This window comes from Agelaius phoeniceus, chromosome 10 (genome assembly GCF_051311805.1).
Source record: "Agelaius phoeniceus isolate bAgePho1 chromosome 10, bAgePho1.hap1, whole genome shotgun sequence".
NCBI classification, from domain to species: Eukaryota; Metazoa; Chordata; class Aves; order Passeriformes; family Icteridae; genus Agelaius; species Agelaius phoeniceus.
Genome location: NC_135274.1, coordinates 6,602,299 through 6,670,000, shown reverse-complemented (window position 1 = coordinate 6,670,000; position 67,702 = coordinate 6,602,299). Strand labels below are relative to the sequence as shown.

At 49.0% G+C, this 67,702-nt stretch overlaps 3 protein-coding genes across 3 annotated transcripts; 1 reads left to right on the top strand and 2 right to left on the bottom strand.

The window, feature by feature from the left end:
- Nucleotides 1-36,434: 36,434 nt before the first annotated feature.
- CRYGS (crystallin gamma S) lies at nt 36,435-43,944 on the bottom strand. Its single transcript, XM_077183612.1, has 3 exons — nt 43,758-43,944; nt 38,877-39,119; nt 36,435-36,761 (listed from the first exon to the last, which is right to left on the bottom strand). The coding sequence occupies exons 1-3, from the start codon at nt 43,776-43,778 to the stop codon at nt 36,489-36,491; spliced, it is 537 nt and encodes a 178-aa protein (XP_077039727.1). The 5' UTR covers nt 43,779-43,944; the 3' UTR covers nt 36,435-36,488.
- A 1,593-nt stretch (nt 43,945-45,537) lies between these two features.
- TBCCD1 (TBCC domain containing 1) lies at nt 45,538-55,460 on the bottom strand. The gene is made up of 7 exons (XM_054639452.2): nt 55,098-55,460; nt 54,826-54,975; nt 53,253-53,619; nt 51,791-51,977; nt 49,884-50,381; nt 46,626-46,800; nt 45,538-46,026 (listed from the first exon to the last, which is right to left on the bottom strand). The coding sequence occupies exons 1-6, from the start codon at nt 55,434-55,436 to the stop codon at nt 46,671-46,673; spliced, it is 1,671 nt and encodes a 556-aa protein (XP_054495427.1). The 5' UTR covers nt 55,437-55,460; the 3' UTR covers nt 45,538-46,026; nt 46,626-46,670.
- A 285-nt stretch (nt 55,461-55,745) lies between these two features.
- DNAJB11 (DnaJ heat shock protein family (Hsp40) member B11) lies at nt 55,746-67,350 on the top strand. Its single transcript, XM_054639564.2, has 10 exons — nt 55,746-55,890; nt 56,116-56,272; nt 59,317-59,414; nt 60,311-60,443; nt 61,359-61,501; nt 62,077-62,159; nt 62,632-62,689; nt 63,185-63,296; nt 63,812-63,971; nt 66,972-67,350. The coding sequence occupies exons 1-10, from the start codon at nt 55,823-55,825 to the stop codon at nt 67,034-67,036; spliced, it is 1,077 nt and encodes a 358-aa protein (XP_054495539.1). The 5' UTR covers nt 55,746-55,822; the 3' UTR covers nt 67,037-67,350.
- The last annotated feature ends 352 nt before the right edge of the window (nt 67,351-67,702 follow it).

The window sequence follows — 67,702 nt, the reverse complement described above, 5'->3', positions numbered from 1 at the left end:
CTCCAGACTCGTGCTGTGCTGAGCACAGGTGGGTTCTGGCAGATCTACAACAAGAAATAGGGGGAACATAACTGCAGGGCAAAGCATCCCACATGGGGCATCTCTGCTCTCCAGGAGTTCAAAATCATGAAGGATTCACTGCAGACATCTCTGGGGGTTCCTTGTCTTCTCCACTAGCGTAATCTCCTCCACAGGCTCCCAAACCAAACCAATACATCTCAGCAATAACTAGACAAATATCTGGCGGGCCCTTCTCCAACAAACATCTGGTGAAAGGAGCCATTCCCCAGACACCACTGAATATTTTGGTTCCATCTCCATGAACTATAAAGAGGGGGTCCAGAAGGAGCAGCTGAGATGCAGGCACTGATAGGTTGCTCACTTGGAAGGGTGAAATGATCTACTCTAGATCCCAGGATCTCTATATAAAAAGGTAAATCCAAATCCTCAGGTGATATAAATTATTATCATACCCCTGAATTCAACACAGTTTATGCCAGCTGAGCATCAGGCCCTCATGGAATTTACTGCCACCCTGATATTTTGTTTCTGCTATTTTTACCCAATTTCACTTCTGGCAAATAAGGAATTAATCAGATTTGTGATCCAGAAATTTCTATTGAAATTACCTAAATTTGATATTCATATATCCTTAAATTTGTCCAGTCAAAAATAGGAGCAAAGTAAAAAAAAAATAATTAAAAATTAAAAAACAATGTTTTTAAATAAGTTGGACACTCCCAGGGATGGGTCAGCCACAGCTTCTCTCCATCCTCACAGGTCCTTCCTAACATCTGATGTAAATTTCTTCTCTCTGAGTTTAAAATCATTCCCCATTCTGCTATTGCAATCTACCCATCTAAAATACTTTCTACCTCTTTTTTATAAGCTCCTTTAGGCACTGGAAGGGGTTTAAGGTCTCCCCAGAGCCCCCTCTTTTCTAGGCTGGACACCCCCAGCTCTCCCAGCCTGGCTCCATTTCATGGCCTCCTCTGCACTTGCTCCAACAGCTCCATGTCTTTTCAGTGTCAAGTACTCCAGATCTGGGCACACTGCTCCAGGGGGAGTCTCATGAGGGTGATGCAGAGAAGGAGATCTTAAAATTGATAGAAATCAGAGCTGAAGGAGCTGCAAACCTACACACACCAAAGGTGTTCCCCATATGGAACCATTCCATCAGGGAACTCTCAAGCATCCTGCAATTACCTACCAGCATAAATCTCCATATGGATGCACAGCAGCATAGGCAGGATTACACACATAAACAAGGTGAGGTATAGACAAATGGATGCTCTAAAGAATTAGAGATGTTCATAAAGCTTGGCTTCATTTCCCCTCTTCATGTACCTGATGCTCCTGGCTTAGATTCAAATGGGGTTTTGCAGTTTTTGTGCCTCACCCAGCATACTCAACACTGGTCCTACCATCAGCAGCTCCTGGATATTCTTCTGAGTTTTAGCTGAATCACAGGTGCAATCATCATCCATGTTTGCACCGTGTTCAGATCCTGCACTGCCTAAACCCCAAACATTTCCAGTGAGGTGCTTTTGTTTGCAGAGCTGAACCAAACCAAAATACCTAAACCAGGTGTTCTAGCTGGAACAATTTTTGACAGTACAGCCAAAACAGTTCAGCAAATTTGTCACGACTTGATGGGCTTTGGGACAGAAAAGATTCAGAGGGAAATCTCCCCAGCCTTGGAGACAGGGTAAAAATGATGCTTGTAATGATGGTTCCTGAAATTCCCACTCTCAGGACTCTCAGCTCAACCCACCTCTGATCCCAGGGAAGGAGATGTGGGCACAAAGGGCTTGGACTGCTCCTGCAACCAGTTGGGATGAGCAGACTGGAAGCTGTAAGACCTTCCAAGGCTTTACACACCTCACTGTATGGACAGTCACCCTTTCCCCATTCATCTCCAGGATGACCCATTCTGCATTCCCCTCCTACCTCTGCTCAGAAATCCCTTATCCCACACAATCAGTGTGTTTGCCTCCCTATTCTGTGAGAAATGCTTTGGCTGTAGGAAATCCACTCTGCATTCTCATTATTCCGGGGCCAAACCACATACCAGGATGCCCTGGGACGGAGGAATCCTCCTTCCTTCCTGAAGCCCTGGGCTGGACAAACTTCAGGGCAAACCTTCTCTTTTCAACACATCTGCAGAGGCATCTGACTTGGCCAAAACCAGGGAGTTTGAAGGAATTAAAAGTCCCAGATCAGTCCCAAAGCCAAATTTCAAGCCCCTGTGAAAATAAAAAAGCATGAAAGCAACACAATTTCTCAACAATGTGGGTGATGGATTTTTTCCCTTAAATAACTGTAAAACAATGCCTTTTCCCCATATCACACTCTTGGATCTGGTTAAACTCTATTTCCCTCCTGTTTCCTCACACACACACACATATTGATGTACACAAAGCCCAGCCTGAGCCAACGGCCTGCAACTGAAAATTTCAGCCTGAACTGTTCCATGTTGGCAAGGATTTAGCATTGGAAAAGAGAATCTTTTAATGGGAAATGTTTGGCAACCTGAATTGCAGGCAGCACTGCCAGCTCCACCAATAATTATAGCTTAGTTTAGTGATCATCTGTGTGCTAAAGAATATATTTAATGACAAGAGCATTTGCCAGTGATATTCAACTTCCAACTGACTAGGAGACAGCCATGGGATGCAGGAAGGACCTTGCCTGCCTGTTTGCCTCCAGACCTTCTGCCTGAGCCACAGGGAGCTGCTCCATTGGGTATTTTAGACAAGCCTCAAGGATGCATTGGCTCCCTTTCATCTCTAACCTGCCCCAGGCAGAGGAAAAACATCTTATCCTTATATATAAGGTGATGCCTTATTCCCCATGGACAACCAGCAAGAAAATCTCTTGAATCTTCATGAAGTCTGCAATGGATTCAGAGGAGGTAAACAACGCAGTCTCTCTCTGCTCCACAGCTTTCCAGTGGAGCCAGGCAGCTTCAAAAACTTTTCTGTGCATGCACAAAAATTCCAACAGCTCCATCCAAACTCTGCTGCTTTGTGCACATGACAACCATTCTCACACTGGAAGGCTCTGGCTGGGAGCTGAACCTGTCCCTCTCTGGCTCTTTACCACTTTTCCAGCTGCCAGGTGTCTCTGGATTCATGGAGTACCAGACACTGGAAGCCAACTCTTCTAATTCTGATGGCTCTGGTCTGAGTTGGTCCCCACCAGCCACCTCAGCAACCTCAGCCTGAAAACCACAGTGCACAGAGCCATGGGAGGCACTGAAGGGAGGCTGGAGGTCTCACCATCTGGAGGAACCTGAATGAGGCAGTTGTAGATTAGATACTGGGGAGAAATTCTTCCCTGTGAGAGTGACGAGGCCCTGGCACAGGGTGCCCAGAGCAGCTGTGGCTGCCCCTGGATCCTTGGAAGTGTCCAAGGCCAGGTTGGACAGGGCTTGGAGCCACTTGGGATAGTGGAAAGTGTCCCTGCCCATGGCAGGGCTGGACCTGGATGGGCTTTAAGGTCCTTTCCAACCCTTCCTGGGATTCTATGAACCTCAAAGAAGAAAATGCCAAATGGTAAATATCTGCAAAGAATGGAATTCTCCCAGACCTCTGTCCCTGTCCCAGCAGTTACCATTTGTTCTGGGCTCCAGCCCCACAACCATTTTATTGATCTCCACTGGTCTTGCTCCAGTTTGGCAGCATCTTTTGTACTGGGGTCCCCAAACTGCCCACAGTATTCCAGATGTGTCCTCACACTGTTGAAGAAATATCCCTTCTCTTGACCTGCTGGCAACATCCTGGGACCCACAGCTTTTGTGTCTTAACAATTAAATTATGGCCAAGGGCCAGACCTGTATATGAGGCCATCAGCCTCCGGGCAAGCCTAGGATACAGCTCTATCCTCCTCAAGTTCCTCATTTTACCACAGTACATTAGGCCAATCTAATTAACACAATCAGTGTTAAAAAACAAACAAAAGCAAACAAAGGGAAAGTCTTTGATAACTGTAAAAACATTCACAACTAACTCACATTTAGAACATAGTGAGAAGGGATTGCTGTGCTTTGAAAACCTTTAATTTTGAGATTAAAAAATAGCTCCTCTATGCCTTCCCTGGTTAGAAACCAGCCAGACAAAAAAAAAAGTTTTGCTGTGGTTAAAAATTCCTTATTCAAAATGGAGCTTTTCCTTTCAAAAGTTTCCTATTCTCATTTGAATTTGGCTTTTCTCTTGAGGCACAAGGATTCATGTTCTTTCCAAAGGGTATTTATGCTGGGGTTTAATCCTGTCCCTTGCCATTTGAGTGGCTCTTATAATTTAGACTAACACACAGCACCCTTCCATCCCAGCTCCAGGATGGCCCTGGCACAAGGGAACGTGTTATGAGATGTCTGAAATCAAGTTATTATCTCTTCCATGAATTGAAACCTTCTTAGAAACAATGTTTTACAGATAAACCTTATTTCTAGGTTTCAGCTAATATTCTAATACTATTTTAAACCCCAAAATTCTTAATTCTCCCTTTTCTTGTAGATATTAGCAACTCCTTTGTCCTTAATTCCACTTTAATAACATCCTTGTTTTAGAATTTCCATGGGGTTTAAATATTGTCTTCAGCGTTTTAAGCCAATCTCCAACACTTGCCAAAGTTTTACAGTTCCTGGCAAACCTCCTGGGAATCTTGTAGAGTCAGAAACCAGGGTGTGATTGTGTCTCCCTCACCCTCCCCATCCATCCCAGCTGGATATGGGTGTCCCATTGTTCAGCCCAGGCAAGTTGGTGTCACCAGTTACAGAGATTTTTTTGGCCAATGTAGGAACTGGCACAATTTGGGCACAAATTGGCCAAGCCAAACTGCAACCAGCTGTGCTGGGCATTTGGAGCTGGGTGCCTCTGGAATTGCCCAGCTCAGAAGTTGGCAAAGGCAGCTCAGCAGGGAGGTACAAGCAGAGCCTCTCTGCCCATGTGCAGCTGCAGGGGACTCAGGGGTGGAGTCCTCTTTGAGGAGCACTGGATGTGGGAGGCCAAAGGAGGTGTCCAAACCATAGAATTCTTTGGGTTGGAAAAGACCTCCAGGATCAGAGTCCAACCATTCCCCAGCACAGCCAAGGCCCCACTGGCCCGTGTCCCCAAGTGCCACATCCACAGGGCTTTTCAGTCCCTCCAGGGATGGGCACTCCAGATGGCCCTGGACAGTGTTCCCAGGGAGGTGTCATGGGATGCCCAGGAGAGCTCAGCATATGGACACAGCATTTCTTTTCATTCCTGAGATGGTGGGAACATTTTTCCCTGCCTGTGGAACTGCAGGAGACACCTCTGCAAGGACCCAGAGGTGCCTTTTGATGCTCAGGTGAAGCTGCTGTCACTGCAACTCCATTTCTTTATCTGTAATTCAGAGCCTTAAAAATTTTCCAACCCCTCTCCCACCTTCTTGGTACCTGGTGATGTATGAAAGGTGTCAGAGCAGGACAAGACTCTCTGGAGCCTCCTGAGCCTGTGATGCAGGCTCCTTGTCACCCTGGTCCCATTTTGCATGATGCTGTGATATGTAAATCAAACAAAAGCAGCCCTGGTTTTCAGGAGCACTTTAAATTTAGTATCTCAGGAGCATTGCATTTAGGCTTAATGAAAGTTATGATATGTTGATTAAATACTAGCTGAGGGCTGAAAGAGCACTTCCTGAGCTTTAGAGGGCTGCAGGCAATAAATTGAGTTGCCACCTAATTATTCTGGCTGACTGGGATCTCCACAATGGATCACAAGGCATATTTGTCACAATGCTGGGGAAGGAGGGCACTGGCCCATTTAAACTTTAAATTTTTGGGACCTGGGCTCAATCCTACTTCTGCACAGGCCATAAAGCACAGAGACCTGCCTGCTCTGCCAGGTTCCCAGGATATGCACTGCAGAGCCACCACATCTTGCACAAGCTCCCTGGGAGATTTATTCAGGCCATGAATTTCCCACCCTGAACCAAAAACAGGACAAATTTTGTCTGCAACAGAACAAATTTGAGCCCTGTGTGTGATGGAGACCAGTGAGATGTGTGTATCATCCACCAGCTTCCTGAGAGGAGACAATAAACCTTCTCCAGTGCAGAGAACAGGTGGAGCAAACCTCCCCCAAAGCCCTAGCTCAGGGCTGGGCAAGGAGGAGCATCCCTACACACTGACATTACACCTTAACACAAGCAGGAGATCTCCTGGGAACAGGGAGGTTCTGTAAAAGGAAAAGCCCATAATCAATCTGGATTATCAAAACAGCTTTCTGTGATCACTCACAATCCAAATCCATCTGCCTCAGACCCTGAGGAGGACATTTCTTTGTGGGAAGGACCATGTTCAGCAGGGACAGGAAAACATCTTGGAATAAAACTTTAGGACACTGGAAGCAGGTCCCAGGCACAACTCAGACTCACTCATGCCCTTGGTAAGCCATTTAATCTTCTGAGTCCAAACTTTCACCAACAAACCTGTTTCTATTCCTTAATATATTCACAGGATATCATTTCTTAGCATATTCTGTGTCGGAGTTGGAGCTTTTCTGCATGTGCAGCCCCTGGGACAACACAGACCCAACCTGTTATTCCTGTCATCAGGAAAACAATTTATCCTGGGCATGCAAGATGATAGAAGGAGCTCTTTAAACAGGGATACAAAGAGTTGATTCATCCTGAATGAACCAATCCTTTCTTTATTTGGATACAGCTGTAATCCATTCGTTCCATGTCAGAAATCTGCTGCACACTGGTGAGTGCCAACATCTGCTCTCAAAGTACTCAAAGACAGTTTTTGCCTCTCCATAGGGAATGTGCCTCCAGGTACATGGATCCAGCCTTTTTCCACACAGAGCAACCCATTCATGCCCAGCAAGAGAGGACCCAGCATCCTGCTTGGGAAGCTTTTGGGATCAGCCCATGCCCAATGAACCAACAGGTCTTCTTCCCATCTCACTTATTCAGAGCTGGGAGCAGGGAGAGGGAAGAACAGAACTGGTTTGGGTTTTCAACACCTTGTAATGACTTCCACATTCTATGTGTCATTTCCAGATCAGGTAAGTGGGACCATCTTTATCCATCATCTGCCAAATCATTCAATTTCTAAAATGCTGAATTAAAACAATGCCACAGAATACCATCCTGGAATCACACATAACATTATCCTGGATTTTCAAGTGCACTCTAGCAAGGGTGAAAAGTGTAAGGTGATCCAGAGCTGGGTGTCAAGCTCTGCCACAATAGAATTCAAAATAATTGTGCTGTTGTTTGACAGGCAGTAAAATTCATGGTGGTCTATTAAATCAATGGCAATGTAATGTGGAACACTGCAGATTAAAAAGAAAAAAAAGGCAGAGTTCACAAAGGGAGGCCATTGGAAAGAATCCCTTTGGAGCTTCTAATAGGGTTGATTTGTGGCAGGAAAGGTTGATACATGCAAGACAGAATAGAGGGAAGGGAAAACAAGACTGGGAGAGAGAAGCAGAAAGAGAAAAAGCAAAATTAATGTAAAAGAGGAGATGAGTGAGGGGAAAAGGGGAATGAAATAATTGTAAAGAAAGTACTAACAAGTTGTTATCATACACAGATGCCTCATCCTTGGCTCCTTTCACACCTTGGCTGTTTTGTCACAGCCAAGGGTTCCTTCTGCCAGCTCCTGGGCACAACCTGCTCCAGCTGCCAGGAAGAAACAGAAGGATTAAGGTCAGAAAGTGAAATCTGCTTCTATTATCTTCAGCAGAATTCATCCCAAAGGCAGGAAAACCCCTCCAATTTTAGAAAAGGAACTTAAAACACTTGTCTCAAAGCCAGGCTGAGGCACAGCGAGTGTAAAACTGGTGTTGCAAGAGCATGACATCCCATGGCTGGATGTATCTTCTCCTGGCTGGAGTCAAGTTTCCAATCCCAATAAGCACCCCAGGGTGTTCACACTCTCAGGAACAGTCATGCATCACAGCCCATTGTGTCATTCCTATTTTAAAACGCAGCAGGGACATCTTGTACCCAGGAATTCTGGTGGATCTAGCATCTGGGAAATCCTTTTTCATTAGATCACAGTGGCTTCATGAGATTTTCCTTCCTGGTTCCAGGGAAACAGCTGTGCCAAAGGCATTTGTGAAGAGGAGTGTGGGTTTGTGCCTGAATGCATTACCTGGAGTGAGCCTGGAGAAGGCTGTGCTGGCCATGAGGATCACAGAGTTTCATCTCCCAAGTGTAGCAGTAGAAGGATTTCCACTTCCTCAGAGAGTTGGAGCCAGTTCCATGGCGGTGGCTGAATGGGAGGGAACTTTTCAGAGAGCCCTTTTGTCATGAATAAAGAGGCAAACAGTCCTGAGGGATTCAGGAGAGGCTGTTCCAGCAGTTAATTGCTCTCACTGTCAGCATCTTATTTTCCTTGGGAATTTATCATACTTCAGCCCAACCAAGTGCCCCTGTTAGGAGCTCTCTGTTCTAGGAGTTCAGTAGGAAGTGCTGTGTCTATCAGAGCAAAGGTGCCTCCAGTACCTGGTGCAGGTGTTGACATGGAGATATCACAGTCAAATTACCCACTAGAGCTTCCTTTTGATCTCCTGACTTCATCTCATTTGCAGGTGTTTGCTGAACCCACAGCTTTTGATGCACTTAGGACCCCTCATAGTGTGTGTACAACATGTCTGAGTCCTGCCTCCCAACAAGGATCATCCCAGCTCCATTAGTGGAGATAATGTCCCTTATTTGCTCCAAATCACTCTGTCAGGTGTTACAAAACCTCCATGTCTGGGGACACCAAAAGGAAGGACACAAAAAATCCTTTAAAATTCAAAAATCCCTTCAAATTCACTGCCACCTTTCAGAAATAAATATCTAAATTATAACCTCCTGGAGCCCATCATTGCTTCCTAATCATTCTTGCTATTTGATCTTGCATTTGATGGCATTGAAAAGTACATTGTTTGATTTAGGTCATTTTGGATCAATCAATACATTTTACCAATTCATACTGCCTAGATGAATTCTATAAACCCTTTTTTTTTTCTCCAACCAGAAAGGCCCACAGCAGTAACCCAGGAGGTCCCAGCTTTCCCACTCAAATAGTTTTTTCTTTCTCTAAATTACAGGACAATTTTATTAAACAGTTTTTAGGGGAAATTCCTTCTGATGTGGGGCCCTAACCCAGGACACTGGGACAACCAAGGTTTGTCCCCTTTTCTGGGTCAAACAGTCAAGGCAACAAAGATGAAGGAGATTTCTACAGCCTCTCTCAAAGAGTTAAAACCCTGGGCTGAAAGAGAAAGGCACCAGCTGGAGCTGCACAATGGTGTGAGCAAACCCTTCTTTGAACAGGCCTGAGTGTGCTCTCATCTCCAGACTTGAGCTAAAATCAGGTGAAAGGCTGGGAGAGTTGGGATTGTTCTGCCTGGAGAAGAGAAGCTTCAGGATCACCTAATTGTGGCCTTCCAGTACCTGAGGGAGCCAGAAAGAAACATGGAGAGTGTTTCCAAGGAATGGAGTGTCAGGACAATGAGGAATGGCTTCCCACTGCCAGAGGGCAGGGCTAGATGGGATTTTGGGAAGGAATTCTTCCCTGTGAGGGTGGTGAGGCCCTGGCACAGGGTGCCCAGAGCAGCTGTGACTGCCCCTGGATCCCTGGAAGTGTCCAAGGCTGGGTTGGACAGGGCTTGGAGCAACCTGGGATAGTGGAAGGTGTCCCTGCCCATCCCATGGAATGGGATGGGCTAAAGAGCCCTTCTAACCCAAACCAGTAATTCTATGACTCATCATACTTTAAGCACAGGACTTCCAAAGAAACACAGTTAAATTTAAATTGTTACATCCCATGATTTCAAATATTTGGTTTGCAAGACATTCTTTTAGTCTTCTGCTGAAAGCAACCACCATGCTTCAAATCTGTATGGCCCTTTTACCAAATTCCCTACATATGAACCTTAAATCCTTCCAAAATTATAATTAACTTACCTGTGAGGACACATCCAAAGAGGCCTCAACACAGAAGATGCTTTGTGCTTCCACAAACCTCTCACCCATAGGTTCAAAAAAATCAGGATTTCCATCAAATCCACACTCAGCTTCTGCCAAGGGCTCTCAGGATCTGATGGTTCATTCAACTATGAATTCACTCTTCACCTCTTATTCTTTTCACTCTGAAGGACTAATTTCAAAGTTATTCAGGTGAGTTTCCTTGGGTTTAGAGATGTGCAAGGCTTGTTATATAAAAATTTATGTAAGTCTCAACATTACTCCCAAATAGACATATTTGGAATAAATACACTTGAAATACATTATCTGACTGCTGCTATTTCCTTTGACCACCAATGAAAATGGAAATCTGGAGTTTCCAGCTTGTCAAAATAAAATTTAGAAGCAGTTCAAGGAAGGGTTTCTTTTTCTTCTGCAATTGATCAATCAGGACATCATGGACAAGGAAACACAGCTGGGCTGAAAAAAGATGTCAAATATTTTTAGGATTAATAAATAGATGTAGAATGAGGATTTGCCTATTTTGTAGTCTTGAAAATCAGTGGAATAACCCTCCTGGCAAAGCAGACAGAAGATGTATGGATCAAGGTATTAAAGATAACCAGATAGGAGCCAAACAGCTCTGGTAACTGAGTCACTGTGTGAAGAGTCACTTGGGATTAGGTATTAGGACTGTGCTGTGTCACCCCGACTAAAGCAGCAGTGTAACTATCCAAGGAATTTTGAAGAGACTTAACACTGTGGATTATAAAGTACTTCTACTTTTGTGTCTCTTTTTTTTTGTAACTGCATTTTCAGGCGTGCTTAATTATATCATGTTTAAAAGTCAGCCAAGTCTTGAAGTTACATTCCACAACAAAAAAAAAATTAGGAGTTTAGCAAATGAATGTGCTGTCCTTTGGATCCCACTGCAAAGAATTCCTTTGGTTTGAACAGAGCTGTTGTCAGCTGAGAATCTGTCACTGGCTGGCTGTGTCCTTTCACCACCTATAAAACACAATTCATACAATAAACCCAGGTATTGCAGTGGTAATTAAAATCCAAAAGCAATTAGCCTTTTGTTTATTTCACTTGGGAACCTGACTAAAACCTAAATGAGAAAACCAAAATAAAAAAAATCTCCAGCTTAGGCATAGTCCCAGATGCCTGAGTGATGTCCTAATTAAGCTGTATTACAGCATCACAACATAAGCCTGCCCACGTATGAATGTATAGATGTACGTGTGTGCACTTCATTATGTGCTGCACAGCCCTGACAGCCTCAACAACTCATTCCCACCATCCCAGCAAGTGGCAATTGAGGATTGAAGCACCAGAGGAGGAAAAAAAAAAAAGTAACCTGCCTAAGGCTTTCCTAGAAGGACTTAGGAATGTGCACATCCATCTGTGAGAGTGTGCACATTCCAAAGGCTCTGGAAGCTCCTCTTGAGGGAGATTCCTCTAGGATTGCAGGTGTTGAGGTTAGAGGCAGCCAGGTTGTGCAGAATGAGGGGAGGATGTGTCCAGGCTTGAGCAGGGAATTGCCCACACAACCTTCATCAGTAGATAAGGGTCTCTCCTTGCCTGAGATTTGTCCCTCCTGACCCCCAAAGGAAGGTGGGAAATCCTTTCTTCAGACCCTCAGAGGCAACCCCACCAATGGAATTTTCATCCTAGAATGGCCTGGACTGGAAGGGACCTTACAGCTCATCTCATGCCACCCCCTGTCGTGGGCAGGGACACCTTCCACCATCCCAGGTTGCTCCAAGCCCTGGCCTTGGACACTTCCAGGGATCCAGGAGCAGCCAAAGCTTCTGTGGGCAGCCTGTGCCAGGGCCTCCTCACCCTCACAGGGAAGTGGGTTCAAAAGTCCTTGGACATCATCATATGAATGAACTGCAATATTTTGGAGTCTACTCACAAAGAGTGTTGGTTTCACTCTTCCAGAACCTTTTGAAGCTGGAGCAGACCAGGTTCTTGGCAGGAGCTGGAGACATCCACGATTAGGTTCTGGCCGTGGGTGCAATGTCTAAATGGAAACAAGATAGGACAAGGGCTGTTTTCCAGCTGCAGCTGTGCAGACCTGGAAGCAGCAAAAAGGGAAATTAATTATTTCTGAAGGACACCAGGCCCAAAAACCCCTCTGGAAATGCTGTACCCAGCCTCAGACTAAATAATACATCGATGACATCAACTGCTTGACTGTGGAATTCAAAGTCACACACAGAAATATTCCCATGCATAAAAATAGCACCCAGCCTCTTCCTTGTGCATTATTAATATCAACCCCCTTGATCTGCATAACTGCACAGTCCACATGGGTGTGTCCACAAATTCACCTGCAAATGTCTCCAGGAAAATGGCAGGATCAGTGTTTGCTGTCAGTCTGGACTGAGGAGTAGCACCCAAATCCAGCAGCCAAAAGAAGAATAAAATGGGGATTGTTAACCCTAACAGAAGCATTCAGGGTTTATATTTGTTATTTAAACAGTTCAACTGCAGTTAATAAGTCACAAGTAAAGAGAACACCTTCAGCTTTACATCATTCTTTCAGGACTTTCACAGATGCCAAGCAAGGAAGGCATCAGTGATAAACCAGCTGTCCCATGGGAGAGGTGGGGAGTTCTCAGTCCTTCCTGTTACGGCTGGGAAAGAAAGGGAGAGGGATGAAGAGTTGGACTCACCTGATTAATTCCCCCCAAAATAGCCACTAATGACCCTTTTAAAGGAGCTCCTCCCCACACAGCAGTTTGGTGACAGATTTTTTGTGTACTGGATCTACCCAACCCCAAGGGATGACGCGCCCAGCCCAGTGCCACCTGTGCCACACTGGTGACTCCTCCAACACTCCACTTGGGTGTCACTTTGCAGAGCAGACACTGCTGGTGAAAGCACATTGTGTTATCAGCTCCAAGCCACTCTCAGATCCCCCAGCCAGGAGTTTGGCCCTCGTGCTCCAGCCCTTTCCGTTCCCCAGCACCCTCTGCCTGTGGCAGGCATCCAAAACTGGCAGCAGCATTCCAGAGGGAGAGCGTCCTTCTGGCTTTTCTGAGAGGGCTTTTAACTGCTCAGATGCTTTCCAAAAGTCTTTTGCAGCCCAAACAAGCTTGATTCCCTGATTTTTATAGATGTGCCCCAGCCACAGTTCTCACTTCCAGCCATTTTCCCCTCTCTGGGAGTACTGAAGGAACCTTCTTCATAACTCTATTCTCATACAATTACATTGATGCTCATAATTTCTGTTGAAACCCATCAACTCTTTGTCCTATTTGTTATAATCCCTCCTGACACATCCTTCCAACTCTTTTCCTGTTTTTTTCCTGAGTTGGCCTCAAGCAGAGAGGTTTGGGATGCAGGAGGCAGCCCAGCTCTGAGCAGGACACCCATGTACAGCACCACAGAAGTCCTTTGCACCCTGAATTATTTCATAACTGGCATTAAATAAGTCTCAATCTCCATGTAGCACCATCCAATGAGAAAAAATAAAGGTATTTTCCCTGCAAGGCTGGAGACTCTGTGTTTTCCCTGCCTCTCCTCAGTGATCAATCCCCATTTTCTAATGCCAGGAGTATTTCAAGGCACAGGAGAAGCCACCAGCTATAACAAGAACACGACTGGTGAAGCTTCCCCACCTCCCAGCCAGCTGGGAGCCCATGCAGCAGCTAAGCCCTATCCAGGGGTTTATGTGGAGCCTTTGTGCTCCATTTAGCTCACAGTGAACCTCCCAAAGGACATTTTCAGGGAGTAAATGCACCGAGAGGTTCATGCTTGCAATTCCATGAAGCCCAGTCTCAGGGATCTCACAGCACTATCTGCTACTCCCCATCCAGAGCTTTATTTTCACACTCTCTAAAAAGTCAAAAAATTAGCATGAGCTTCCACCACCCATGAAAGAGTTAATCCAAATCACCTGGATGTGAGCAAAAAAAATCCACCAAACTCCAAAAAGATCCCAGATATTACTGCAGCTTTTCCCTTTTCTGTTTCCTCCATCTTCCTCCACCTCCTAAACATTCATTTTGCTCTTCTCTTTGATGGAAGAATGAGCCCAAGCTGAGAAAGGGATAAAATAAACCCAAATAAAAAAAAATAAAGAAAATAAAAATAAATCCATAACAAACCCTTCTCAAATACTCATCCTTCAAAAGGATAAAATGGTTTCAATTTTGGGCTGTCTCGTTCACTTCCCTCCCCCCTCCCTCCCTAGGTGTATATCCATATCTGTAGATTTAGAGAGGAGGGTTTTTTTAGTATTATTATTTAGTTAATATGAATTACAGGCCTCAAGCTGCCTCCCCTCTAAACCCAAAATGAAGCAGCTCTCTTTTTTCTCCCTTTTTTTTTTTTTTTCCCCTCTTCTTTCCCCCTCACCAACACGATTTACATTCTCAATGTAATGTATTAAAAAGTTGACAGGGCCGAAAGGATTCACATGATGTCGGCTAAGAAACCCAATTTCCATGATGAATTGCCCGGAGCCCCTGAATCACAAACCATTTTTTCCGCTGCTCAGAAGTTGATTTTTTTTTTTTTTAAATCTTCTTAAAGCTTCTCTCCTAATCTTCGGCTAGAAGAGATGGGTGAAAGGATTTTTTTTTCTAAACTAAGGAAAGTATTAGCATCTTGGTTGTTGTGCATCAAATTTGAAAATGCAAGGTTAGTAATATTTCAAATCGGCTACGGTCCAAGCCACTTGATAAGTGTGCTTGCTGTCTCTGCCTGGCTCTCCCCCCTTCCCAAGTTTCTCTTGGCAGGAGCACGGCGCTACGGCAGCGGCCGCGTGCGCAAGTGTGCGTGGGGTGGGGTGCTGGGAAGGGACAGCCACCCCCAACTCCACTTCCTCCTCCTCTTCCTTCCCACTTTTTCCAGCATGGAATACCCATCCCCACAATCTGAGATGTGGCAGATCAAGCAGCACCCAAAAATGCTCCTAAATGGGGTTTTCCTTTTGGGAAGAGCGCTGAGCTCTTCCCTGGGTGCTGGGATTGAACCCCGTGCTAACGGACAGCCACCCCCCCCTCAACTCCACCTCTCCTTCCTCTTGCTTCCCACTTTTTTCCAGCACGTGAGACCCATCTCCACAATCTGAGACATGGCAGATCAAGCAGCCCAAAATTTTGGAAAGGAGCACTGAGCTCTTCCCTGAGTGCTGGGAAAGGACAGCCATCCCCAACTCTACCTCTCCTTCCTCTTGCTTCCCACTTTTTTCCAGCACAGGAGACCCATCCCCACAATCTGAGACGTGGCAGATCAAACAGCACCCAAAAATGCTCCTAAATGAGGTTTTCCTTTTGGGAAGGAGTGCTGAGCTCTTGCCGGGTGCTGGGATTGAATCCTGTGCTGGAGCACTGTGTCCTGCAGGCACACTGCTGTGAATATTTGTTTTTAAATGAACTCCTTCCCTCCACGGATTTCCTGGGAAAAAAAACCTGCAGAGAGGAAACGAGTCATTTTGCCCACTCTAATGAGCTATCCAGCCATTCCCAACAGCAAGGTCTTTAATGAGATTTCCCTCCCTGCTCCCTGCCTTCGCCAGCATATGAAAAACAGGAGGTGATCAAGGATTGACTCTGTGGATGAAGGGAAGGACAGTTTCTTCCCTCAGTGCTGCTGCTTCCAAACTGCAGCGTTCCCATCTCTGTCATTTCTGGAGTGCTTCTGCTGCTTCCCCAGGCAGCAGGAAAACCTTGGCAGCCAGAGGATGGAAATGCTGCCCAAATGCTTGAGGCTCTTGGGAAATGGCTCACGCCCCTTGTGCCAGATCCAAACCCTGGGAAGATGAAGCAGCACAAACATTAAGGGCTCCCAGCAACAAGTTCTGCATACAAGGAGTGGGGTCAGGCACAGGGCTGGCAGAGCAAGGCTTTTCCAAGGAATGCACTGCATTTCCCCCTTTATGGTCCGAAACAAAAGGGACTTGAGGGACACTCAGAATACTGTTGGGATCTCATAGAGGCCATCCCCTCAGGCCTGGCTTAGCAGAACAGTAGCTCACAAAGGTAGCCCAAGAATTTATCCAGAAGACCCAGCACAGACCTGGGATGACCATCCAGGGCCATTAGAGCCAGCAGCTTAAATACACACAAAGGAGCACATCCTGCTCTCCAGCATCAATCTGCTCCCTTTTTAGAGTCTCCTTGCATCAGCAGCGATCCCAAATTCCCCTGCCTTTGGGGTACAAAGCTGTTGTTAACCTGCTCCTGCAGTGCTGTCTCATTTTGGCCACAGCTCTCCACATCTTCCTCCCTCTGCGCTCACAACCTCTTTTAGCTCTTCCCCTACATGCCTAAAGGCAGGGAGTCAATTGTATCCATCATTTTGCATATAAATTTCTCCCCATGTGGAATAAAAAACACCTCTGCTCTGCCAGAAGAGAAGCTGCCTCAAATGCCAGGTTTTTCTTACAGGGAGTGGTTCTGTTATGGTGCTAATGGCAGGGAGGTACTGGAATAGGGTGAGTCTCATGACCTTGATAGACCTGCCACATGAGCCTCCACTACCTCTGGGTCACAATTAGTCTTTCTCAGAACTGATTGCACCAGCCTATTTTATTTTTATTCATAAAATCCCTCCCTGGTCACCTCCAAGTCAGGATCAGCTCTGGGAGCAAAGCCAGAATCTCAGACAGTCACCATCAGTGCACAGAGACTTCAGAGCATCACAGATTTGCTACAGGTATTGGAAACAAGTCTGAAGACATGAGAGAGGCCACAGTGGTCTCTGGGATCCATCTGCAGCTGAGCAGGAGGAACAGGAATCAGTGTCCTTGGAGATCTCTGCTCATCACATGCTGATTTGAGGAGCTGGAGAGGGAATGTGCAGCCACTCCTGTGTGCCAAGAGCATGGCCTCAGACCCTGCACTTCCTCATCAGCTGTTCTCTCTCTTGCTCTGTGGATTTACTTGCCAAGGTGCTCCACTCCCTTCAAATACTTGCCTTCTTTATGAGGAAAACATCTCCTTTTCTCCCAAATCCAGCCTCTGTATTTCAGCACCCATTTCTACCCTTCAGCACCCAAATGCCTGGGTTTTGAAGGTTAATTCCTAGGGTATGTTGACAAGACTCTGGACTGAGGTATCTTGGAACCTCAAGCAAGCCCAGTTTTCTTTCCCAGGGCCATTGGTTGTACTCAATGATCTTGGAGGGGGTTTCCAGTCTCTTTGTCTCTGTTGGTGACGTTCAGAGCTGTAGGATCTCTGCCCAGCAATTGGCTCAACCTCTTTCCCTGGTGCCAATACTACAGGGAGGTGATCCTGAGGATTAAGTCCCAAAGATAACCCTGATATTCCTTTCTTCCAGGGGCAGGAGCTGATTTTAATGCACAGCTGCCCATGTGTTGGACAGGTCTAAAACTCAGGAGCATCATGAGCAATTACAGCCCTTACAGGTTTAGGAAAACACAGGAATTCAGCAGCCAGCCTTGGGAACTGATCAAGCTGAGCTCCACTCCTGCAATCATGACACTTCCCTGGATTTAGCACCAGGAGCATGCTTATGAAGCAGCAGCAGGAGAGCAATGTCCCCCTAGGCATCTCCAGGAGCTAATCCAGTCTCCTCAGGCTGATGAAGGCTCCCTCCTGTGCCCTGAGCTCTCAATCCTGCACAGTTCTGCCTCACAGAGGGCTTGGGGGAGACTCCACATCCCACTGCCCCCCCAATCCCAGCACAGAGCTCACAGCCACTCCCACACCCAGACTAGGACATGAGAGAGCTGATGCACATCACACCAAGATAAGGCAGAGGCTGAGCTTGAGAGGACAGTCAGGACACCTAGAGAAGGTGAGAAACATCACCTGTGATTGCTGGAGCATTGCAGACCCCATACACTGAAAGCATTTCATCATGAGACCCTTGTAACTTAAGGAGTTTTCCTGTGTATTCCAAGGGTTTGAGCAAATTATAACAGGCAAAAACAGCCCAGAGAATTGACTCAAATGAAGCCACCAAAACTCCAGTTAGAGCAGGGAGAAGTATGGAAGAGTTTTTCATAAATGTAGTGTGTGTACTGCCATCTTTCAGGGAACCCAAGAGCCAAGCAGGTAAATGCACATTCCCACCACCCTGACAAGCTACAGAATCTTTTCAGGACCTTTTTACCTCTATGGCTGAAACATATCCTGTGATTTTTATTATTTAGCTGCTCTGCACTCACCAAATCCTTGGAAGCTCTTAAAAAACAGCACAGCAGGAGTCATCCTTCTCCAGACAACATCTTCATCCTTCTCCAGACAACACCACAGAACTCAAATGGCCTCTGTTCCCCATGGGATTCACCAAAAGTATAATATTTTGCATAATGCATTCACAAAAAGCAGCTGGATCATGAAAGCATGAGTGACACCATGTCCATGGGAGAAGTCAGGGCTCTCCATGTTTTAAACTAAGTAAGAGATGTTTGGATTGGATATTAGCAAGAAATTCTTCCCTGTGAGGGAGGTGAAGCCCTGGAAGAGGTTGTCCAGAGAAGCTGCAGCTGCTCCATCCCTGGAAGTGTCCAAGGCCAGGTTGGAGGGGTTTGGAGCAACCTGAGATAGTGGAAAGTGTCCCTGCCCATGGCAGGTGGAGGGACTGGACAGGGTGATTTTTAAGGTTCCTTCAACCCAAACCATTCCATGATTTTATGGTTGGATGTCCAACTCCAAATTTGCTTTAAATTTAGTTGCATTCAGAGCATGTCCCATCTGGATTATGTTTTTCACCCATAAATTTCAAAGTAGTGGGCAGCCCTTAGTTTAACAACCAGCAAGTCACACACAGCAGGGTCATTCCAATGAGGTTGCACCTGTACCACACAGCAGGAAGCTCCACTGCTGTCCAAGGTGGGATGAACTGAGAGCCAAGGGTGATCCCAGAACAAGCAGGGCCCTCACCAAACTTGGCACAACCCCTCAGCACCCACAGAGCCCACCCAATGCTGGCAATGGACTCCTGACACAACAAAGGGCTGGACCAGCCCAAAGCCTATCCCAAGAGACCCCCCAAAAGATGGGACAAAGACAAGCTCAACCCAACACACATTCCAGCCCTACCCAGGAGAAAGGCAAGGCTGCAGGCAAGCACACCTGCAGCAGGGCCTAGACCAGCAGCAAACACCCAGGTCTGAGCTTAAATGGAGTTCCTGAGCCCATGGACAGCTGGGTGTGTGTGGGGCAGGGTCCCAGATGAACCTGCTCAGGGCAGTCAAGAGACATCAGCACACTCAGGGCTCTGGCTTTATGCCAGGGCTGTCCACAATACCAGGGCTGGCTCCCTTTTAAACAGCTTCTAAATCTATGAAAATGCACAGAGAGCACTGAAAAGTCTGTATTTCTTATTAAAAACACACCTGGGCACTGAGAGCTTGGAAGATCATCCTGCTTCAAAGTGTGGCACAGAAATGCCTCTTCCTTCTCAGGAGCCCAGGATCCCTACCCAGCTTCTTGCACTCCTTGCTATGAAGGACAGAAAGACAAGGAAGGAGAATGTTTCCCAGCTCAGCCTCGGGGTGCTGGGGGAGCAGCAGGAGCCTCAGCCTCCTGTCCAGCCGTGCTGGCCGGGCAGAGCTCCGTGGGTGCTCCGGGACCTCAGGCAGCTGCCGGTGACTGCAAAGACAGCAGCAGCCTCCAGTGGCCAGCTGGCAAACAGCACCAGCGTGGCAGCCTGGACAGTGTCCCCCACAAATGCCAGCATGGCCTCGTGGAGTGTGTCCCATGGCCAGCACCAGCGTGGTTTCATCCCCAGTGTCCCATGGCCTACACCACCATGGCCTTGTGTCCAGTGTCTCATGGCCTACAGCACTGTGGCCTTGTGTCCAGTGTCCCACGGCCTACGCCACTGTGGCCTTGTGTCCAGTGTCCCATGGCCTATGCCACTGTGGCCTTGTGTCCAGTGTCCCATGGCCTACACCACTGTGGCCTTGTGTCCAGTGTCCTGCAGCCAGCACCAGCATGGCATTATGGCCAGCGTGGTTTCATCCTCAACACCCCACAGCCAGCACCAGTGTGGTTTTGTGTCCAGCTGTCTTACAGCAAAGACCAGTGTGGCCTCAGACCCAACACTCGCATCCGAGGTCCCACAGCTAAAACCAATGTGGCCTTGTGTCCTATGGCCAACATCAGTGTGGTTTCATCCTCAATGTCCCACTGCCAGCACCACTGTGGCCTCATGTCCAATGTCCCATGGCCAATGACAGTGTGGCCTCACTCCTGATGTCCCACAGACATCCCACAGTCATCCCATAGCCACCAGACATGGTCTCATGTCTGGCATGCCATGAAAATGCCCGTGTGGCCTCGTGTCTGATCAGCCACAGCCAGCATCAGTGTGGCCTCACACAGCAAATACCACAACAGTGTGGTTTCATCCCCAGTGTCCCATGGTGAATTCCAGTTTGGCCTCACACCCAGTGGCCCAAGGCCACCATCAATGTGGGCTTGTGTCCAACATTCCCTGGTGAACACCAGCATGGCCCCATTCCTGACATCCCACAGCAAACACCAACACGGCCTCAACAGCACCCCAAGCCCCACGGCAAATGCAGGTGTGGCTGTGCACCCTGTGTCCTCCATGTAGCATGTCCCCACCATCCCTCCTGTCAGATCCAAGCCCTCAGGGGCTCACAGTTTGCCCAAAGCCAGAAAGGTGTCTATTATTGAATCATGGAATCACTAAGGTTGGAAAAGCTCTCTGAGATCATGGTGTCCAACTTTTCCTTCAGCACTGCCAAAGCCACCACTGACCCATGTCCCCAAGTGCCACATCCACAAAGCTTTTAAACCCCTCCTGGGATGGGAACTCCACCACTGCCCTGTGTTAATGTTCCAAGGCTGGACAACACTTCTGGGGATTAATTTTTCCTAACTAACCAATCCAAACCTCCCCTGGTGCAACCTGAGGCCTTTTCCTCTTGTCCTGTCACTTTTTTTCTGGAAGAAGAGACCAACATCCCAATGAAACCATTTTAACCAAAAAGGCAGCTTTTTATGATGAAAGATGACTCCCAGTCCTCAGTGCCACTGTGTCACCAAGGCCCTCAGTGATCTCATGACATTGCTGTGCCTGCTCCAGGTCCCAGGTCTTCACCCTGGTTTTCCTTCTGTGCTGCACAGGAAACACCTTGCAGAGAAGGAGCCCACCCAGGTGCCTGGACAAGCTGCAAAAAAGGAGTGGATGAGCTGTTTTCTTGTTGTCTGCTTTCCCTGAGTCCTTTGAAATAATCACAAACACAGCAATTATTGCAAAGATAAAATGCCAAGGATTACAGAATCCTCACAGGCAAAGCTCCCCATCAATTAACTAAACCAAGGCTTGCTGTAAAATATAATCCACTACAAGAAGCCACAGCAAGAGAGAATTAAATTTTTTTTAAAAGGCACAACAAATAAATATTTGGGGAAGAAACTGATGGGAAGGAGAGAGGAGGGATTTTTGTCAGAGATCAGTATCATTTTGGGTGGTTGTATGTCACATGCAAGCAGCAAAAATATCTCAGTGTGGAGGTTTCAAGGCACAGTGTGAGGTTTCAGGTGCAACAGAGGGACTTGGGGGTGTCGTGAGTTTTGGGGTAGCACACACAAAAAAGATGGGTCAGGGCTTTTAAAAGTAGTGCATAAAATTGGGGTACTGAGTCCAGTTTAAGGACACAGAGCTGGAATAACTCTCTGGGATCATCAAGTCCATCCTCCCTCATCCTCTCCTCACTCCCCACAAACCTTGCTCCTCTCCAGGGAGGACTGAGTCTGGGGGATGGTGGAGGGGCTCCTCCCCAGGCCCCTGCTCTGTCCTCAGGAACTGATTGAAGGAGCTGAAGCTGAAGTTTCTCCCAGTTCAGCCCCATTTCTCCAGTTATCATCATCCCCTTGGATCCAAATAATCTGCCAACTACTCCAGTGCACTCTGTCTGGGAGTAGAGGAAGCAGCACCCAAACCTCCTGCCACAACCACAGGCTGAGTGATTAATTACTATTTTAATTAAAGTTTTGCCTTGTAACTCTAGTCAAGAATCAAACATCAATATCATAGGATCAGAGAATCATGGAATGGTTTGGAAGGTTTGGAATTATGGAATGGTTTAAAGCCCACCTCATCCCCTGCCATGGGCAGGGATGCCTTCCACTATTCCAGGTAGTTCCAAGCCCCATCCAGCCTGGCCTGGAACACTTCCAAGGGGAGATGTTGACCTGAAGTGAACACATGTCCTTCTGGAGAGCCCAAAACTAACATACCTGGCAATGGTGGGCACTGGTGAGCACCACAGGGCTTTGGAGACACATCCACAAAAAGCTGTGAGGTCCTGTGACACTTGGGATTGCACCTGTATGGGAGCCATTTGGGGTGGATGTGCCACAGAGCCTCAGCACCAGGTTGGCACCTGGAATAAGGATAACTGGCCCATGTGTGACCAGATTTGGGGTTATGGCTCTGATAAGCCTCCAATTTTTCTTTTTTCTCCATTTCTCTGTCCTCTGCCAGTGCTGAGCACAAAAGCCCTCAGTACCGGGAGAGCCCTGGGCTCTCCAGGCAGTTACAGCCACATCCCAAACCTCCCCTCTGCTTTGTCTTCCTTTGGAAACCTCAAGCTCTGCTGCTGCAGCAGAGACAAACCATAAGGAACAATCAAAAAGGTGAACAAAAAAGTTGGAAACACTCTTAAATGACAGCTCAGGCTGGAAATGTGAGTCTTCTGTTTGTTTTTCTTTGTAGCCCGCTCTGAATATCCCTGCTAATTTTCTGACTATTGCTGGCATGTACAGAAGAATTGCTGATGACACATTTTCCTAACACACACATTACACAAAAGGAGATTATATTTTAGCCTCTTTTAGGGGCTATAAAATCAGATTCATCCTAACGAAACAGCAAATAAAAAGGGGTTTCCCTTTTCTTCCTCAATCTCTTGGCATTTTTCCTCCTGTGGTTTTATTCCTCTCCTCCCCCCCTCCTCCTTCTCCCCGTTATCTGTGTTTCCTGCTCATTCCAACTTGATGACATGTTGCTGGGACAACTAAGTCTCGTAACCTTCTTAACTTTGCCATTGTTACTGCCTGGAGTGTATTTAGGAGGAGTGTTTTAATTTCTTTTCGAATGCAGAGCGCCTGCCCCGTCGGAAGATATTAGAAACGGGGAAAGGGGGGGGAGAAAGCTTTTCTTCTCTAAATGTCTGCTATTCAAATCATCTCTTTTTTTATTTCCTTTAAACCCATCATTTGTATGCTGTAGGTCGCTACTTTAAAACCCAGCTCGCTGTTGCTGAAAGGATCACCCGTATAATGATGTCATCCATATTCAGCTGGAATCTTGGCTCTGCTGGAGCCCAGCGCTTCCCTCCTCTCCCGCTGGAAGCTCAGCCGCAGGCTCCCCGCTGCTGCTCCGCGCTCACCTGGAATTTCCCAGCGGGAATGAGCGGGCTCGGATGGGTATTGGTATTACCAACAGTGCAGACAGGACGTGCCTTGGCTTGTCTTGCCCCTGTGGCTGAATTAAATAGTGGCAACTGTGGTGTTTCACCCCAGAGACACTTTTGGCTGGCTGGGTGGGTGGTGTTTCACCCCAGAGACACTTTTGGCTGGCTGGATGTTGCAGATGGGCAACACTTGGAGACAAGTCCAGCGTGCAGGAGCTCTGGTGGCTGCAGGATGGAGCTTCCTCTCATAGAGGGTCTGCTCCTCAGGTTTCCCTTTGACAGAGAAGATTTAAGGTGATGGTGAAGGAAAGGAGTCAGTTCCAATGGAGGGTTTTAATCCAGAGCTTTATTATGGCCCACAGGCCTCTGAATGCAGCAACAGCTCCAACAGAACTCCCCAAACTGCGTGGTTGCTTGCTCTTTTACCCAGGGGAGGGGAGGAGGGAAGGGGTAGGGAGCCCATCATCCCGCTCTGGTGGCTGTGGGATGGAGCTTCCTCCCATGAAGGGGCTGCTCCTCAGGTTTCTCTCTGATGGAGAAGATTTAAGGCAATGGTGAAGGAAAGGAGTCAGTTCTGATGGAGGGTTCTGATGGAGGTGGGAAGGGACAGGGAGCCACCAACCAGGTATATAGGAGGAGATCTCAAGGGACAAAGGACACCTGGATGGCCCAATGTCTCCCCAGGGGTAGAGGGCATCCTTTGAATCTGCCAATCACTCAGTGCCCTTCTGGAATGCCAGGACTGACAGACAGTGCTTGGCAGGGGTCAGGGAGGGGAAAGGAGGGATGATTGACACACCTGGCAGGGATCATCAGGGGAGGAACCAGGGTTCTGAGGTAAATCCTGAAATCACAACGCAACAGATGGGGATGGGGGAGGAAGGGGGTCCTGGCAGGAGGGGCATCAGGCACGTGGAAAAACGCCATGATGTACAGATTATAGAGCAGGAAGCAGTAAAACCGCCTGGCTTGGAGACCATCCTGGTGGAGGGTCCTTCCTTGGGGTCATCCCACACAGGAGAAGCACCTGCTATCACTGACATAGGGTCCTTCCTTGGGGTCATCCCACACAGGAGAAGCACCTGCTATCACTGACATCACAGCAGAGAGAGCTGGGGGTGCTCAACAGGAGAAGAGAAGATTCCAAGGAGACCTCAGAGCCCCTTCCAGTGCCTAAAAGGGCTCCAGAAGAGCTGGTGAGGGATATTGGACAAGGGCCTGGAGTGACAGGACAAAGGGGAATGGCTTCCCACTGCCAGATGCTAGGGTTAGATGGGGTATTGGGAAGGAATTCCTGGCTTTTAGGGTGGTGAGGCCCTAGCACAGGCTGCCCAGAGAAGCTGTGGCTGCCCCTGGATCCCTGGCAGTGTCCAAGGCCAGGCTGGATGGGGCTTGGAGCAACCTGGGACAGTGGGATATGTCCCTGCCCATGGCAGGGGGTGGAACAGGATGAGCTTTAAGGTCCCAACCCAAACCATCCTGGAATTCTCTGACTGGTCTGTACTGGCTGTCCCAGCCCTGCCAGCCTGGGAAGAGCCAGGTTTCACACATGGAGCAATATCTCAAACCCACCTGGATGCCTCCTGCCCACTCTAGCTTGTCTTTATTAAAATCCTAATTGTACACGTGTCATGCACAAAATCCCCCAGCCCCTTCCATGTCAGCCCTGATGTTTCCCTGACACACTCATTGTACCTGGATCAATGCTCTGTTAGCAACTAATTGATCTTTTATTAACATATAATAACTTACTTATTAAATAGAAATTAAAGACTTAATTGCAACACTTAATCTAGAGTGGCTCAGTATATCACCCTCATAAGCATAATGTATCATTTAATTAATTGACAGAGCTGATAATTGCATGTCATCTGTCACCAGTTCTCCTGACCTGGGAGCTGGTTATGCAGCCGGAGGTGTTTGCCATGGATACAAACACAGGGCTCTCCCAGGAATGCTACCATGGGATTTGGGATATTCTGGCTCATTATGCCCAGCACAGACACCTGCAGGTGATCCCCATCCTGCCAAAATGCACTCAGAGAATGTGGCCACTGGCCAGGATCATAAATCCATTCTGAGGTTTATCTGTGGAGAAGGAGAAAGCTGATGGGATGGACCAGCTCACCCCAGTGCTCCCCAGTGCTGGTGGGGGAGGATGCAAGGACATGGCTGTGCTGCCTCTCTCCTCCCTCCAAGCAGAGATTTCTCTCCAAAAACAGGATTTGGGCAGCATCCCCCAAGTGGGGAGGTGGCCCCACATTCCTTAGACCAACCAAACAGGGATTTATTTTCCCACTGGTCACTATTCCTTCTGTGCCAGCTAAAATTTGGGTCCATGCACCATTTTTCACAGCCAGGCACTTACATCCTGCTCCCCCTTCCCCATCACCATCTCCCAGCAATAAAGAATTTCATTTTAAAAACTGAAAGATTTAATTTAAAAATACAAAATGGCAAAGGGAGGGTTTTTTAAATAAAAAAATAAAGGTAAAGAGATGATGGTTGGAACAAAATGTTCTAGAAGAAAGCTGTTCCCTTGGGGTTTCTTTTCTTTAAGCTTTGCATATTACAATTTGAAATTTTTGTAAAGAGATCCCCATTTTATATTCACACTGGTAGCCTGAATTTAAATATCTCTCTCACCTGAGATTAATACAGGCTTCACCCTGAATTACTTCCCAGCTCTGAAGTACAGCTCTGGAGAGCTCAACTCTCCACAAATTCACTTCTCTTTTAGAAGCATAAAAGCTTATGAAATATATGAAATATTAAAATAGCATGTGTGCCAGGGCAGAGAGGGGGAAGGGAAGGCTGGGTCAGTGCAGGGGGGCTCCTTTGATATGAAAACACACTTTTCCCTCAAATGAAACCACAGATCTGTTAGCACAGGACAAGAGCCCCATTAAACATTGAAGGCAAAGATTTGAGCCCACAGGATGATGCTTTTCTTTATTTTATTTAATTATTAAGCCCTGCAATCTGTGTGGTGTGGAACAGAAATCGTCATTCCCCTCTGCAATAGAAAATATCAAGTTTCTCTGGAGCAAAACAAAGTATTCTCTGCAAACCAGGTTATAAACAAAGTTGTAAATGCTGGCTCCTTGTCAGGCCAACTCAATAATAACCAAATCCACCTGAAGGAGGGAAAATACCTTGTTTAGATGCTGAGCACCCATTAGCTGATTGCCACAGAAATCCAGCAGTTTATAAAAGGATTTAACCCCTGGGGAGCTGTCAGGCTGGTGGGGGAGGCTGGCTGGCACAGCAGCAGGGTGGGCAGGGCAGGAGGACATCCTGGTGCACCCACATGGATCTCCTCTCCTCCTGGGCTGTGGCAGTCCCTGTCTGCTATCCTGACTTTACAGACTGGAGGATTGTGGTGCTGTAAAACCAGCCCCTGCTCACCCTGAGTTTCCTTTCATCCTCTGTATCTACAAAGAAATCAACTCCATCAAATTTGGAGGGAGGTGATCTTTTAAGTCCCTTCTAACCCAAACCATTTCACGAAAATTAAGCTGTTTTCTTCTCAAACACCTGCTGGTCCCTGGTAGCCCCTTTTGCTGTCCCTATCTCTCCTTTTCCCTTCCTTGGTGTTTTTCCATGTCCTTTCCTCCCTGGCTGCCCCTGCCAGCCTGCACAGCCCAAAGCAGAAGCCCTGTCAGTTGTCAGGGAGGACAGGAGCCGAGACAGGTAGGGTGACACAAGGTGGGACCTCCTGGACACCCAACACTGCTCAAATAAATTCTCAGGAGCTGGAAGTCCTCTAAATCCCTGTTTCCTCATGATCCATGAGTGGGAGATGGTGGAATCACAGTCACAGAATGGTTTGGGTTGGGAGGGATTTAAACTTCATCCTCTCCCACCCCTGCCATGGGCAGAGACACCTTCCACTGTCCCAGGTTGCTCCAAGCCCCGACCAACCTGGCCTTGGACACTTCTAGGGATCCAGGGGCAGCCACAGCTTCCCTGGCAGCTTCTTTGTGCATCTGCAGTGAGCACCAAGCTCAGGAATTGGTGGCCCATCTCCAACTTGGGACATCCTGGATGTCCCCAAGGCAAATATGGTGGCTGCCAACTGGACAGGCACGTCTTAGGAGATGTCATGATGTCAACACAAGGTTTGCTCTTGATAGGATGAGAAGAAATAGTTTCAAGCTGAATCAGGGGAGGTTCAGGTTGGATCTTTTATTATGTCTCTCCAGCCTTGGCACAGCTGCCAGGGCAGTGGTGGAGTCCCCACTCCTGGAGGGATTTAAAAGTCGTGTGGATGTGGCACTTCGGGACGTGGCTTAAAGGTGGCTTTGGCAGCGCTGGGGGAGCAGCTGGACTCACTGATCTCACTGGCCTTTTCCAAGCTAAACCCTTGCATGATTCCATGATTCTACAGTGGTTTCTCTTCACTGCGGCATTTCCCAGGTGCCCAATGATCCATGTGAGCTGTTCCTGGGGAAGGTCCCCAGTGCTGTGGCATGACGACTTCAGTGCAGCTGCTCCATTCTGCCAGCTGCAATAAATTCCTTTGCTGGCGCTGCTCGTCTGAATCGAATATAGTTTATTTCATTTTAAGAAGTCCTTTTTCTTTTTTTTTTTTTCATTTCAGGAAAATGAATGTTAGAGCCAGATAAGAAACTATAGTCTGCTTTCAAGAAGGTTACAAGAAAACTGCATCTTGCATTACTAATCCTTTATCTTTCATGTTAACAAAAAGATTACTGACATATTTTTGAATGAAAGAAAATAAAATAGCAAACGCATCTAAAGAACTGTGTAACTTTCATGCAACACACAAATCGGTTGTTAAACGGGGCAAAAAAAAGGAGGAGAATGAAGGGAAAATTCATAATACATTTCCCTTTGTAAAGTGAGCAAATCAACTTTCTATAATAAGAGAAAACTAGTGGAGGACTAGAAGATGCTCCTTTCATGAGCAGAAAACCATGCTATTTTTGCCAGAGGCTGGATTCAGGCAGCAGAGGAGGAAATCTCGCTTGCCCAGGTTTTCCAGGGAGGGGATCAGGAGATGCCAGCCCTGGCACAGCCATCCTGCTGCATCCCACAGCTCCTTCCAGCAGCTCTGGCTCCAAAGAGCTGTGGATCTGCCCAAACTCAGAGGTGGGGGGAACACGTCCCAGCACAGGGACATGTCCAGGACAGACAGCCATCAAAGAGAACCTGGATGGTGGCAGATGGAGCTCACAGCAACCCGGCCTAGTGGAAGGTGCCCCTGGCCATGGCACGTGTGAATGAGATGAGATTTAAGGTCCCTTCCAACCCAAACCATTATGGGATTCCATGATTCGATGATCTCTGTACCCCCTGCACCAAATCCACCCGGTAGGAGCTCTCTGGTGCTTCTCTCCCAATCCCAGCCCTGATCCTCAGCCCTGCTTCTCCAGAAGAAAACATCCCCCTGCCTTGGCACAGAGTGCTTCATTAGGAAACCCATAATTGAATTCCCTGACCATTCAGTTCTAAAACCCCTTTGATCGAGAATTAGTTAATTACATTGGGCCCGGTCTATTCCTTGTCACAAATTTTGCCCATGTCCCCCAGATATGCGGCGGCAGGATCCGCTCCGCATTGTGTCCTTTGAAACGCATTTAGGAGCCTTTGAAGCTCTCCCCCCTTAATGACGCATTGTTCCTTAATAAGTTGCCTGTAACGTTTCCCCATTAGGAAATAGCTGTCTGCGGCTCGCTTGGGCTTCAATGAGGAATAATAATCCAAATGTAATTGATAATGTTGGAGAATAAACGGGGAGAGGCTCTACCTGGGGAATGGGCTGGAGCGGGGCGCAGGGGGAGAGCGGGGTCCCCGCAGCCTCCCCGCCACCGCCCGACCTTGGGCGCGCTCGCCCCGCCAGAAAATCCGTTTGACTTTGAGACAGGGGCTCGATCAGGACTCAGGGAGCCTGATAAGAGCCGGGGAGATCACAGGTGGGGAGTCTGGGCAGCCGGCCCTGCCCCCAGCACGCTGGCTCTCCGGGAAGGTGAGAGGAGATAAGGAGCATCTGGAAGCGTGGCAGCAGAGGAGGCAGATCGGGAGATAACGCTGAGATGGGCAGATCGCGCCGCGCTCGTCTCGCCAAGGACGGCCTTAATGAGGCGCATGAGGGGCTCCGCAGAGGAAGGTGGGGACGACCCTTCCTTCTTCTCCTCTAAGACCAGAGCCCAGGTGTGCTCTCTCCAAGCAGCAGCAGCTCAACAAAAACGCCGCATTCCCAAAAAAATATCTTTTTTTTTTTTCCTAAGGTCGCACCCCGCAGCAGCAGCACTCCAGAAACCCCCAGAGGTGCTTCCTGGGGTGTCAGGTCCTCCTGAGCATCCTGCATCCAGGCCATCTGCAGCTCCCAGTCACAGAGATTTGACCCTTCCCTTTGAAATAATTGTTGTTTTCCCCCCCAAAAAGACGAGGTCTCAAGAGGGAATCTTCCAGGAGTGACTTCCCCCTGAGGCTCTGCAGATCCCCTGTCCTGGCTGTGAGGGCAGCTGTAGGATCACACTCCTGCCATGGGACATTTTCCATGTTAAACGTCCCTGTGTGACTCCAAAGAATTTGGACCCAAAAAAAAGCTTAAAAACCATAGGGAGGTGACCTGGATATGTAGGAAATCCAGCTGGGAATACCTGGGAATACCTGCAGGGAGCAGGAACAGAGAGCAGGAGCAGAGCTCCTGCCCAAGCTCTGTCCCAGCTGGTCCAGCTGCTGCAGGAAGGTGGAAGGGGATGCTGTTCCCAGCTCTTCCCTGCTGTTTTCCCCCCACAGCCTGCCGTGGTTTTCCCTCTGCAGGGAGGAAGCGAGCCCGTGGGCACTGCCAGCCCTAGCCCAGCACATCCCTCCTGCCAGGGCTCAGGCAGAGCCCACAGAAGGCTCCAGGCACACATGGAATTTGGTTTCCAAGAGAAACTGAGCTGGGCTCAGTCACACAATTAACCAGGTGGAACATAATCAGGGCTGGGAATTCTCAGAGCCTTCCCTCCCAGCATCATCCACTGGAGGTGCTCAGCCATGCAGCTTTTCATTAAAACTGACATCAAATCCAGAAAGTTTAAACAAAAGGGTTAAATATTTCCCTTTCCTTCTCCATCCAACCCCAAAGCACTGAATTTAGGAGTTAGGAAAGCATCGGTTTGCTTTAACTTCTTACCAAAATAACCTTTAATTGCTGGTTTTCTCCTTCAGCACCCGCCCCCAGCCCTGCTCCCCGCACAGCGCTCCGGGGGCACGGTCCCTGCTCTTGCACATCCCTCAGTCCCTACATCCTCCTGCACATCCCTCCTGCACATCCCTCCTGCACATCCCTCCGCTTCCAGGTCGCTCTGCCTTGGAATCTGCTCCTGCCGCGCATCCCTCGCAAGGTCTCGTCTCTTCCATTTGCTTCTATTGCCCTCTGCTGGGCTCTGGCAAAGGGAAGGATGGCGTCCTGGGAAGCGCCCTCTCCTCTCCTCTCCCTCTGCAATTCTAGGGGATCTCAGAGCCCCATTTGGTGTGCCAGCATCCCTCAGTGCACACAATGCTGGAGAGGCAGCTCCCTGCCGCGGCACCACTCACACGCTCACAGACACGGCCAGCCCCGCACCTCTGGGTGACAGGACATGTGACAGTGGCCAGACACTGATGGAGTCTCCAGAACATCTGTGTGGGACAGAGAGAAACCAGCTCCATCTCTCCCCGCCCAGATTTGGGCCAGACTTTCTCCATGGTGCCTCGGGTTTTAGCTTTTATATTTTTCCCATTCTGTGCTGCTTTAGTGTGTGGGTCTGGGCTTCATATGAGGGCATGGTGAGCTCTCTGCACAGAGTAGGGAGACAAAACAATTCCTTTCCAGCTGGGCACCAAGGACAAATGATCCAAATCTCAGCCCCAAGAGCACAAACTACATGGACTGAAGAGAGAAAAACAAGAAGGATGGGACTGCACGGGCTAAAGCTGGAATTGGACAATGAACTGCAAGATGCAAATGGAGCAGAACTGATCAAAGGGAGAGACCTCGTGCCCGGCCATGCATTTTGTGACCATTTTGGTTCATCTTATACCAGGGTGTAGCCCTGGCTGGGCCCTTGTGCTGCCCAAGATCCATTGAGGAGATCCTTTTAATTAATCCCTACTTTATTCTTTAACTCTGTGCAGCCTCTGTTCTAGGTCAGCCTCCACAAGGCATCATCCACAGGCTCACAGGATGGAAGGAGCATTCTGAAACCACAGCTCAGCCAGGGCCAACAGGGAATGCACAGGGTGGGTCACATATAAAACAGAGGAAAAACAACACCTGGAAAGTGTTTTTGCCAAAACCAAAGTGGGGGCTGCAGTCATCTTCAGACTGCCCAGGCAGGGGCTGAGGTGGAGGCTGAATCCCTGATTTAGGGACTTGGGGTTCAGTGAGCAGATGGTGGGAAATGCAGGATCTGAAGTGGCAGGGCTCCAAGGGAACTGGGTGGCAATGAAGTGCTGCCCTGAGTCACAGAATCATGGAAGCATAGAATCATAGACCATAGAATCATGGAATCATAGAATCATGGAATTGTGAAATCACAGAATTATAGAATTGCTTAAGTTGGAAAAGTCCCCAAAAAGCACCAATTGTTTCCCCAGCACTGCCATGCCCAACCCTAAACCAAAAAACAAGAAAGTTTAAACAAAAGGATTAAACATCTCCTCTTCTTTCTCCATCCAACACCAAAACCATCAATTTTGCAGGTTTGAAAACATTGTTTTTCTTTAACTCCTACCAAAGTGGCCTTGAATTGCTCTGTTTTGCCACATCTCTGTGCCACATCCACACACTTTTTGAGCCCTCCCAGGGATGGGAGAGAAGGGACAGTGGTTCTCTTCCAGGAGTGATCTTTGCTGGCAGAACAAAGATACATCAAGGTGCTGACACCTTGAGACCAAGGAGCATCAGCAACACCAAGGGAAGACCCACAAAGCCCTGAGAACCTTGGTAAGAGGAGAGAAAATGGGAGCCTGGGATGGTTGTGGTGGCTGTGTCCCACCATCAGGGCCTGGGAGCAGTTTGGGGGGGAGCAGAGCTGAGTTTGAGAGTCCCATTGGGGCTGTGCAGTAAATTCCAGGCCAGATACCAGAGCTGTGCTGCTCCATCTCAGTGACATCCATGCCCCACGCTGGGCCACCACCAGCCAGCTCAGGAAAGGAACAAATTGGCAGCATTTAGAGGAATATTCTGTAGGCACACAGTTTGTGGTGATTGGGAGCGGGGCTGAGCCTCAATGGGCCCAGCTGTGAGCAGCAGGTGAGCAGCATTGACAGCAATGAGCCATGGAGTGCCCAGGGGCACTGCCCAACCACCAAAGGGAGCAGAGGGCACACAGGGGCAGTGCATCAACAGGAGGGGATAAAAGGCTGGGCTCAAGAGCAAGGAGGGTAGAGCCTTGCAGCCTTCTGATGAGGTAAGGTGTTAACTCTGTTTGGGTTGAAGCTTTCTGAAACTGTGTGGTGATGCTCTGTGTATTGTGGCTGTCTCTACTTGCAACAGCATTCTTCATTTCCAAGCATATAATTTCTGTCCTCTGGCTAAATAATACCCACCCCCCCCCCCCACCCCCCCCCCCCCTGAGCTTTTGCATTTTGTCAGGCTGAACCCAAGATGGAAAAGGGAAGAAACTGGAGACCATTGGCCTTGGAGAGCTGGGGAGATTTCAGCAGCAGAGGGGTTGTGGGGGCAGATTGAGGCTTCCCTGTCTGCCTCCAAAGCTGGAGGGAAGGGATGGGCCAGCAAGGACAGGTCAAGGAGCAGGAGAAAGGACCAGGATGTCCTGGAATCCACTGGGGATGACCAGCTCTGAGGGGGATGTTCTTTCCTCCTTCAACACAGTGCCACCTCCCACCATTGCCCCGTCCAGACCTGCTTTCCCCAGCAGCTGGAGAAAAATTTTGGATGAGAGTGGCACGGGAAGGAAAAGAGGGAAAAATTACAGCAGGTCCTTGGGAACCAAGGGGATGGAAATGAAGGTGACTTCAAAATCTCCAAACCAGCTGGTGTCAGGTAAGCTGAGGTGGGGGGACAGACAGACAGACACCTGCCTGGAGGTCTCTGCTTCCAGAAGTCCTCGCACACCCACCGGATTAGGGATGATGGAGGAGAGGAATGCCTTATACCAATTAATTCCCAAAGTGTAATTAACATCTGGGCTTGCTCCATGTGATCCCCAGCTGCTAATGAAGCATGGCACCGCTTTAATTCCTGCTACGCCGCACCATCTTCTCATTAAATCCAGGAGCAGGTTCCATCACGTTTCCCTTAGAGGGAAAAAGGGAGAGACAGAGAAATGGAGCAGGATTTGTCTCAATGAAATATGATAGATTAGAGTTTGCTGGATAAAGAAAGTAGGGATGGGGGGGAGAGCATGGAATGGGAAATTTCATAGGTGTGTGCACGCGGGCATCTGGAAATTCTCTCTCCCCATGACCTCCTTACACCCCATCCATCAGCCTGGGGTTGGCTTTTTCCAAGCAGCAGAGCCTTTGCTCGTGTCTAACAGGCCCACCGGACACAATCTGCATGCCAATTACTGGAGCAGACCCCCTGATAGTGGGGAATGGAAATTAGCTGTCAAGGAAAACCCGGCATCAGCACGGCTGGGCTCACATTGCTGCGCTCCCCGCTCATCTCCACAGGCACCCTGCTCTGCTGTGGCAGGGGAAAAATGGAAAAAGTCATCTAGAATAACAATAAAATAAAAACTAATGGTTAAAAAAAAACACCCAAGTAGCAGTTTATTGTTATTTGTGTCGGTTGGAAATGTTGAGGACACAACATTCACCCAAGGGCAAGAGCCTGTGTCACTGTGATATTTTATGAAAAATTCTTTTGCCAGGATTTCTTCTCCTGGCAAGGTGAGAAGCCTCAGCTTCTCCATGTTTTGCTCCTCTGGAATGTGATTTGGAGAATTGTTTGCCCAGCATGTGAATTGTTTTAACTTAATGACCAATCCTAGTCCAGCTGTGTCAGGACTCTGGTCAGTCACAAGTTTTTATTATTCATTCTTGTCTAGCCTTCTGATGTCTCTCTTTCTTTAGTATAGTTTTAATCTATTATTTCTTTTACTATAATATCATAAAATAATAAATCAGCCTTCGGAGAATTTGGAATTCAGTTCTCATCTCTCACCTCATCCTGGGGACCCACAACACTGGAGGACAAGGAGAAGGAGGGAAAACTTGGGATAATTGGGTTTTAAAAGTGGGGAGATCAGCAGTGAACGGGTAGGACATGGGAAAATGTTACCTTAAGGGCAAACAGATCCAGCTCTGGCTCCTCTGGTGCTGTAGGGTGGATGCACACCAGCAACCACAGAGCTGGAGTATCCCAAACCCATCCAGTGCAGGGCATGTGGGATGGGGACAGGGGCACAGTCCCCAAAATCAGGGTGGGAGTCGGCTAGAAATGCACTGGGTGGGGCTCCTGCCTACAGATTTTCCATCACAACAGGGACAGCAACAGGCTCACTGTCAAAAAGAAAACAGGAGCCAGGCTGTGAACAAACTGCTGCCCTTGGAGAGCTTTGCCAGGGGGAAAAGGGGAGCTGGAGCTGAGGGCTAGTCCTGGAGAAATAATATGGGGAAAAATACAGCAAAACCCAACTGTGCTGTTGGATCATCTGCATCCTGCTGATCCATGAAGGTGAGGAGGGATGGAAGCGGGTGCAGATGCATCACTGTTTGCAGGGAAAGGCTGGACTGGGGCAGTGCTCTGAGGGAGGGGGTGACAGCAGGGAGAGGAAGAAGGGAAAGGCGACTCTTCAGCTGATTTTTGTCCTGGGGGAAGTCCAGGGGGCTGGACGTGGTGGCTCCTTCCCATTCCCCACCGGCAGCAGCTTTCCCAGGAGGTGGCAGCCCCGTGGCTTGATGAGCATCCCTTCCCCTGGCTCCCCGCTCCATAATAACCTCACACATCAAGGGGAAGAGACTGCAGAGCATGGCTGGGAGGGCTCTGCTTCCACCTCCAGCCTCATTATCCCAAAGCCCCTTAGCTCCATGTGCAAACAGGCTGCAGCTCCCAGGGTTCCCAGGGGAAGAGTGCCCAGCCATCAGCTATTCCTGCCCGGGAGGCTGTGCCTGGGACCTGCCTCTCCTCTGGTAGCACCAGGCAAAGTGGGATGGTCCTGGTGGCTAACTGGGATAACTGGGAGCCCCCTCTACTCCCTGCACATCTCAGGTGTCCAGGGAGCTCTTCTGCCCTTCAGCAGCCACCTCCCAGAGGCACTCACTGCCTCTATCCCACACCCAGCCCGCTCCCAGCTCCATGCGGTGCCCAGCCCCAGTTTAAGCAACTGAATCTCTTGGCCCACACCTCCAGGGGACATCCTGTACCTGACACACTGGGCTGCCAGTGTCCCCAGCATTCCCCAAGGAGGTTATGGCTGTCCCCTTCCTGCTCCATCTGGGATCTCCATTTTTTCCCAGTCCTGGGAGGACAGAACTCATCCAGTACCAGGACAGCAGCTGCCTGCTCAGGGTGTCCAGGAGGACACATGGCAGTGACAAAAACCTCATCCCTTCTCCCAAACCACCACGGAGCAGCAACAGAGCAGGCAGGGACTCCATAGGGACATGACAGACCAAGCCACCCACAGCCATCACCGAAAACTGGAACCCAGAGACGTGTGGTGCCACTGCTCCATAGGGATGGCCAAACGCTGGAGCACAAACTCCAGCTTGGGGGTGGCTTTTTCCTAAAGGATCAGAGGGGCAGGGGATGGGGAAGGGGGTGACAATCAGGCAGAAAAGGCTCTGCTCCACCCCAGCTCCCCCAGGATCAGAGGGGCAGGGGATGGGGAAGGGGGTGACAATCAGGCAGAGAAGGCTCTGCTCCAGCTGCCCCGGGATCAGAGGGGCAGGGGATGGGGAAGGGGGTGACAATCAGGCAGAGAAGGCTCTGCTCCAGCTCCCCCGGGATCAGAAGGGCAGGGGATGGGGAAGGGGGTGACAATGAAGCACAGAAGGCTCTGCTCCACCCCAGCTCCCCCGGGATCAGAGGGGCAGGGGATGGGGAAGGGGGTGACAATCAGGGAGAGAAGGCTCTGCTCCACCCCAGCTCCCCGGAGGCCGGACATGTCGCACGCAAATCCCGGGAATAAGCAGGACAAGGCGGAGCTGAGCGACTCAGTTGCTTTATTGGGGGGGTGTGGCAGCCCTGCCCGGGGCTGGCTCACTCGGAGATGCTGCGGAAGGACTGGACGGCGGGGCTGGCCGCGCCCCACTCCACGGGCTTGCGGTACTCCCCCTTGGGCAGCACGTACTGCCGGCCCCGGTAGTTGGGATGCTCGTAGAACACCCAGACGCCCTCCAGCACCCTGCAGGCGTGCACCTCACGCATGTGCCACTCCTCCATGATGGAGGGGCAGTCTTCGGTGGCTTCGAACATCTGCCCGCCAAAATCTCCCTTCTCAAACACCTGGATGTGGCCTCGGCCTCCACTTGGCTAGAAAAAAAAAGAAAAAAAAAAAAAGTGTGGGGAGAGAAAATCATAGGGTCATGGAAAGTTTTGGGTTGGAAGGGATTTTAAGATGATCCAGTTCTACCTCCCACTATCCCAGGTTCTTCCAAGCCCCCTCCAAGCTGGCCTTGGACACTTCCAGGGGTGGGGCAGCCACAGCTTCTCTGGGTGACTTCATTGGCAACCAGAGCATTGGATGGAGGCACTGACATGTCCCAGCTCTGACATGGGGGCAGAGTTTGGGCACAGCCGGACTCAAATCAGGTACCAACCACCCCCAGCACACCAGGACAGGGCTGAAATCTCCAAAAGCACAGGGAGAAGCAGCTGGGGTAAATTCTAACAGAGCATCACACGCAGAACAGTGATAAGCTCGAGTCAGCAGTGCCGGTCTTGCTATCCCAGGCAGCCTTGAGTCCCTCAGTGCTCCTTGTGAGCATCAGAGAGGCAGCCTCGCTCCAGTCCCGTCTCCTCCGGGCGGAAAGGAGTGCAATGAGCTGCTGAGCCCGGCGGGGCCGTGTTTTGCTGCGGAGGCAGCGCTGGGTCCCACCGGGACTGGAAGCGCTCCTTGCCTGATCTGCAGCTGCCCGGACACCTTCCCCAGCCTGCTCCCTCCTTGCCAGCCCCAGCCGAGCTCTGTGGGGTCTCCCCAGGGCAGGGAAAAGCCAGGACCAGGTGGATGTGCAGGATGAGGCTCCCACGTTTCATCCTGGTGGAGGAAGCTGTGCTGCTCTTGTGTCTCGCACGTGTTTTGGCTCCATGTCTTAAGCCAGATCAGTGCTCTGAGCGGGCTGGAAACTCTCCTTGCCCCATGCAAAGGGATTTAGACCCAGCTTAAAGCCAGAACAGGCTCAGAGGGGCGTTAGACTCCCAGGCAGAAAAGCAGAATCTGTTCTCAGTGGTGAGATCTGCTCCATGCAGTGGGAATTCACAGCCATGCTCCAATTAATCAACCCGTGGATCAGCAGAATCTGCCCCACTACTGGAAAACCTCAGCAGCAGCAGCACCAACCCACACTTCATCCACAATCCCAATCTTAAAAGATGCTCCTCCCAATAGGCTTCCCAAAAGGATCCTTCGCTCTGTTCCTTTCTCCCACCATCAGTTAGGAGGGGATGAGCACACCTCCTGTGCTCTCCTCACACCAGGAGGCACCAGGCTGCTCCCAGCATGGCCAAGGAGGGCTCCAGGCATGCCTTCTGTTCCTGGGCACTCCAGGACTGATACTGGGCTTGGCTCTCCACACCCAGAAGGGTTTGGTGACACAGATTCAGCTCCTTGTATCAGAAGGGAGTCCTGGGTTGCTGGAGAGGAAACTTCCCCTCATTCTAAATATTCCTGCAAAACCTATATTCCACTGTTACAGGCCTTGAGCTGTTGGATCAGTTGGTTACACATGAGGGAAAAATGAGAGGCAAACTCTGGAGCAACCTGCCTGGACACAGAAATCCCTAAAGGAACATGCTGATGAAACTACCTATGGAAACTCACCCACACTCAAATGGATCTTTGTCACGGACATATTTTATAAAAACTCCTTTCCCTAGGATTTTTTTCTCCTGAGAAGCTGAGAGGCCTCAGAAACAAAATGTAAACAATGGTTATCTGCTGCTGTGGAATGCAACAGGTGCATCTGGGATTGGTCTCATGTGGTTGTTTTTAATTAATGGCCAATCACAGCCCAGCTGTCTCAGACTCTGGTCAGTCACAAGGTTTTATTATCACTCCTTTCCTTTCCTTTCAAGCCTTCTTGAAAGGATGAAATCCTTTCTTCATTCTTTTAGTATAGTTTTAATATGATATATATCATAAAATAATAAATCAGCCTTCTGGAACATGGAGCCAAGATTCTCATTTCTTCCCTCATCCTGGGACCCCTGTGAACACCACCACAGATCTGCCTTTTCCCACTGCAATCCAGACTGGGAAACCTCCACCTTCTCCCCACACCAAACACCTTGCTACTCCCAGAGCAGGACTGTGGGACCAAACCCCTGCAGCCCCCTCTCTGTGGCTCCCCAGGACACCACGTTCCCCTACATGAAACCCTCCCAGGATGGGATAAATGGCAGCATCCCCTGGCAAGGGGTGACACCTACGATCTGGATGTACTTGCAGGAGCCCAGGCGGTCGTTGAGGCCCATCCAGTGGTGGTAGTCAGGGTACTCCCCGTGGGTCAGCACGTACATGTTCCCAGCATAGTTGGGCCTCTCGTAGGCCACCCAGGTGCCTCCATCCACGCGGATGGAGTTGCAGCGGCTCAGGTAGTTGTGGAAATCAGGGCAGTCGCTGTCGCACTCGTAGTAACGGCCCAGGAAGTTCTTGTCTTCATAGAAGGTGACCTGAAACGAGCAGAGGGGGCAGAGAAGGGAGGTTCCTCATCCAGAATTTCTCCATATTCCAGCCACATCACAGCAGGAAATATCTGAAAGCAGAGCCCTCGAGTGTGGCGTTCACATTCTCTGAAAAATCACCCAGGATTTTTCTCCTGGGAAGCTGAGAAGCTTCAGAGAAAAAGGAAAACAATTCTTATCTCATTTGATTCTCCTGTGTTTTGCTTATCTGGAATGTGTTTGGAGATTGTTTACCCACAGGTGATTGTTTCATTGGATTCTGGTGTGAGTTGTTTTCACTCTGGCCAATCAGGGCCAAGATGTGTTGAGACTCTGGGAAGAGTGCCGAGTTTTCATTATTATCTTTTTAGCATTCTAAGTATCCTTTCTGTATTCTTTAGTATAGTTTAGTTTAGTATTCTTCAATATACTATAGTATCATAAAATAATACATTAATCTTCTGAGAACATGGAGTCAGATTCATCATTCCTCCCTTCATCGGGGCACCCCACAAATACAACATTAGAGCTATCAGAAATCATCAAGCCCAGCCATGGAACGGGACCAACTGCAGTCAGTCAGACTAATTCACCTGTCTGGCCCCAATGCCTCCAGCTGCCACCAGTGTTCTGCCCTTCCCAGGCCTTTGTTCTGTCCCAGTCCAACGCAACACTCCCACAGAGAAGTCCCTGTCCTTTTTTCCAGCAAAACACCATCAAAGCAATTCCCTCCCACCTTCTCTAGATCAGGAGTTACTAAATTATGGCTGGAGAGCTGTGAGAAGTGAATGGAATTTACAAAGTCGGTTTCTGGGGACATGGGTGGGGCTGGCAGCCCTGGGTTAGCAGCTGGACTTGATGCCTTTAGAGGGCTTTTCCAGCCTTAACAATTCCATTATTTCCTTTATACTGACCTTCCAAGTGTTTGCAGCAAGATCTTTACTGATCTGAAGGGAGTGGAGAAGTCTCTTTCCTCCCAGATCATGTCTTCTAGCCCATCCTTGTTCCCACTTGAACAACCCAAAACTTCCCTTCTCAAAACTCACTGCCCAAAGCTGGACATCACACAAGCTTTGCCCTTGCCAGGAAAAACTAAGGGTGCATTCCATGTTCATGGTGGGGAGCAGTTTTATGGATATCCAAGGATTGTATTTGCAGTTGGCTCATTCTGCTTTGGTTGCTGCAAGTCCATGAAACCTCTGGCAAATTCACAATCCATCCCCACATTTCTTGCCCAAGAGCTGCTCTATAGCCAGGCTGCTGATCCAAAAGCACTTTATCCTTGAACACAACCTGGCTTGAAAGATCTTTGGAACTGATGAGCAAATCCCATTCCTCCCACCCAAGGCATCACCCACCCAGACAGCCTGGAGAGGAAACTCAGTTTTCCTCAAAAATCCCTTCATTAAAATATTGCAAGCCCTAGACCAGACCAGTCCTTTCTCCAGCCCCATTTTAGATCCTTCCAGGTGACAATTACTCATCAAACGTTCCTCTTCTCCAAGAGGATTTCCAAACCATCACATCTATCTTGACTACATCCCTTGCTTGCTCACAACGCCAGATGGTCTAGAGAGAATCTTTCTAGCCACACCCAATCCATTTTCCCATGTTTTTTTTCCATAGTTTGATTATTAAGACACCCCCCCCCCCACCTGCAGTACTTCACCTACAGTGCTTTGGCCACTGGTATCAATGTAACCTCCCTGCTCTTCAAAAATCACTCATTGTCAGTGTTTCAACCCAAATGCAGGACAGCTCTCTCACTTTTTATTTTTAATCATTTGTTTTGTGCTAAAAGTTAAATTAGCCAGAGTTTTCCTGGAGCTGGTTGGTCAGTGTGCCCCACCAGCCTGACCAAGGGATCTGGGGAGTCAGACTGATCATGCCAGAGGATTCATGCTCTTGATTTTGTGGCCTGTTACTGAACATTTATTAGGATAATGCTATTTTCCTTTTAATTTCAAGGATTGATTTGCCATCACAAAGCAGTTGGTGCACACAAAACAACCCCTCCCCTAACACCCTGAGCAAGCTCTTTCCACCTTCAGTGGAGAGCTGGGATCACTCTGACCTTTCCAGCAGTGAATAAGGGCTGTGAAAGGAGAGCACTGAAATGCCCAGCTCCTGTTTTCCCACTCTTGGGCAGTTAACCACACTGGCCTGGTCTTCCTGGCCACAGCCCACTGCCTTTTCCACATCCTACTTCTGGATCATTGTCCCTAAAGGTATCACCCAAAAAATCTGCCAGCCTGACCCAAAGGCAACACCGAAAGCTCTGCTCACTGGGTTTGGCAGTCATGCATCACCAGTCACCCTCTTCTTGAAGGCACTGGTCAAGGAAGCCACAGCACCCCTGGAAAAGCCTCTGCAGGGATTCATTTATTCCCAGTTCAGCATTATCCTCTGCTGGGATGGCTGATCCCTCTGTCCAATATCTGTCCCCAAGCTCTGATCCTGTCCCAACTCCTGTCCAACATGGTTGATTATAAACTCTGCCCAGTGTGGATCTGCTTTCTGGGCAGAGGGAACCTGGCAGTGTCCAAGGCCAGGTTGGACTGGGCTTGCAGCAACCTGAGATAGTGGAAGATGTCCCTGCCCATGGAGGGGGGTGGGACTGGATGGGCTTTAAAGTCCTTTCCAACTGAAACCATTCTAGGATTCAGTGATGTTCCTTCCCCACCCAGCCTAACACAACCAAACTGGAGCCTGGTGTCTCCAGGGGGGAATTTTCTCTGTATTTATAAAACCTCAAAGCCAAAGAAATCCAAAGGCTTGGATATATATACACATTAAGGATTTGGCTGTTCCTAAGTCCAACCTAAGTGCTGCTCCTTGGTTTAATTTCAGAATTTAAGGGATCCTCCCCACCCATTCTCCAGCACAGCCCTTCAGACACACCCTCAGCTCCTTTCAGACCTTTGCTTCCCAGCTTTCCTGCATGGATTCAGGCTGATGTTTTCACCCATAGAATAATTACAGATTCCATTTCCAGATTTGCAGCTTTGTTTCTGTCCCCTCTCACTTGCAGGGAAATCACTTTCCTTCAGCCAAACCCTGCAGGAGCTCTGCTCCCAGCACTCCCCTGTTAACCTCTCCATGTCCAACCTTGCCTTTTGGGGGTTACCAGGCACATACCACATCTGCCAGAGCAGATCTCCCTTGCAGGAATGTAAAACACTCACTTTGGTCACCTCACCTGAGTTATCACATATTTCTTTTCAACAGCAGCTTAGCTAGAAGGAAAATCATAAAAAATATCCATTTTTTACTCATAAAAAAGTATCCAACTCATAAAAAATATCCACTCCTCTATCAGGAGGGATCCCTTTCCAGGGCAGATCACTCACCGGGGCTGTGAGAAATGGTGTTTAATTCCCTATTTTGCCTTTTTCTTTTTCATGGAATGTGCTAAACAAGAGCACAGCATACAGAACTAGGAGATAACTCCTCCTGGCCATCTTGCTGCCCTCCAGCAGCACAAATTCCATTAATTCCCAGTGGCACACTCCGGGGGGACACAGCTGGGGAAAAGCAGAATGTGCTCAAGGCTTTCCAAGCTGATAGGAGACTCAAGGATGGAGCAGTTGCAGTTCCCCAGCACCTTTTTTAGGTTTAGGTACAGAAAATTTGCATCCCAGGATCCAGGAGCCACCAGCACACCCTCCTTGGCTTCCCAGCCCAACAGCCAGAGAGCCACAGAGCCGAAGGACACGGAAAAGCCAGGGCCAGATCTCCCATGGCACTGCCCAGTGCCTCCAAACCCACGGTGCCTCCAAAGCCCCTTGGGTCTCACAGCCTCCACAGGCTGAAAGGAACCCAGCCCAAAAGCTAAACTCAGATGAAGCTCTTCCTGCAGCCTCCTAACAGTGTTTGATATTCCATAGAGGACACTGGTCCAAGTCCCCACCCTCCTTCCCCTTTCCCTTCCCAGCTGTTTCTCCCTGCCCAATCCCTGACTCAGTACAAGTTCTGTGGGATCAGCCAGCTCAGCTCTGCTAAACCCAAGCCTGAGGTGCTGGATCCCCACCTGAGATGTCTCTCCAGCTGAAGCTGAGCTTCCCAACCTACCTCCTTCTCCGATTTCAGTTCGTCCCTGCCAACTGCACCAAATCCCAAGGCCGGTGTGCATCATCCCCCAGGGAACACGATTCCCTTCAGTGCCATGGCCATCCATGGAGCCTTTCTGTCCCAGCACACCTTCTGCTCCACCATGGAAAAGGGATGTGGCAGCTCTGCTGGTGCTGGCAGTCAGGCTCTCTCCAAGGGACCTTTCCATGAGATCCTGCTCTGCAAGTGCAGTGATTCCCAGCTGGCACAGCCCCTCCACCCCCAATTCCCAAGGCATCAGACCCTGCTGATTTAGAACCATTTCAAAATGCCTCTCACCAGTCACTGTGCTTCACTCCGTCCTCTGGCAGAGCCACACCTAGAGGGACCAGCCAAAATCTGGGAAAATACTTGGGAGGGCTCAGCTCCAGCTTCCCTCCACGTGAGGAGGGATTTCAAGCATCTCCCCCTGCCCACACACTGACAGAGGGGGAAGCTGTCAGCAGAACAAAAAAAAAACAAAGTTTCTCCACAATTCATGCCTGCAAAATTCTGCACTTTTAGCCAAAATCATGAATACACTGCAAACAAACTTACCTTGGTTCCAGCTCTGGACATTTTCCGTTCCAGCCAAGCTCCCCTGTGCCGGAGGAACGTCAGCAGCTGTTACAAACAGCCAGGATCCGAGGTGCCCTTTTTATAACGGGCTTGTTTTAAACCAGACAGCCGCTTTGTCATGAGAATAGGATCCAAAAATTGAGTCAGTGATTCTGAGGCTATAGCCGATTTCCAGAAAAGCAAACAGGATTATGGAATAAAGGAAGGCTTCGCCATCCTCCCTTTGTTACCATTTGCTGAGTCAGAACACCAAAACTCTGCCAAATGCACTCAAAACACGCAGCCCCCTGCCAAGGACAGGTGGTAATTTGGCTGCTCCCTCCCTTCCAAGCTTGTTAAACAAGAAGGAATCCTTGTTGGCTCTTAGAAACCCACCCCATTTGTAAGGAGGGCACATGGTATTCATCAGGGAATGTTCAGGTGCAGTGAAGGATGCAGTTAAGGAATGACAACGTGCTCAGAGCAGACAGCAGAGGATTGCAAAGACCAGCTCTGCATTGAAAGCTCTCAATGGAGACATCTGTGCAGCAAAGAGGCTGCAGATTTTCCTGGGACACCCTCAGCTGGAGCCACACCACTCCAAATACCTCCTGACTTAGAGGGAAAGAAGGAAGTGAGGCCACCTCCCCACTCCCCACAGAGTGATTTCACACATCCAACGATGCCCAGATTTCTGTTGTCTCTTCAAGTGTCACAAATTCAACCCCAACTCTCAGCCCAGCACCTGAGGCTGGAGCAGAGGAGTTTTCCCTTGGGCCACACTCCGGCCCTGGGAGCGGGGAGGCCGAGGATCACTGGCTTCCACAGCCACCCCCCCGCCAGTGCATTATGAAAAACCACCTCTGCAGCTATTCAGAGCCCCAGCCCAAAGGCTTAGTGAGACAAAGGGACACGAATTTGGCACAGCAGCGCCCGAAACACGCAGCCCCTCTTTCAAATCTGTCAGGACAAGCACTCTCGCAACAGCAGCTCTGTAAATGCAGGCAGATGGGAGAGCCTGGGGCACACACAATCAGCAGCTGCTCCTCTTCCCATTTTAGGAGCCTTGAATCACCCAGAGCTGTTGCTCTCACTGAGGCCACTTGGATTGATTTAGTTTTTAACTCCTGAAGATCACAGTTCAAGCACAAGCTGGGTTCTATCAGCATGTTCACAGCTCAAAGCTGTGGTCACTTTGCACATCCCTCCTTCAGAGGTTGGTTAAATACAATAAGCTCATCTTATATAAATAGAATAAATATAATAAACTCACCTCACCTGCCTGCCCAGGAGCCAAGGAGACCTTCAGAGGAATTCTGAGGCTGTGCACTCGAGAGCACTGTGCCTTCCCCTCACTCTCAGCTTGGAGAGCTCTTCCCAAGGCACCACCAGCTGCTGCCTCCACTCATCCATGCAATGCCTTTGCCTATTTTCCAAGCTTATTTAAGTGCTCAGCTATGAGCACATCTCCCCAAAACACATCCCACCAGCACATGAGAATGGTGCTTATTCAAGCTGATAATCTTTATGAAAATTATGAGAGATTGGAATAGGGCTTGTATCAAAACTTTGTGCCAGGGCAGCCTTCAGCTGCATGGCTGAAGTTTACAGGAGTTTTACTTTCAGCCTGGTAGGACTTACATTCTTTTTTTACCTCACTTTCCCCATAAATTAGCAGTTTCTCTGTCTGACAGGTTCACATTTCATTAAGATAAAAGATGCTGTGTCCCCCTAAGACCAACTGTACATGTAAAACCCCTTCCCCAAGACACGTGTCAGGTTTATCCAACAAATCTAGTTTATTGACATTTGTCAAAACAATGCAACCATATACAAAAAATTTATCTTCTAAAAGTGCCATCTTCATATTAAAAAAAAACCTGTTTGATTTCATTCATAAAAAAATTAAACATTTCTTTTTCACATTTATTAAAACAGCACCACTGGTTTGTACCATGAGGATGCAGGTGATGCCCAGGGCCTGCACCCAGCTTTGTCCCAGGAAACCTGGTGTGTTGGACACTATGGACTGCTGTGACAGCTCTGCAACAAGGCACACTTCATCCTCCCCCAGTGCCAGGCACCTCTGAGTCACCAACAGGATGGCTACAGCACATTCCTGGCAAAGCACCAATGCTCAGGAATCCTACAGCAGCCAGGCAGTCCCATCCTCACCAGGGCTGGCTGGCAGATCCAGTGGGTGCAGGTGGGATGGCACAAAGTCATAATGAGAACTGGGCTGAGTGGATCACTGGCTGTTCCCAGAGCTCTGGAACAAAATAAAAGGAGGCAATTTTACTTCTAACACCAGCAAAGAAAAAAAAAAAAGGAATTCAAAGGCTAAATAAAAAATAAAACAATTTTCTAATGGTTTGAAACATGCCATGGCAGAAGAGCACAATAAGGGCAGGTCTCCAGCTCCTAAACCACTTCTGTTTGGGAAGAGTAAGTGAGAATTATCCAAATTCTTATTGTAAGAACTACCCAAAGTCTCACTGAAAGAACAACTCAAAGTCTCATTCAACTCTCTTTAGCAAGAAGTGAGATGGGTGGACATCAATGCACAGAGTTTCTTTGAAAGAGCAGCTATTCCAATCAGTTTTATATCACATTATGTGCAATTTGCCCATCTGCCCTTACAGATGCCTCCAACAAATCAAACTTGGCAGCAAGGCCAAGCTGAGGGCACAGATTTCAGCTGAAAATGGGTTTTGACAGGAAAGTAGGAACTAAACCCAAATGCCAGGCTCTTGTGAGAACACTCCCTCAGACTCCTGCTTCTCCTACCTCTGCCTTGGCTGTGCACACCAACATGGGACAGTTCCTGGGGGGGAGAGAAGAAGCAAGAGAAAGAGGCCTTTTACTCACCTCCCTTCCTTCTGCTGCCCAGGAATGTTATCCTGGCCAGGAATGTTATCCTGCTGCCTGCTTGGAGCCCAGGGCAGGAGGGACCAGGCTGTCCAGCTGCTGTCTGTTCCCTGTCTGAACCAGCCACTCATAGAATTTGTTTTCTACCACAGCCTGGAACTGTTTCCTCTGATCCCTGAAACAGACAAAGCAGCAGGGAAATATGGAAAAATTCACATTTATTCACAGTATTATACTTCTACCATGTCTTCACTATTCAAACAAGCCTCCAGATGGATCAGGAAGAGCCAGGCTTGGTTCCTGAACCTTGCAGAGACAACCAGAAAAGGTTTTTACTGAGTTAATGTGATGCTAGTGAACCCCAAAGGCAGAACCTGGAGCACTTGGAGAAGTCATACAAAATTCTCCATCCCACCACAACCACCCTGCTCCAGGGCTGCCTCCACTTTCCCCTCAGGGCACAGCTGAAAAACTGTCTGAAAAGGGAGAACACTAAGGTTAGCAACCAGTGCTTAAGCACTAAGGACATGAAATTCTATTCTGACAGCACCAGAGGATGGAGATCAGGGAAAAAATGCACCTATAAACACACCTCACATCATTTTCTTTTTGGAGTGTTTTTGGCAAGCCTAACAGGGCAGGCCACTCAGCTCAGGCTAACTGGCACTGGTCAGATACCCAAAATCATCTCCAGAACAGCATCCCAGTCCTCTGGGATCAGCTCACATCTGGAATTTCTTAAGCCAAAGGTGGCACAGGTGTTGAGTAGCTCCTGATGGACCTTTTCAAGTAGTTTAAACAATTCATTTCTGAACAGCAATGAAACATGAACATTTTTCAATATTCTGGAGATTTTATGTGGGTTTGCTTTGAACCCATTCCTAATTTGATGTGCTGACCCCATTCTGTACTGGGAAAAGCAGGAAACCAGTTCCAGAGGAGACCACAAAGGTGATCAGAGGGATGGAGCACACCCCTCCTCTAAGGAAAGGCTGGGAGATTTGGAATTGTTGAGCCTGGAGAAGAGAAGCTTTGAGGTGAAATCACTGTGGCCTTCCAGTGCCTGAAGGAGCTACAAGAAACATGGAGACTCTCTCCAAGAGCCTGAAGTGACAGCACAAGGGGGAATGGCTTCCTACTGCCAGAGAGCAGGGTCAGATGGGATCCTGGGAAGGAATTCTTGGCTGTGAGGGTGCTGAGGCCCTGGCACAGAGTGCCCAGAGCAGCTGTGGCTGCCCCTGGATATCTGGAAGTGTCCAAGGCCAGGCTGGATGGGGCTTGGAGCAGCCTGGGACAGTGGAAGGTGTCCCTGCCCATGGCAGGGGCTGGAATCTGGTTGGGTTTTTAAGGTCCCTTCCAATTCAGGCCATTCTATTCAGTTTTGTCCCACTCACCCTCAGACAGGCTCCATGTATCCACACCCTTTTTTCAAGTTAAGGCTGCTGTCTGTATGTTCTCTTCCATTTGAGCCATTCCCCACAAAGCAGGGTTTTGGAACACAAACTAACCCAAATTCCTCCCCAGTGAACACAAAGGCAGCCACTTCTTTCTTCCCTTGTGGATTTATCTTCTCCAAAAGCTTTTTCTCTACCTTGATCTGCTACCGACCCTGAAAGACTTTCTGTCTGATACGCTCAGAAAAATGAATAAACAGGATTTTATGCTTTTGCAAGTTGTTCCTCAAGCTGTCTTCTTGGTCCTGTCTTACGGGGGTTTTACTTTCAGCCTGGCAGGATTTACATTCTTTTTTTGCCCCACTTTCCTCAATCAGACAACTTCAACTTCTTGAAAGATGTCTTCTTATTTCTAACACTCTCTTTCACCTCCCTGCTTGAGCACAGCAGCTTTTTTCTTTCTACAAGCCTGATATCCTGTTTGCTCTAAGCTTCCTACTTGTCTCCCTTCTTGTTTCCCTGCCTGCAAGAGACAACAGACATTTTCCACTGTCAGCTGCCCACTTTCTTTTCAACAAGCTTCTAAACTTGCCAGAATTTCCCCCCTTTTATGGAATAAGCAGGGAGCTCTTGCCTCCTGTGACTGCAGCAGATGATGGCAAATCTAAGCACATCATCCCCTATTTCCTCATATTTCTTTCACAGGAAGGTTCTGACAGGTCAAACTCCTTCCCAAAACTGTGGAGGGAAGCAGCATCCTGGGAAGAAACACAGATATTTGAAATGGGGTTTTATCCCCATTCTGTGCTTGCCAAGGAAGCTGGGCAGAGGATTCCATGTGATCTGCTCCAGAGGAATTTCAAAGCTACTGCCCCAAGGTGATCTGCTGGCTGCAATGATGCACGTGCACATTCCCAGCTCACCTCAGCAAGGGCTGGGACAGCCATTGATAGCCTCAATCCCAAGGGGAAGGCTGGGCTAAGAGGGACCCCAGGCAGCTCAGGGTGCACACCCAGCCCTGGCCCAATCCACGGCCAGGGTGGATCCCTCACCTCAGCAACATCTGGGAATGCTTTTCCTGGAGCCTCACAAGCTGGGAAAATGCAGCCATGAGAAAGCACCTGCTCAGGAGCAGCGTGGGTGAGGGAGGGGATTGTCCCCCTTCACCCCACTTGGTGAGGCCCCACCTGCAGAGCTGCCTTCAGCCCTGGGATACCCAGCACAACAAGGATGTGCTGCTGCTGCTGCTGCTGGAATCCAGAGGAGGCCACGGAGGTGTTCCAGGGGCTGGAGCCAGGCTGGGAGAGCTGGGGGTGCTCACCTGGAGAGGAGAAAGCTCCAGGGAGACATCACAGCACCTTCCAGTGCCTAAAGGGGCTCCAGGAGAGCTGGAGAGGGATTTGGAGAAGGGACTGGAGTGACATGATATAGTGGAATGGCTTCCCACTGCCAGAGGGCAGATTTAGATCAGATATTGGGAAGAAATTCTTCTCTGTGAGGGTGGTGAGGCCCTGGCACAGGGTGCCCAGAGAAGCTGTGGCTGCCCCATCCCTGAACTGTTCAAGGCCAGGTTGGACAGGGCTTGAAGCAACCTGGGATAGTGGAAGGTGTTCCACAGCATGGGGTGGAACAGGATGAGCTTTAAGGTCCCTTCCAACGCAATTGTGGGATTCTACAGCTCTTGAGCTATGCCTGTGAGCATTAGTCTTCCCCCATCACCAAGCAGAATCCCAGGATTGCTAATTACTAATGCTCTAGGACTGGCCTGCAAGACAAGGCTCCCACAACCCAAGCCATCCTTCAAGGATTTCTGTGGAATCCCCATCAAACAACCCTCTGTCCACATGGCTGAGGGGACACTCACCTGCTCAGCCCTGCCTCCTTCACCATGCGCTGCCACACCTGCACCTTCTGCTCCCGCTGCCTCAGCACCTCCTGGTACTCCTGGGGAAGCCCCCCTGGGGTCTCAGTGGTGTCTCCTTCCATCTCAAAGGGAATCACAAAGGTGTAGAAGTCTGAGGGGGGCAGGAGCCGGAAGACGCTGGTGTCACCGCTGTCCCTGCACACCAGCATGGGGCTGTCCCAGTAGTTTGGCAGAGTGGCCAAGCCCACCTGAGCCATGTGGTCTTCCAGCATGGGATAATGGGTGTGGAAAGGGGCAAAGCTGACTGCCTGGTTCCCCGAGAGAATGAGGGGCTGCGTGGGTGTGAGGGTGTGGAAAGTGCAGCCCTTGGTGGACGAAAGGGACAAGCGATGGCAAACAGCGATGACCTTGACGTTGTCACAGCTCTGGACATGGACTGATACCCCCACAGGGCCCAGGACAAAGGTGCTGTTCCGGCACTTCTCGATGGTCACTGATCTGCCAAGGAAATACAGAACCATCAGGGCTGGAAGGAACCTCCATCCAGACCAAGGCAGGGTCACTGTCATGGACGTATTTTAGGAAAAATCCTTTGGCCAGGATTGTGGTGGTGCTCACAGGGGTCCCAGGAAGAGGGAAGAGATGAGAATCTTGATTCCATGTTGCAGAAGGCTGATTTATTATTTTATGTTATATATATATTATATTAAAACCATACTAAAAGAATAGAAGAAAGGATTTCATCAGAAGGCTAGCAAAGGAAAGAAAAAGAATGATAACAAAATCTTGTGACTGACCAGAGAGTCCGAGACAGCTGGGCTGTGATTGGCCATTAATTAAAAACAACCACATGGACCAATCCCAGATGCACCTGTTGCATTCCACAGCAGCAGAGAACCATTGTTTACATTTTGTTCCTGAGGCCTCTCAGCTTCTCAGAAGAAAAAAATCCTGTGTCTCAGGCATGTTTTTTTGAAAAATCCTTTCCTTAGGATTTTTCCTCCTAAGAAGCTGAGAGGCCTCAGGAACAAAATGTAATCAATGGTTCTCTGCTGCTGTGGAATGCAACAGGTGCATCTTTGATTGGTCCATGTGGTTGTTTTTAATTAATGGCCAATCGCAGCCCAGCTGGCTCGGACTCTCTGGTCAGTCACAAGATTTTGTTATCATTCTTTTTCTTTCCTTTGCTAGCCTTCTGATGAAATCCTTTTCTCTCCATTCTTTTAGTGTAGCTTTAATATATATTTTTCTTTTAATATAATATATATTATAAAATAATAAATCAGCCCTCTGAAACATAGAGTCAAGATTCTCATCTCTTCCCTCTACCTGAGACCCCTGCAAACACCACCACAGGGTCACCTGCAGCAGGTGACATAGGAATGTGTCCAGGTGGGTTTGGAATGTCTCCAGAGAGGGAGACTCCACCTCTTCCCTGGGCACCTGCAATGGAAGGAAGTTCCTCCTCATGTTGAGCTGAAACTTGCTGTGGTTTAGTTTATGGCCATTGCTCCCTATCCTGTCACTGGCACCACTGAGCAAAGCCTGGCACTACCTGGAGATCTCTGTATGGATTGATGGGATCCCACCTCAGTCTGGTCTTCTCCACACTAACCAGGCCCAGCTCTCTCAGCCTTTCCTTGTCAGGGAGATGCTCCAGTCCCTTCATCAACTCTGTATCATCCACTGGACCCTCTCAGGAGCTCCTTGCCCCTCCTGAGGAACCCAGACCTGAACACAGCACCCCAGCTGTGCCTCACAGGGCTGAGCAGAGGGGCAGGATCACTCCCTGACCTACTGGGAATGCTCTTCCTAACACCCCCCAGGATCCCACTGGCCTCCTGGCCCCCAGGACACACTCATGGTCACCAGGAGTGCAGCTGTGTCCCAGGAGAAGCCAAACTCACCGCAGAGGGGACAGGAGGTAAATGAAGGAGTCGTTGCAGCGATAGATTCTGACGTGAGCCCCCACCAGGGTGTCTGAGCTCTTGGCCAGGGTCTGCCTGTACACGTGGCTCATGATCACCAGGGGGGACACCTCTGGCACCACCCGGGCACTGCAGGCAATCCTGGCTCTCCTGGTTGCTCCTTCCACTGCAAAACAAAGCCCACACAAGTTCTGGGTGCAGCAACCCCTCAGGAAAAGAATCAGCCCCAAAGTTCAAGGATGGTAAATCCCACAGCAGTCACACCATCCCTGATGCCTCCTGGGCAGGTCAGCAGCAACAGGCACCAGAAGTTTCAGAAACTGAGAGACAATGAAGGACCAAAACCACTTAAAGATTACTTAGGAGCAGTCAAAGCCCCCCACAAGCTCCAGAATCTCCAGTTCCACAGGCCTGTTGCTGAACACAAGACTCAGCTTAGCAGGAAGATCCTGAGGGTGAGTTTTAAGCAGGAATTGTGTGTTTTAAAAGGGGAAATGCTCCCTCTAGGATGCAATCCTTAAGCCCTTCCCCATCCTCCCTAACCCACTGCCCCTCTTGGGGTCCTGCAGTCAGGGAAACAAAACACTGAGATAAATTCCTTATCCTATGGGGGAAAGTGCCTTGGCTCCACTGCCATGTCCCTGAAGGAGAGGGGCTGGATTGGACACAAGGAAACCTAGACCAGATCCCACCCCACTGCCAGATCCCTGGTCAGCAACAAGAGCTGAGTTCTCATTTCTGGGGTTATTTTTCTTAAAATTTTATTTATACTATTTACCTAGATTTATTTTGCTGTATTTCTAAATTGATTTCTGTATTTCCAATTTCCTCTACTTGTATTTTTTGACTTATCTACACTTTTGTAATTCTATTTATTTCTCTACATTTTTATTATATTTATATCTTTATTATATTTATATATTTATTTATATATTTATTTTTATATATTTATTTCTATATTTCTGTGCACTTCTGCTTTTGTTTTTCCATACTCATACTTACTGTATTTCTGTATATTTCTATATATTTCTATTTTGTTCACATATTTCCATTTCCCGCCCACATCCCAATGTCTCCCCACACCCCAATGTCCCCCCAAACTTTTGTAATTCTATTTATTTCTATATATTTTTATTATGTTTATATCTTTATCATATTTATTATATTATATCTATATATTTATTATATCTATATATTTATTTATTATCTTTATTTGTATATATTTATTTCTATTTTTCTACATTTCTGTGCACTTCTGCTTTTGTTTTTCCATACTCGTACTTACCATATTTCTGTATATTTCTATATATTTCTATTTTGCTCACATTTTTCCATTCCCCCCCACATCCCAATGTTCCCCCACATCCCAATGTCCCCCCACATCCCAATGGCCCCCACATTTCTGTCTGTCTAAGAACACCTTCCCAGCAGTTTTGCCCACCTTGCTGTGCCCACGCGAGCTTCTTGCCAGCCTTGACACAGACAGTTATTCCCAGGGGATTGGCAGTGAGGGAGGAGCGCAGCCAGCTCTCCAGCTTGTGCAGGGAGAAGGTTCTGGAGCCTTTGGAATACCCATTGTGGCCATGGCAGGGCTGCCTGAGGGCCAGCTTGTGGAGGGGACGGACGGTGCCCGAATTGCTGACGGTGCCCTCCAGCAGGAAGCTGAGGGCACACACGGCTTCAAAGGACACCAGGCTGCTGCAGCTGGAATGGGAAGAGGCTGAGAGCTGCTCTGGCTCCAGCAGCAGCTCCAAGATATCCAAGAGGTGGCTCTGAACAAAGGCAAGGTGCTCCTGGTCGTCCCAGTTCTGTAGGGGCAGGAAAACACACAAGGGGTGAGTTCTCCAAGCTGCTCCATGGACATCATATATACAAATCCTTGCTTAGAATCCTTCCAGAAGAAGGAAAGCCAGTCAGGTACAGTGCTCATTCCTGCTGCTCTGCTCTCACAAGGCTGGAAGACACCCCCCCCCAAAAACTCAAAATAAAGCATTTAATTCCAACTCAAGTATCAAGTATTTCCTTCTAGAGAGCAGCACCAGGCTCTTCTACAGCCCCACACAAACCCAGGCCACTGCTGCTGGCATTCAAAGGGAGGACACAAATCAATAACTGACACTCAAGGTCCTGGAGCTGCTCCACTGGAAAAACCCCTGCAGCCAGGATTCAGTGCCAGGATAAAAAGCAGAGGATCATTTCTCCAATAAACCAAACCCTCTGAAAGAATCCTTATTTCAAATTCTAAAGGGCTGCAGCCCAAAAAAAGGAGACTGCAATTCAGGCAGAGATTAATAAAGGTGAGTTTTACCGAAGGGACATAGGGCTGTGATTACACCTTGTCCTCACCACTTTTGTTCCACGTTTCAGGATAAAATTATCCAGTTCCTATTTTTAATCATTTCAGCTTGCCCCAAGCTACATTTCACCAGCTTATCCCACTCACAGCAGCACATCTGTGCCAGAATTCCAGAGGTTGGCATGGCCTTACACAGGGTTGCAAATTGTAATGCATTCTCGCACACAGAGCTGCTCACAGGACACATCCAACTCACTCCTTCCTAAATACCTGGCAGTATTTTAAAAGGAAATAGCATTTCCATGCAGTTGATCTACAGCTGAACAACCAACTCCCCTCTCAGAAACAAAATATGATGCCCTGGAATCCAAAATTCCACACTGGGATCATGGGAAAGGCACTATGAGCATGAGGAGAGCTCCCTGCTTGACTAATAAAGCAAAAAAGGCTGTTGCTTCTCAAAAGGAGACTTGCCAAGACTCTCGAGGAATATTCAGTTGGGTTTGGACTCCAGGAAAGTCTCATGGAAAACTTTAAAAATCCATTTTCTAAACTGTAGAGATCACAACAACTTCACTTAGTTTACTATGGAACAGGAGTTGTGCAGCTGGAGCTTTGCTCAGAGGTGAAACCCTCCCGGGAACAAACCAGCCCCTTCCCCAAGCCCCCTCAGAGCGAAGAGGCTCCTGCACACGGGCAGTCCCGGAGGTACGAGTACCTTATTCTCGGTGCCCAATTTCCCTGACAGGCTGGGAGACTTGGTCCTGGGGCTGGGCCACTCGTCGCCGAGCAGAGAGCGCCGTAGGGACACGTTGTGGAACTGCTGCACGTACAGGAAGAGCAGGAACTGCAGCGTGTCCACGGAGAGCTGGAGAGCACGGGAGAGACAGAGAATTGTCAGCCTGGGCCGGGCTCCCCTTTCGGCGGGATTGGGGCTCCCCCTGCCTTAGGCCGGGCCCGGACTCCCCCTGCCTTAGGCCGGGCTCTTGCCTTGCTCCGCTCCCACTCCAGCTCCTCGGCGCTGGTGCAGGCCGCCTCAACCTCGGCCCAGCGCAGGCGGAGCGGCGGGGAGGGCCCGCGGAGGCCGCGGAAGAGCTCGAAGTAGAGCCAGGCGATCTCGGGGCTCAGCAGCAGCTTCCCGCAGGCGATGTGCCGCCAGCTGGACCAGCTCAGCCGCGGGAAGCAGCCCTGGTCCGCCCGAGCGCGGGCGTAGGCGGCCGCCTTGCGCAAGTAGTGCGGGGTGAGGCGGGCGGGCGGCGGGGCCGGGAGCGCTCCCACCAGGAACGGCTCCGTGCGCACCCACAGCCGCACCGGCCCCGCCGCCGCCATCGCCGCCACCGCCGCCACTTCCGGGTTCCGCCGCGGGCACCATAGAGACGGCCCTTCCCGCCTGCCGGGAGCCGCCGCCCATTGGCTGAGACTGCCAGCGCGAGGGCGGGAAAAAGCGCTGCGCTCGATGATTGGCTGTTCGGAAGGAAGTCACCCTGGAGGGGCGGCGGGGCGTGACCGGCGGGCTCGGCGGCGACGCTCCGGCAGGCGATTGGCCGGCGGCGGTGAAGTGTGAGCAGCCCATTGGCCGGCGTTGAGCGGCGGCGAGCTCGGATTGGCTAGCGTGGAACACCCCGCGCTCCCATTGGCTGGGGCCGAGGCGCTGCGGAGCCGCCGGGACGCGCCGCTCCCGCCGCTCCCCCTTAGCCGGCAGGGCCGGGCCCGCCATGGCCCCCGCCTGGATCGGCCGCCTCTGCCTGCTCCTGCTCTGCCTCTGCGGGGAGGCCGCCGCGGGGTGAGTGCGCCGGGCCGCGCCCACGGGTCTGGGGTTCCGCCTCAGCACCGGCCTTCCCCCTCCTCAGGCTCGGCGGGCGCGGCGCTGACGGGACCCCGCTCCCTTCCCCTCATCGCTCTCCTGTTCCCCCTCTCCCCTCTCCCTTCCCGTCTCCTTCCCATCCCCGTTCTTCCTCACCCTCTCCCCGCTCCCTTTCCCTCACCTTTTCTCTCCCCCCCACGGCAGGAGAGACTTCTACAAGATCCTGGGGGTGTCCCGCGGCGCCTCCATCAAGGACATCAAGAAGGCCTATCGCAAACTGGCGCTGCAGCTCCATCCCGACAGGAACCCCGACGACCCCCGGGCCCAGGAGAAGTTCCAGGACCTGGGCGCTGCCTACGAGGTGAGGCCGGGAGCCGGAATGTCCTCCCCGGGCTGGGAAGGGTGGATGGGGCTCGTAGTAAAATAAACCAGGCTGGATCTTGGCCATTGAGACTCATGAGGATTCATCCTGGAGCTTTCAGGGGATGGGAAAGGAGGTTTGTGGGGAATCAAAGGCTCTTCCCTAAGGTGCAGCTGGAATCCGTCCTTCCCCTGTTACCATGTGAAATTCCATCTTCCCCCTGTTAATACAATGAATTCTATCCCACATCTCTTATTGTCACAGAATCCCAGGATGGTTTAGGTTGGAAGGGACTTAAAGATGATCTCATTCCATCTCTTCACCATGGGCATGGACACCTTCCACATCAAATTTCCTTTATTCCTTCTCATCAATTTCCATCCTCCCCCTATTACTACACCAAATTCCATCCTGCCCCTCTTAATACATCCAGTTCCAGATACTCTCCCAAATGAAAACAGAGATCCAGAGCTTACCAAGTTGCTTTATAAGGGTCACCCAATTCTGGTTCCATTTCACCCAAACAACCAAATCAACTCACTGTGTCCCACAGCCAATTCAGCAGAAGGATTTCCAAGCTGTCCTGGCTAAACACAGATAAAGACCTTGCAATGAAGGGCAGGTTGCTTTCCCTCCTATTACTACACCAAATTCCATCCTGCCCCTCTTAATACATCCAGTTCCATATACTCTCCCAAATGAAAAACAAAGATCCAGAGCTTACCAAGTTGCTTGGAGAGCTGCTCCTGCCAGAGGACAGTCCAACATCCCTCAGCTCCCTCAGCCAGGAGGAAGCCAAGGCACCAGCTTAAAGTTCTTTGGAATTTATTCCCAGTTCCTCAGGGGAGGAGGGGAGGTGCAGCAGCTCCAAGTGTCTGTAGGGCCTGACTGGGATTAGTCTGAGCTGATGGGAAGTGAAAGGTGCTGGCCTTGGGTTTAGAGCATATTAAGTGAGAAAAGTAGTTGTGGGACACAGCAGGATTCCTGTTATTCCATGATAATGTTGTGGCATGCAAATGATCCCCCACACCAATAGCCCAGTGCATTAAATGAATCAAATACAGATCATTGTATTGCCCAAAGGTGTGAAGGCAAAGCCTGCTTTCCTTACCTGTACATACACAGCGATGGAATGTTTCCTCCATGTTTTCTGTCCTTTTTGTCCTCCTTCTGTCACTGTTGGACTCCATCTGCCCCTGCTCCCCCCTGTGCAGCAGAGAGGAAAATGATGCTGAAAAATTCCATTAGCAAAAATTCCTAGCAGTGAATTCCTCTTTGGGTGGGAGCTTGGAGTCTCCTTTGGGAAGAACCCAGCTGCAGGTAAAAGGATTTATAGCCTGGCTCCTGCTTCCATCCCTGGTGCTCCTCAGATATGCAAATATTCTTCAAAAGAGGAAGTGAGAGAACAGCTGGCATTTATTTCTTTGTGTTGAGAAAGAAAAATCTTCACTTTTGTTTTCTCTAAAAGCTGGGACCCCTTTTTAGTTCTGACTTATATAAACTGGCTTTATTATCACAGGGAAAATGAACATAAAGACATTTTTTGTGGAAAAAAAGTAATCCCCTATCATCTGCAGCACTTCAGGATTGATGCACATGGAGCTGTGAGCTTGGTGCTGCTTCTGTGAGCTGGGATCTTGTTGGCACTTCCTGCTGGCAAAGGATTTCTCTGCCTCTTCCTCGAGTTCCAGCTGGTTTAAGTGTTTGCCAGCAGCTGAGATTATTCTCTCTATTCAAAAGCTGAGTGAAAAAGTGTTTGTAAAATGGAATCAGAAATCCAGTCTTCGTGTGTGTGAGGTTTGGAGGAAGCTTTTGATGCCCTCCCTGCTAGGTCTTCATCTGTGTTTAGCCAGGACAGCTTGGAAACCCTTCTGCTGAGTTAGCTGTGGGACACAGTGAGTTGATTTTTGGGCAGAATGGAACCAGAATTGGGTGTCCCTTATAATGCAGAATTTTCTTCACCATAAACTCTCTGTTAACAGCACTGCTGCTCAGGGGGTGGGTAGCTGATTATGGCAAAGCTTTCCTAAAAATATTGAGGGGAAAGTAGGTTAATGAACCTGCTCAGTGTCTTCATTTTCACAGGCTCAGTGATTCCAGCCCAGAGCTGTGTGCTCTGAATTCAGCTGTTTGAACCAGGAAAGAGACTGATCCCAGGAGAGGGAGTGAGACTCTTCTGCAGAGCCATGAGTCTCAGGATGGATTTGGGAGGAGTTTCCATGGGAATCTCAAGTGGCAGAGGGACCACTGAACCCTTACCTGCTGGGTGAAAGTGATGAAGTCACTGCTAATTTTCCCTTGTTGATAACATTTATCAGTGGTTATAATTCCACAGAATCTTAGCATGGTTTGAGTTGGTAGGGACCTTAAAGCTCATCCATTTCCACTCCCTGCCATGAGCAGGGACACCTCCCACTGTCCCAGGTGGCTCCAAGCTCCATCCAACCTGGCCTTGGACACCTCCAGGGATGGGGCAGCCACAGCTTCTCCAAACACCCCAAATTCAGCAGGTTTTCCTCTTTTAGCTGCTTCTCCACCTGTTGAGTTGCTTCTCCATCTGTTCCCACTCCTTCTGAAAGCCAACCTGCCAACTCTGGCTTTTCCAAATATGATCAATGAGGGAGGAAGGGCAAGGAACACTAAATGTGACCAGAGACTTCTGGATCTCTGAGGCGGGAAGAGCAAAGATCAAAACTTAGGAAATAAAATCAAAATAAAATCAATGCTTAAAAGTCATGGCTGAGACACAGGGATGGTGGTATGTGATTATTTGTCTCAGCATGTCCTGCTTTGTAGGATTTGAGTTATTCCTTGTGATTCTTTTTTCAATATTTAAGATAAACTCAATGTTTATGTTTTCCAGTCTGCTCCTGCTTTTTTAATGAATGAAATGTGCTTTTTATGGGCTTAACTTTTCCAGAGAGCACAGCAAGCAGGGCTCCTGTAGAGTCCCCAGTGAAAAGTGCTGAGAGGGCCCTCAGAGCCTTGTCTAACACCTCCCCTCAGCTCCACATGAGCCTTTCCTCCATCCTTGCCTTTTCCAGGTGCTGTCAGATGAGGAGAAGAGGAAGCAGTATGATGCCTATGGAGAGGAGGGCCTGAAGGATGGGCACCAGAGCTCCCATGGAGACATCTTCTCCCAGTAAGGAGTTTTAACCCCTTTGGGCTGTCCTGCAGCTGCTGCTCTGATTCTGTGATGCTCAAGAACCCTTTTGAGGGGTTTTGCCTGGCCCAGGGTCTGATGTGCAAGTTGAGAATTTGAAGAAATACATTTACATGCAATTTCCAGTTTTGGTGTGCCCCACTCCTTGCTGCAAGCAGAAACCAGTGGAGACTTCCCACATGGGTACCTCTGGGCACTGTGGGTGATTTTTCAGGTGCAGCACCTGCTTCAAACATGTGGAAACTTTCTCAGGTTATCTGGGTGTGATTGGGGTTTGACCTGTTCTCTCACACCACTCTGGGGACACTTTTCTTTCTGCAAAGCAATGCTATGGTTACTTGCACAGCCCCTGTAGAATTTGGAGCATTAAAAACCAAAGGCACTTGCACGTTGCTTGGACAGAACCTGATTTTCTACCCCTTTGGATAAATTTCCTAAAATAATTCCAGAAGTTGCTCAGCTCCTGTAATCCTGGGTGAGGACTTGCACTGCTGCTCTGCTCTGTTCTGAGGGACAATATGCAGAATTCCTAGGGAGTTTTCCTCATCCCTCTTGTCCTCAAACTACTGAAAACCAATCTGCTAGCAGTGACTTGCAGTGCTACTCAGAGTTTACTCCTTTTGGTGGTGGCAGCTGAGCAGCAGTGCAGTGTGGAGAGGTCAGATTTTGAATGTTCTGCTCCAAATTTTGTTTTCTTTAGTGCCGAAAACTCTTCCAAAATGGCTGCTGTGTTTGAAGACTTTAGTTATGTTCTGCAGGAACAAAAAGAGGTTCCCGGGTTTACTCTGGAGCTTTAAGATTGCTTCTTTTTAGTGGATTAGAAGCATTTGCCTAGAATTCCTTCTTCCTGAGCTAACCATTGTGCTTAACTCCAGTTTCTTTGGGGACTTTGGATTCATGTTTGGAGGGAGCCCCCGCCAGCAAGACAGGAATATTCCCCGGGGAAGTGACATCATCGTGGACCTGGAGGTCACACTAGAGGAGGTGTATTCAGGAAACTTTGTAGAAGTAAGTTTACTTGTCTCAGTGTTTCTTTTGTTCCCAGGTTTGAGGTGCCTGACCAGAGTTCAGAGTATCTTATCCCAAAAAATTAGAGCTGAAATAGATGCTCCTTTTCTGGGTCTGGCAGAGGAGGATGTTGTGGTGCTATTTCCTGTAGTTTACTGAAGAAACCACACATTTATTCATCTTTTGCATCTGGCACTGTCTCCATAAAGTGTGATAATACTGATTTGTTGGCTGTCAGTCAGCAGCTCAGCTTGAATAGTGCAGCAGCCCAGTTGAAAGAGGTGTAAATTGTCCCTCTGTAGAATTTAGGAATATTTGAGGGGCTGTTGATAAGCTTCAAATTCACTTTGCAATTTTTGTGAAACCACATTGAGAATTTTTCAGTCTCCTTCTACAGCTAAACATGTCACTGCAAGTTTCCAGATTATATAACTGAGAAGAGTATGTGGAAAATTATTATTTTCTTTTAAGCAAGCTCCATCTCTGGTGCTGACAATCCCTCCTGTCTGCTGGTTGGCTTTCCAGTGGTTGATTTTTGTGTTGGGGCTGTTGGGGGAACTCCAGATAATTTCCCCATTGTGTGGGACAAGGAAGTGTCATAACCAAAGTGTGGGGTGTTCCATCCTAGTGTTATCTTTCCTGTGTGGAAAGAGAATGGCAATAGTGATGTCAGAGAGAGCTTTTTTGGTGTTTAACGTGTGATCACAAGGTGAAAACTTGTCATTGTTTTGCCAAGGCCACATTTGGAGCTATTGTGGCAGCACCACACCACAATACGTCCCTGCCTGTGGGACAAGGCTGGAATTAGCTGATTTTTAAGGTCCTTTCCAACCCAAACCATTCTCTGTTCAGAGAAATCCAGACCCTTATGGAGACCCAGGAGCACTGACATCAGCCTCTCCCTCTTCCCTTCAGGTTGTCAGGAACAAGCCAGTGGCAAGACAGGCCCCTGGCAAACGGAAATGCAACTGCAGGCAGGAGATGAGAACCACCCAGCTGGGCCCTGGGCGCTTCCAGATGACTCAGGAAGTTGTTTGTGATGAGTGTCCCAACGTCAAGTGAGTTTGGTGCTCGTTCCTGCTCCACAGAATCCTAAATTCCATGATTTTATGTAGGGACATCAATATAGGGAGGTTTATTCCAAAACCCACCGCTAGATGGGGGAACGCGCCTGTGTTCCCAGGAAGAGCTGGGGACTTTGGGAAGGATTAACACCGGGTTCTCATTTCCAGGGAGCCACTCTCGATTCTTGCATCTGTTGGATGCAGAGCTCCCCAGTTTCCCCTTCCAGCCTTTTATTCCTTGCACAAAGTTCCACAGCTAGATCTGAAAGGGAAGCACACAGCTGGGAACAGCTGGATATGGAATACCATGCTGAAATGGAATGCCATCACACCCCCTGCTGCTGACTGTGTGTTTGGGAGCTTTCAGCTTTGCCTCCTCTACTCCCTGAGTCTCAGCTCACCAGAAAGGCAGCTCTGACTCTCTAGGTTTAGATGTGAGCAAGGACAGCATGTGTGAGCTTGTGGGGGTGGTCTCCTTTCCCCAGGGACACAAATTAAAAGTTGAGATGAAGTTGACATAAATAAATAAAGTTTCAAGCTGAGTGCTGGGTCGCTCTTCCCCTTTTCAGGCTGGTGAATGAAGAGAGGACACTGGAAGTGGAGATAGAGCCAGGGGTGAGGGATGGCATGGAGTATCCCTTCATTGGGGAAGGTGAGTGTGTGCTCTGCTCTGAGCTGCTCCTCCTCCATGATTCTCTGGCACATGGTTCCCATGTGGTCGGAAGTGCTGTGTTCTCTGCATGTGCTGAAATCCAGGAGCATGTTCCTAAGTCTGGATAACACAGTTCCACTCCCTTAGCTGGGAGTGGGGACAACACCTGAGCAGGAGCATCTGTTCCAGGCTTGAGCCTTTGAAGGGATCCCCTCTGCCCTTCAGTGGCTAAAGGATTTCATTAACATGCAGACAGGTCTTCCAGAAAAGCAGAGGTGACCTTGCTGAGGCAGCACTCAGAAAGCCCTAAGCTCTTTAGGAGATGTTTAAGCAGAATTTTGGTCATCTAAAGATCAATTAGTTGGTTTTGTTTTGGTTTGGTTTTTTTCCTTTTAACTGTAATATCCTGCTTGTCTCTCCACTCATTCCTATTTCCTTTCCTTTAAACAAAACTTTGCTTTCTCCCCCACAGGTGAGCCCCACGTGGATGGGGAGCCAGGAGATTTGCGCTTCCGAATAAAAGTTCTGAAGTAAGTCTCTGGCCTAGCTGAGCTCTTGCTTGGCCAGATGGAGCTTGTCCTTTAGCAGGGCAGGTTCAGGTCTGGCACTCAGGGCTGTGCAGGATGCTCAGCCCTCGTGGTGCTGGAGGAGTGGACTTGATGCTGTTAAAAGTAGAATTATCAAAGTATCCTAATTTTTTTTGGCTTGAATTCACCGTGTGTGATTCAGAATAAATATCTCCTTTTCCCTAGCACACAATCTTGCTATTGTAAGGAAATGCACTACTAAGAAAATTGCTGTGTGAGTCAGGACTTCTTGCCACACCTCACCACTCAGTGCCCTAGAAATAGAAAAGGCATTTATCAGTGCATATCTTATACAGGAAAATGAAGCTAAATTTGATTCATTCTTCACTTCCCCTCCTATTTATGATTTCTCCAAACTCCCAAATTGAAGGAAAGAAGCTCAAGGACCTGTTTCCCCTCTGGGGAAGGAGTAAAGTTCAATGGCTCTTATTTCCACAGGCACCCAGTGTTTGAAAGGAGAGGAGATGACTTGTACACAAACGTGACGATCTCGCTGGTCGAGGCACTGACAGGCTTTGAGATGGATATTGCCCACTTGGATGGGCACAAGGTGAGGCCCAGGGTGTTGTGTGCATCCCAAATTCACCTGCAGCTCCATGCTGAGGATTGGCTTGCTCAGGGTCTGGGTATCTACAGTATTCCTTCTGTTGGAGCATTTCCAGGCCAATGGACTCTCTATGAGAAGTGCCTCACTTCCAGGCTGTCCCAGCAGCAGGGGGGTGGTGTTAGTTCTGGCATGTGTCCAGTGAAACAGCCTGGGCCCATGGGATATCACTGGTTTTGGCAAGGAATCAATGCCAGTTGGAGTTTTCCAGTGGGTTGGAAACAGAGTGTTGGAGTATTGGGGTGCACACACAGAACGTGGACTGCCCCAGGAGGTGGTGGAGTCCCTGTCCCTGGATGTGTCCAGGGAACATCTGGATGTGGCCCTCAGTGCTCTGTTCTGCTTGACAAGGTCAGAATCAGTCATGACTTGGACTCAATGATCTTGGAAGTCTTTCCCAACCTCAGTGATCCTGGGATCTTGTAACACCACTAATGTTCTCACTTTCCTTTTCTCTCCAGGTTCACATTGTGCGGGATAAAACCACAAAACCCGGCGCCAAGCTGTGGAAGAAGGGAGAAGGTCTTCCAAACTTTGATAACAACAACATCAAAGGCTCCCTAATAATCACCTTTGATGTGGAGTTCCCCAAGGAGCAGCTGACGCCGGAGCAGCGGGAAGGTGCGTGCCCAGAGCCCTCAGCCTGACCCTGGCACAGCTCCTCCAGGGGCTGGAGCAGTCAGGAGGGGCTCTCCTGTCCCTGTGCCCCTTGTCCAACATAGCACAGTTGGCTGGTGGCCCCTGATGAACTCCCACTTCCCTTGGAAGCAAGGAAGCTTGGCTGCTGAGGTTGGGATGTGCTGCTGCTGGAATGCAGCTCTTGGCAAGTTTGCAGGTGCTTTGTTTTGGTGCTGCCTGTCTGTCTGACCCCACAGCCTTGCTGGGCTCAGCCTCTGTCTGCTTTGCCTCGGCTGGAATGGGATCACAAAGGGTTTTCCAGCCCCTGCTGCTACTTTCTTGGAGGCAAGACTTGTGGAAATCCCTCTGCTGCTGAGGGTAAGGAATGTCTCACTGTGTCAGGAGAAGAGTTGTTCCTTCCCACAGCTCCTTCCAGCCTACTCCCTCTAGGACAGATCCGCTGCTCAGCTTCAGATGGAAACCTGATGAACCATGTAGGAATCCTAAAACTGCCAGGAGGGTAAATCCTTAAATCCTATACTCCCAGCAGGGAATTCTTTGCTCCAGCAGCCTCTGTGGTTCTGCTGCTCCACATCAGAGTAGGAATCAAGGGCCTCATCCTCTGTCATGGGACAAAGATATTCTTGGCATGTACTAGTGCAGCTCTTCAGGAAATTCCCCAGAACTTCTTCCAGGGCTTCTTCTGAAGTGGATTTCCTGGACTCCTCAATTTTGTAGTGGGAAGCCAAGCACTGGGTGGGTTTTGGCCACACTGCTGCCCTGTGCAGTCCAGCTGGTGGCTGCAGCTCCAGATGTCCCAAGGCTCTTCCTGCAGCTCTTTAGGCTGGGAGCTCTGTACCTCTGGGCTGGGCTTAGAGTGATCCTGCTTCATGGTTTTATCCCTGTGCTTTCCCTCTTGTTCCAAGAGTATTGTACAGGGCACAATGGCCTCGTCACTGTGGAGTCTCAGTCCAGGCTCTGCTGCCCTTCCAGAAGTTTCATCAGGCAACAGCAGCTCTGAAACACATGTGAGGTTATTCCAGCTGTTGCTCTTGGCAGTTTAGAGGACCCCAGTCAAGGAGCAGTGACAGAAGCCTCCATGTTTTTGACAGAATTGCTCACACACCTCTGCGGATATCCGGGAGCAGAGAGATGATGGCACTGGCAAGGGTGTGTTCAGGCACAGGGCCTTGGGTGTTTCTCTCCCTCCCAAAGCAATTACACATTTCCCAGGGGAAGGTGACTGGGCAGGCAGTCAGATGCCTTTCTGTGTGCTGGGTATCTCCAAACATCCACGATATCAGGAGTTTTATGAGGGAATAGGTCTATCCCTGCGTGTGGCAGCAGTTCAGTGTACACATTCAATGGAAAACTGTGGGCTTCAGAATTCAAAACATCCCTTTTTTCCTTATTGTTGGCAGTGCTCCTCATTTCTTATCTCCTGACCACATATCCAGCTCCTGGGGCTGTCAGAAGATACTCTGGCTCCAAGAGCACCACCCCCACCTTTGGAGTCACAGAAATAATATCCCTTCTTTCCTGCAGTGGGACTTGATCACTGCTGATCAGGGCTTCCTCTCCCTCTGTGCTGTAACCTGTCACTTCTTGTTGGTATCAACAACATTTCAAAGGAAAAATTGACTTCAGGCTGCACTTCAGGGAAGTGCAGTAGCACCAATTGTTAGGATTCCTGGTTGGAATTCCTGATTTAACCTTGGGTACATGTTGAAATATCCTGTGCACTACTGGGGGTGCTCTGCCAGAGGTGTGGGAGCTGCTGGGAAATGAGGTGGGGGATGGTGCTAATCCCAGTTTTTTTCAGGATTACACCTTTCTCCAGCTACAGCCTTCCTTTCTAAGAACCAGACATCCAGGAGCCACATCCTCTCACCCACCAGCTGGAAAGTGACTTGAAGGCTCCTCAGGAAGTGAATTTGCCTTGGAGAATGACCTGTTCTAATAATGAGCAGCTCCTGGATATGTGTTCACTTTGTCCTGGTGTTCCTGAAAAAAGTTCAGGAATCTCTGGCCATCAGGCAAGGAACATGAGAAGTTCTTGCCTGGCAGAGAGACATCCTGCTTCCAGTTACTACTTCCAGGGCAGTTTTCCAGTATTTTAACACAGCTACTGTGACCCTTATGCATCTCATCACTGGTTTTCAAGGACAGTAGAACGTGTAGCCAAAAAGATTTAAGGATAGACAAGCAGGACAAGGGTTACAGGGAGACAAACTGGTTTTTAGAAGGATTTCCTGAAGGATTTGCATGCCTAAAGGTTGGAATTTTCTTCTGTACAAGTAAATTGCTTGGTTTCATTACTGATAGTCAGTCTAAACCTCCCCTGGAGCAACTTGAGGCCATTTCCTCTCGTCTGTCCCTTGTTCCCCTGAGCAGAGTCAGACCCCTCACCTGGCTGTCCCCTCCTGTCAGGAGTTGTGCAGAGCCAGAAGGTTTCCCCTGAGCCTCCTTTTCTCCAGGCTGAGCCCCTTCCCCAGCTCCCTCAGCCTCTCCTGGTGCTCCATTCCCTTCTGTGGACACGCTCCAGCTTGGTCGCCCACAGTGTTGGGAGTTTCCCTCTGTTTTGGGCTCAGTGGTTTCTGAGGCTGCTCTGAGCCGTGTCCTGAGGGGTTCCAGGGCAGTGAGTGACCAGGCTGAGTTCATCAGAGGGGACTCCCTCTCTAATCTCTGGAAAAACAGTGACACATCCACCCTTGCCACTCTGCTTCCTCTGCTCCCTCTGGGCTTGCCCTTTAAGCAGCAGTGGAGACCTGCCAGCCCTTCCCTGTCGTGCCGTGCCGACCCCAGGAGATGAGCTATTATGGATTTAAGGGCTGACTCACTCTTTAGCCTGTTTGGTAAGAATTTGATACTGCCAGATCCTTGAACTGCCAGTTCCTTGGAGTGTTTAGTGTATGGGATTTCAGGAATGGGGAAGAAGTGCTGGAGAAGTCATCCTGTCATCTTTGCTGTGCTCTGCGTGTGACGCTCTCCCTTCCCTTGCAGGTCTCAAGCAGCTGTTGAAGCAAGGATCAGTGCAGAAGGTCTACAATGGATTGCAGGGATATTGATGTGTGGAAAAATTGGACTTCCCTGGAAATGCAAAGTCAGATTTGTTTGCAGTCTTTTCTCCTGCCCACTGTAGAAGGGGGAAGAGGGAGGGGGGCGATGGTTGAGGTTTAGCTCATCTTTGGTTTGTAAATTATGAAAGTGCTCAGAGTTTGGGGAAATACTTTTTCAGGACATAACTGGTGCTGCCTATCATGTTCCACGTCCTGGAACAACAGAGATTCCTTGAGCAGGAAAACAGAGGTGGGGGAAAGGAGTTTTAAATTCCACACAGATTGGAATTTCTGGTTTTTAAATATATTTTGATGTGACTTTTCTTGGCCATCTCAACATATTTTCATAGCCGCTCCTGCTTTTTATGTCCTTCGTGTAAATTTCTTCCAAATTCCTGTTGTTTTGGGGTGATATTTTTAATCCTAGCCCTTCCTCCCCTTCCCCTCTGAGTCCAGAGTGTGGTATTGGTTCAGAATCTGGTTTTGGGGCAGGAATACTGGTGCTGTTGGAAGTGCACTGGGCTGTGTCAGGCCCTACAATTGATGGGGAAAAGAGTCTTTCAAGGTCTCTGTGGGCTCTCCTAACTACCACATCCCAAAAATTGGTCAGAAATTTGAAGTTGCACCAGCTTAGCAAGGACTCCTTGGTCACAGTGGAATTTGGGAATGGCTCCT

Excerpts from the sequence above, each read along its gene's own strand:
- CRYGS (XM_077183612.1), bottom strand. The coding sequence starts at position 43,778 with ATGTCCAGAGCTGGAACCAAG. Across the intron at positions 39,120-43,757 it reads TGTCCAGAGCTGGAACCAAG|GTCACCTTCTATGAAGACAA; the intron begins GTAAGTTTGTTT and ends TGCTCGTTTCAG. Across the intron at positions 36,762-38,876 it reads CCTGCAAGTACATCCAGATC|CCAAGTGGAGGCCGAGGCCA; the intron begins GTAGGTGTCACC and ends TTTTTTTTCTAG.
- TBCCD1 (XM_054639452.2), bottom strand. The coding sequence starts at position 55,436 with ATGGCGGCGGCGGGGCCGGTGCGGCTGTGGGTGCGCACGGAGCCGTTC. Across the intron at positions 53,620-54,825 it reads AATTGGGCACCGAGAATAAG|AACTGGGACGACCAGGAGCA; the intron begins GTACTCGTACCT and ends CTGCCCCTACAG. Across the intron at positions 46,801-49,883 it reads AAGGAGGCAGGGCTGAGCAG|GGATCAGAGGAAACAGTTCC; the intron begins GTGAGTGTCCCC and ends TGTCTGTTTCAG.
- DNAJB11 (XM_054639564.2), top strand. The coding sequence starts at position 55,823 with ATGGCCCCCGCCTGGATCGGCCGCCTCTGCCTGCTCCTGCTCTGCCTC. Across the intron at positions 56,273-59,316 it reads ACCTGGGCGCTGCCTACGAG|GTGCTGTCAGATGAGGAGAA; the intron begins GTGAGGCCGGGA and ends TGCCTTTTCCAG. Across the intron at positions 63,297-63,811 it reads CCCACTTGGATGGGCACAAG|GTTCACATTGTGCGGGATAA; the intron begins GTGAGGCCCAGG and ends TTTTCTCTCCAG.